The sequence below is a fragment of the Equus quagga genome, chromosome 1 (genome assembly GCF_021613505.1).
Source record: "Equus quagga isolate Etosha38 chromosome 1, UCLA_HA_Equagga_1.0, whole genome shotgun sequence".
Lineage (NCBI taxonomy): Eukaryota > Metazoa > Chordata > Mammalia > Perissodactyla > Equidae > Equus > Equus quagga.
The window spans coordinates 15,800,819-15,866,633 of record NC_060267.1 but is presented as its reverse complement, the minus strand read 5'-3'; the positions used below and the strand labels follow the sequence as shown (position 1 = coordinate 15,866,633).

Sequence of the window (65,815 nt, the reverse complement as noted above, 5' to 3'; positions counted from 1 at the left end):
GTGCAGGAAAGGCTGGAGCCAGCAGCTGGCGCCCAGCAGTGTGGTGCCCTCTAGGGGAGCTCCTGTGGCCTCCCGCCAGGAACGCCAGCCTCCAGTGCAGCCTAGCCCAGGATGCACGCCTGCAGGAACGGGGCTGCCCCACTCAGCTCCTCAGTGCCCTCAGCCCCCAGTGCCTCCCCACCACCACAAAAGCCCTTGGGTTGCCAGGTGCACAGGGCGTAGGTGGATGGGGACTAAAAGCTACCCCAAGCTCCACTCACCAAGCCATGCCCTGGCCCAGGGCTGCATCCCCTGGGAGGATGGGAGCTTCCTCTGATTTGCAAAAAAAGAGTACCCTGTGGGCTAGTGGTGGCCTGCAATGCAAAAGCTACCAGGTGTGGCTGCTGGAAAGGGGAGGACTCCGCAAGCAGGCCAGCTGGGCTCCAGGAGCCAGCACAGCCTGCTTCTCCGCTCCTCTGCTGCCCCCCAGTGGACACATGACATACCGCCTGTTTGCTCAAATCCAGCTGCTTTCCTCGCCACCAAGCAGAGTCTTACTGCCCCTTCCTCAGAGGTCCAGACGGGCTGAGCAGCAGGCTGCAGGGAAAGATGAAAAGCCAGGGCACCCCAGCCTGCTCCACTTCTGTGTTCTTCAGGCCCCCACCACTGCACTGCCCCCTAATACCCACGCTGGACTCTCAAATTCTGGCAAATGGAGGCGAGAGCTGGTGTTACAGATTTTACAGCCCCTTTTACCAGCTTCCCCTGAGCACCTTCTCTGCTGGCACAGCCTCCAGTGCTGGGGAACCAAGTCAAGCCATGTCTCTCTGACTCCGTCTCCCTACTTTGAACCGGAGCCCAGAGATATGTTTTCTGTGGATTGTGTAGTCTTGGCCAGCATAGCGTTTTTTCCAAAACATTTAAAGTAGCTGACAACACTGAAAAATCAGAAGATTTCCTGTAAAACTCCAGATTGCTGATTTCTGCTGCAAAGTCGAAAGTTCTGGACACTCTGGAACCACATTGCTGTCTACGGTGGGCAGGGGCTGAGTCGAGAGGCTGCTGCGGGCCTGGTCCCAATGTTTGGGGAGCCAGGAGAGTGTGCAAACAGAGGCCCATGGCTGCCCTGCCCTTCTGACCCCCACTCCATCCCACACCCAGCCCCACACTTGGAGGGGCCTCACCCACAAGCCCGCAGACACCCCGACAACTCTTCCAAGGGCCTGTCATACCAGCCCAACAGAAACATAACGTGAGCTACAAATGCAAGCCACATGTGGAATTTAAAATTTTCTAGGAGCCATCCTCATAAAGTAAGAAGAAATAGGTGGAATTAATTTTAAGATCCTATTTATGTAACCCAATATATTCAAAATCTTATTTCAACATGTCATTGATATTAAAAATTATTGATATTTCATATCCATTTTTTACTCATTGTCTTCAAGATCTGATGTGTACTTCATACTTACAGCACATTTCAAGTCCTCAACAGCCGCATGTGGCTGGCAGCTGCCCGATTGGACAGAACTCTGGACACTCCTGCAGCCCCAATCAGCCCTCCCCCGGGCCACCCTCGGGACTAGCAGTGGGCTGGAGTGGGGCCGAGGGACAGAGCACCAGCAGTTCCCAGAAGTGAGCTCAGGGCCATCTGGACAGGGACAAGGACACAAGCTCTGCCTGGGTGGCAAGCTTCTTTGGCCCCTGCATTCTTCACCAGGAGAGAGGGGCAGAGCCAGAGGGTAACAGAACAGGGCCTGCTAAAACAAGAGCCCCATGGCAGGGGTGCCTCTGGCCCAGGTATTATAAGGAATTCCAGTTTGCCATAGTCCTCGCCATTCCCTTTTACTGTCCCAGCAAGGAATCCCAGTGTCAGGTGCCATTTCTACACTTGGGCCATCTTATGAGAGAGGTAAAAAGAAAATGAAGCTGTCCCTGGCTCATCTTTCAATCTAAGTGGGAGAGTGAAAGGCTGGCATGTTTCAAAAAAGACAGAGGGAAGCACAATTCTTTGTGAACAGGAAGAATATTCCAGCATTTTTCATGTGCAGTGTGTGTTTATCCACGGTTCCTGACCTCAGACCCACTTTCCTCTTTCACCTTAGCTGTCTGGGGGCTATGGGCATCCGAACCTCCTAAACCAAAAAAAATCTCCACATTGCCTACATTCTCAATGTTCCAATAAGCGCCAAAGGTAGATGTTAGCTGGAAGGAAACATCCAGAAGTCGGCGGCCGTGGGACACCATCTGGCTGGGCACCCCCTCTGATGACCTCCAGAGGGCGCCTGGAGCCTGGGTAAAGGGACCTACGGGCCCCAGGGAGATGAACTTGTGCTGCCCTCCTCTCGCGACCCAAGCACGGTCCAGTCCTCGTCCTCTCCTCTCATTCCGCAACTTTCCCCCACGTCGAAAGGGTCTGGACAGGTGAAATAATCTGGAAGAAAGAACCTGAGCCAAGGTGGGGGGGCGGGCAGCAGGCAGCTGCCTGCAGGTCCTGCCTTCCTTCCAGCCCTAGGTTGGCAAGAGGCCGGAAGGGGAGGACAGAGAAGTCATCATGACCAGGCTCCCAGGGGAGAGAGCAGACAGCTCCATGGACACCTTCACAGACATTATCCTTTCCATCCTCACAACCCCCCTGGGACGGTGTTGACTGTGCCCATGTCACTGGCAGCAAACTGAAGTTCAGAGCAGGGAGGAAGCACGCCCCAGGTCGCAGACCTGTGCATGGCAGGGCCAGAGAGGGGAGGGATTTCCCAAACACCCCAGAGCAAGTCACGAGCCCCATGCAGGGCAGGGGGGCCGGAAGCCAGCTTGCTTACCCCAGCCAGCGCTCTCTCTGCTCATCCTCCGGGCTCCTCTGGCAGCTACACTCCTGAGTCAGGCTAATATGCTCACTATATTAGGATTAGCTTCAACTGGGAATAACAGAAAAACCCAAAATAACAGTAGCCCAATGCAGACAGAAGTCTATTTCTCTCTCAATTTGCAGAAATATGGAAATAATCTGTCCAAGGCTAGTATGGCATCTCATGGTGCCATGGACCCAGGACTCATCTCTTCTTTGCTCTGCTAAGGGTGGCTTCTATTCCTTAGGTTGCCTCATGGTCCAAGATAGCTGCTGAACTGCAGCCATTATGTACGCATTCCTGCCAGCAGAAGGGAAGGGTGAAAGAAGCAGCTTTCACTCTCACCCTTTTAAGGACACCTCCCAGCAGTTGCACCCTCCACTTCCACTTCTATCCCTTTGTCACATGGCCACAGCTAACTGCAAAGAAGGCAGAGAAACCTAGTCTTTATTCCAAGTAGCCATGTGCCCAACTAAAAAGTGGGGTTCTAATTACTGAGGAAAAGGGGGAAAACAGGGTCCGGGGGACCACAGCAGTCGGTGCTGCACTAGATCACCACTGGGTCCTTCATGCACAGCGACTCCTCACCTTGCCATGTGCAAACGTCCAGTCCTTCTTCCATCCCACACTTGATAGTGTCTGGCTCACCCTGGGTGAGCAGTGAATGTTTGCTGAATGACTGAACAAACGAAATTGGCTTTTCTGGGTTGTGTATTGTTTTCCCAGGTGAGCTGGAAGCAGTTTGAGGTCATGGACCTTGTCTTAGGTGTTTTTGTAGTCACCTGTGCCATCCTCCTCCCCACCTGCAAGCTGTCAGGCACACAGGGCTAGGCATATTTAGGCCAAGCTTGGCCCTGACTCTGCTCTTTCCACCCCTCCCCAGGGATTCACAGAGGGCTTCCTGTTGCTGATGAGAAGCGAATCCCGCTTTGCAGGGAGGCGCTTTAAGAGACCAATACATCAGCAGTTTCTGGACCAGGCCTGAAAAAATTGATCTATCTTCCCCAAAAGGAAGTTTAAAAGCATTAAAATGGCAGAAAACAAACAAAAAATAAATAGCTGGCCGTCAATATGGAAATGGTTCATTCGTTCTTTTATTGAATAATTTTTATTGACCACCTACTATGTGCCCGACATCCAACTGGGTGCTGAAGAATCATTGGAGAACCAGGTGGATGTGGTGTGGTCCTCGCCCCCAGGGAGCCTCCGGCCTAGCAGGTAAGGCTGACATTAATAACACACACACTGCAGGTGGATGAATAATCTACGAGGAGAAAATACAGGACATTTGAGAACTTATTATAGAAATATCCACCCAGCCCTGGGGCGTCTAGAAGGCTTTCCTGCCAGAGCGCATGTCTGCCGCTCTGAAGGAGGCCTGGGAAGCTCCGGGGCATGCGCAGAAAAGGCAGCGTGTGCCCAGTGGAAAGCCCAGGGGGAGGGCGGCCGGGAGGGGCCGGGAGGTGGGCAGGACCCGGCCTTTATCCTGGGTGTTGGCTTCAAGGGGCTTTAAGTAGGAGAGTAAGTGAATCTGATTTGTATTTTTAAAAGTGCGCTCTGGCAAAGGGCCCACGGGAGCCTTCTGTGATGCAGGAAATGTTCTGTTACAGGTGTAAACGTAAGAAATCCGTCGGGCGCTTTCTGCATTGCGTTGCGTTTATGTTCTAGCTCAGCAGGAAAAGCCAGCCTGTGATTGGCCAAGGCTGGCTCCACCGCCTGGGCCCAGAGGAGAGGTGCTGTGAGGGACAGGCCCGCCAGAGCCACAGGGCTGGAGCTGGGAAGAACTGTTCCTGAAAAGGGGGCGTGGGGGGATTGTTCTGTTACCAGAGAGAGGAGACCATGCTGGAGACACACAGAGATACCCAGCCAGATATGCAAAGAGGCAGCTCAGTGGCTGGCCCGGGGCCGTGCTGCTCAGCCATGCTGATCCGGGGCCCTCCCTCCCCTTCCTTGTAGGCTGCTGCTCTCCACCATTCTCACCCCCTTACACTCTAGACTGTCTGGCCTCATCCTGAGCCCACTTTAGAAGTCCCCCCACTAAGGTGATCACAGACCATTTCTCCCAGATCCCCTGAGCAGTCAGGGAAAAACCTTGGAACGACAACGGATGAAGAGCCAGCCCCAGATGCTGGAAGACTCATTTCATCCCTGGAGGGGATGGAGGTGGGAACTAATGCCTGGTTCCTCTGGAACAGTCAAACATGGGCCTTCTACACACGTGGATTTTCCAGAAACTGAAATCCAGACCCATAAGAAAACAAACTTCTTTTAATGTCTCTCAAAAATTTAAATGTGCATACCCTTTGACTCAGTAATTCCAGGAATTATCCAAACACTCTTACCATGTGTGATATGACACGTATCCAAGGTTATTAACTGCAACATTGTTATAGCAGAAGATTGAAAAGACCCATCAATTGAGGACTGGTGAGATAAATTGTGACACAGCCTGAGATGGAATATTATGCAGCTGTTAAAAGGGGTGAGGCAGCAACTTACACAGTGCTGGGGAAGGAACACGTGTCGAGTGAAAGTTAAAGCAAGCCACATAACACCACACGCAGTACACCACCCTTTATGAAAGACAAATATACATTATACGCATCTGTACCTAAAGAATTAGGGATACAGAAACACCACCCAAAATGAATTACAAGAAACTGGTAACATTAGTTACCCTCTCAGAGAGAAACTGGGTGACTGGTGAGGAAGGAATTGTTCCTAGTACTTTAGAATTGTCTACAAGGGACTCTTGTTACCTATTCAAAAACAAGAACCAGGTTAAAATGTTTGAGCTATGTATGCCCATATGGTAAGAATCTAGAATTGTCAAAAAAAAAGCCCCAGCCAGAGCTTCGGGACCCCACTTCTGTGGCTTACGGTGGAACCTCAGGCAGTCTGCGTGCGTAAAATGGGGATTTTAATACCTGCCTCACAGGACCATTGGAGGCTTGGAATGTGATGCAACACAAGATCTGCCGTCCAGGACATATTTAAGAAGTGTTACCTCCCATCCTTCCTCAGTTTCCTCATCTAAGTGACAATTTGATGTCCCGCTCTCATGTTTGTTTAAGTACGGGAAGGTAGATGGATGAGGTCGCCTGAATGTGAGTGCCCTGGATCACACGGTAGATACACAGTAACCTGGAGAGGAAGGAGGGAGGGAGGGACGGGGAGTCCTCCCTGAGCTTGCCTGCCTTTCCCAGAGCAAACACCGGGGCGTGGAAACCCCAGGAGACCATTGGTGGGGCCCTTGGTTGCCCCAGCACCCCCATCAACTGGGGACAGGACCTGATAAGACAGGTGGCCTGCTGCAGGGAGGAACGGGTGGGGCACAACTGGAAATATTGACTTGGGGCCTCAGTGGGCAAGAAGTGCCTCTCACCAGGTGCCACACCTGCTATGGGCTCTCCCACCACCCTCCGGACTCCCGGGCCCTGGCGAGTGGGCTAGTCCTCAGGGACAGAGGGCGGGAGGCTGCTACGGTTTTATGAATTTTCTGTTTCATTTATATATGTATATAATATAAATGTTTGCAGGTCGTGATAAAAGTGAATTTCTTCCTGGGAGCTGCAGCCAAAATGGTTAGAGAGCCACTTCTCTAGATAATGGTGCTGTTAGTTTTATCGTCGAAGAGTGAAGTCCTTTATTGTGACAGAGTCCAGAACCCTGGCCCTGGCTCCAGCACTGGGTGGGACAGGGTGGGGGAGGCAGAATGCCTGGGATCAGCCTGGAAGCAGCTCCATTGAGGTGGGTAGCTACGCAGGTAGCGAGACCCGCCCTCGGGTAGGAACATAGGGGCTGGGAAGGAGACAGGGGCCCCAGAGACCCCACAGCAGGGCCAGAACCTCAGCATCGTGCGCCAGCCTGTCCCGACTACTGTACCCTCTGCATGTGTTTATTCTCCCTTGGTATTTTGGGAAGTCTGCAAATGCCCCCATCTCAGTCGTGCTAAGTGAGGGCTTGTCCACACTTAGTCCAGGGCTAAGGGGCCAATGTGTCTGCCTGGACTCCGTCGGGGCGGCCGTGGAGCCAAGCGTCAGAGATGTACCGCTGCACCCAGCTGTGTCGGAAACCTCTGCTCCTCCCTTGCCCCCTGGAGACTGTGTTTCAACAAAGATAGGTGAACCCCTTTACACACTTCACAGAACCTACACACACCCATATGCACACAGCACACCCTCCACATGCAAACACAGAATGCACACGCCCTGCACATACTCGGCCATATATACGACATAAACGCCATGTAAAGGCGTAGAAATAGAAAGCTAGGATGGGTGAGACCGCGAGTGGAGCTGGGAAGAGCCCACCCTTCGGTGCCAAGTCCCATACTATCTTGGCTTCAGAAACCGTGGGTGTGACACGCCCAGTCCCTAAGAATGGACTCTGGGCCTCTAAGGGGCGAGAAAACCAGGACTCCTTAGTCCCCAACCAGGACTCCTTGGTCCCCGGCTATAAAGGAATGAAGATGGTAAAAAGCCATCTCTGGCCACCAGGGGAGCACCATGGGCCTGGCTGAGGAGGAGCACAGGCTGGAGAACCGGACAGGCCTGGGCTCGAAGCCCAGATCTGCCACTTTCTACTTAGGCCAATTACTTGGTCTCTCTGAGGTTGGCTTGCCTTATCTGCAGTGGTCCTGAGGCCGACCTCCTCCTACGAGAATGGAAACTAGACTCTCTCCTGAGAATACAGCCTAAGACCCCTCTGCCTGCCTCACAGGGTTTGTTGCACAGATAAAATGACATGGGGTATTTGAGAGCACGTTAATGACCAAGGCATGGACGAGCTTTCAGCAAAGAAGTCTCTCTGGGAACAGCCTCAAGAAGGCCAGATTTTCCTCCCCAGTGCCCCCCACTGCCCAGGCCCCCCAGCTTCTGAGTCCCAGGAGGAGGCCTCCTGACCACGTCTCTTCCACACCATGGACAAGGGCTGCACACAGCAGAGGGTTGACAGAGCCAGCAAAGGCTTTATTTTGGAAAAGACACTTGAATTGGCCTTTAGTGGGGGCATGGAAAAGGGGGTACCCCGAGCAGTAGATTCCCCCCAAGGGTGGGCTGAGGACTGGGGCTGAGCCTCTGGTGGGCCTCCTGTTCCAACGCTCCCCTGCACAGCTCCCTGCCCCAGAGCCTCCGGGGCAGCCAGGGGAGTGGGGAGGCTGGGAGGGATGGCAGGGGTGGTTCACTTGGGCAGGATATCAGATGACTCAGACACCAGCTTCCCATCGCGGGTCTCGATCTTCTTCACCACGATGGCCGAGGGGGGGCTGATGAGCTTGATGGGGCCGGAGCTCCCGCCAGAGCTGAAGCTGGACTGGAAGGAGCTCAGGCCATAGCTGAGGCCAGGGCTTGTAAGGCCCCCGAAGGTCGTCGAGCTCAGCCCACCTGGGCAGGGACAGAGGCAGCCACATGAGCCCAGGAGCCCATGCGCACATCAGGGTCCAGGCCCCCTTCTCCCTGCCACTCCCTACCTCGTCCCCAGGTGTGGGAAGTGCCCTGGTTCAGGACTCAAGGATTGTTGGGGAAAACCAAGAGCAGAGTGGGACCGCTTTGATATTAGCTATGTGACCTTGGACAGGACATTAACTGGGCCCCAGCTTCCTCGGCCGTACAAGAGGGAAATGTATAGGAGCTGTGTAAAAAGGCCCCACCCCCCAGCCCTGCACCCCAAGGTCAGGACACTCACCTGAGTAGCTGCTGGTCTTGGTATGGATGCTCAAGTTCTGCATCCCAGACTCCAGCCTGTACCCAGAGGACACGTAGGATGTCAAGACCAACTCCCAGCCCTGTCCCAGGACACAGGACCCAAGTCCCACCCCTCCCCACCCCAGGTCCCAGGGATGGGGTACCAAGGCCAGACAGAGGCCACCACACCCACCGGCTCTCCTCGCCCTCCAGCAGCTTGCGGTAGGTGGCGATCTCCACGTCCAGGGCCAGCTTGACGTTCATCAGCTCCTGGTACTCACGCAGCTGTCGCGCCATGTCCTGCTTGGCCGTTCTCAGAGCAACCTCCAGCTCGGCCACCTTGGCCTGAGCATCCTTGATAGCCAGCTCCCCACGCTGCTCAGCATCCGCGATGGCGGCCTCCAGGGCAGCATTCTGGGCGGGGAGAGGCACAGGTAAGCAGGTAGAGCAAAATCTGGTGGCCTCCTCCCCCTGCGCTTACCCTCCCTTTCCCCTCCTTTAGTGACCCCCTCCCTGACCTAGACTAACCAACTCCATCCAGCTCAAAGAAAATGCTACTGACAAGATTCAGGAGGCGGAATGGGGAAATGAGCAGCTTCCAGGCACTTCCCTGCACAGACTTCTCACCCAGGACACCACAAGGCATTATCGCCACCCTAACTAGGCTAGATCTCTGCTTTCTAGACTTCCTTACAGCAGCAGAGCCCAATCTTACCCTGATATATAAGACAGACAAAATAAAGCAGGCTTGGGGGACCCATCCTGGACCCCAACCTACCTGCCCAGCCCCCTTTGACCCCTGCCATGGCCCCCATGACCTCCTCAGCATCCCTCAGCCCCTCAGTAGCCATTCAGGAAGCTGGACATAGCTGCCCCTCCAACTCCCAAACTCTGATCTAGGATCCCTTCCCCAACCCCCAGACCCCTCCCTCCTTCCTGCACTACCTCCTGTCACCCAGATGTGTCTCTGCATCCTCTCCCACCCCCCATCCAGCCCAGACCTGGCCTTTGAGGCCATCGATCTCAGCCCGGAGTCGGTTGATGTTCCGGTTCGTCTCAGAAATCTCCGTCTTTGTGCGACGGAGGTCATCACCGTGCTTCCCAGCCAGTGTCTGCAGCTCCTCGTACTGCGGGTGTGAGACGAGAAGTGGGGCTCGAGAGGGCACCCCCTGGAACCCAAGGTGCCCTCCATCCAAAGGGGAGTGCCCTCTCAGCCCAGTCACCAGAGCCCAGGTCATCCCACCCCATCCCCCCACACACACACCACTGAAGGCCTTCTTCCAGGCCTCTGGGCACAGGGACGCCCCCATCTCCCCATCTCTCCAGCACCCACTCAGCAGGCCCAGTCTACAGCAGGCAGAGTGGAGTTTGAAATTCTGTTCCATCATCATGGACGAGGGCAGAGAACTGGCCAGGAGTGGAGGGCAGCCTAGTGACCCTGTTCCTCACCTTGGTCTGGTACATGAACTCTGCTTCCACTCGGCTGCGGTTGGCGATGTCCTCGTACTGGGCCTTGACCTCGGCAATGATGCCGTCCAGGTCCAGGGAGCGGTTGTTGTCCATGGAGAGGACCACAGATGTCTCCGAGATCTGGGACTGCAGCTCACGGATCTCCTGTGGTGGGGAGGGGAGGTGGGGAGGCTCTGTGCCTGCACATAAGGAGCCCCCCTTTGCAGAAGGGCCTTCCTTAGGGGACAAGTCAAGGGGCCAGCAACAGAGGAGAGGGGCAGGTGGGAGTTAGGATTGGGAGATGGCAGAGTTCCTGAAGAAGGAAGATGGGGCAGAGACCCGGACCTGGAGGGCAGTAAAGATGAAACGAGGCAGGCATGAAAGGAAACCTGGCTTTGGGTGAGGAACCAGAGGGGCAGAGCCCACCCACGCTCTCAGCTACCAATACTGAGCCCGCAGAGGGCTCCCAAAGGGCCCCAAAGCCCAGGACAAAGGCTTCGGGATAGCGCGGGCCTGAGTTGCAGGTGGGTCCTTGTTCTGTGTGTGACGACCTTAGACAGGCTGTTTCAGTCCTCTGAGCCCATGTTCTCATCTGTGCAGTGGGGTAGTAAACCCTCCCTCATGCAGGGGGACAGAACACATGGAGCATCCACGCTGGGTTCATCTTGGTCGCTGTAACTGTTTAGTGGGGCTCCCTTGTCTGTTGGTGCACTCGGGGCTGGGGCTGGGGGAACCTCAGTCTCCAGCCCCCAAGAACATACCTCTTCATACAGCTGCCTGAAGAAGTTGATCTCGTCGGTCAGCCCTTCCAGGCGGGACTCCAGCTCTACCTTGTTCATGTAAGCTTCATCCACATCCTGGGGGTGGGGGAGGCGGGGCCTGAGCTGAGTGCCCACGCCCGACCCCAACCCAGGGCCACTGAAGGCCTGGACTTAGAAGCTTCCAACTAATGGCCTTCCCCACCTCACTTTGTGGCCTGATCCTCCAGCCCAGCCTCTGCCCATCACACCTGCATCCCCAGCCCAAACACCTTTATCTCGCCTTCCTGCAGCTCTCCCCCTCCCCCGCCCCTCCTCCTCTACCAGACCTCCAATTCCACTGCTCCCTTTTCTTAACCACGTCCCAACATCGATGTCCAGAGTTCTGTCCAAATGCAGCTAAGTACCTCTCTGTCCTTGTCTGCCTTTCTATGCTATATACCTAGAGGCACCCGGATGTTGTCCCATACTTCAAAACGCTTACGGACAGAACCCAGAAAGCCTCGAGTCCAAGTCTCTAGGCCCAGCCTCCAGGGTCTGGGGGGCGGGGACCCCTCACCTTCTTGATGAGGACAAACTCATTCTCCATCTCCGTGCGCTTGTTGATCTCGTCCTCATACCTGGTGAGGAAAGACTTCCCATCAGAGGAGGAAGGCACAGGTGAGGTTGCCTGGGTCTTGGAGGGGGGCAAGAACATCTAGAAAATTCAGCTCATGGAGATGTAGGATATGAGAGGACTGGGCTGGTCCTTCTGCCCAGCCAGCTGCTCTCCCCCCACCCCTACCCCATGCTGTCATCAGCCAGTGCAAAGGCCTAGAGCAGGACCTCTCTCTCCAAACCCGGGAATACACACTGGATCAGGCATATTAGGAGGCTTAGCAACGGGAACTGACATGAGACCTCAGACAGAACTTTCTGGGGTGTGTTGGGAATCAGGCGTAAGGAATAAATAGGGGCCAGGGCTGTACATATACCTCAGAGGTCTGTTGGCTATCTGTCTCTCTCACTGTAGGTTTACAACATAAACGGAAACACATAGTTTGTTTTAATCTAGACAGTTCTGAGATTGAAAGAGGGTGAGTGTTATTAGCAATTATGCTGGGACAGTAGGCTAAACCCAGACTGTCCTGAGAAAACCTGGTCATATGGTCACCCTGATCATATAAGACTGCACTGCCCAACAAGCAGTGGGCCACGGGGTCTCAAGCCTCTGGTCCCAAGGGGTGGGGCAGGGCAGGATGACTTCCATTACGGGGGGGGGGGGGGGGGTGGAGGAGAGGAGGATGGCTCACTTATTCTTGAAGTCCTCCACCAGCCCCTGCATGTTGCCCAGCTCCACCTCCAGCTTCAGCTTCTCCTGGCCCAGGGCGTCCAGCTGCCGCCGCAGGTTGTTGATATAACTCTCGAACATGTTGTCCATGTTGCTCCGAGCCGTCTTCTGCTGCTGCAGGAAACTCCACTTGGTCTCCAGAATCTTGTTCTGCTGTTCCAGATGCCGCACCTGCATGAGGGAGGAGGAAGCAAAAAGGTCCCCATCAGGCACAGCTCAGAGTCTGGGGGAAGCAAGCACTATCTTTTCCCCTAACCCGCTCCCCAAGCAGTGGGGTCTCCAGAACGCAGGGACCTGCTAAGCTGCTCTGGGAGGACCACCTATGACCTGAGAGAGACAGCATGGGTGGGGAGGGGGGGGACATGTCCCTCTTGTGCTGGGGGGAGGGGCGTGGTTGGAACGGACGGCTAGGAGAGAGTTATGTTGAAGCTGTGTTTGCAGAACAAGCAGGTCTTATTTACTTAGATTGTATGTTAGAGATCAATAAAAACAGCCAAGTTTTGATCAACACTTTATATAAGATTAAAAAAGGAAATGTCAATTGTTCATATCAAATAATATTATCATCATCATCATTCTTTGGAGTGGCCTTGAGGGACTCATACAGATGATAGGGAACCTTCAGCCCTACGGCCTGGAGAGCAGTGGCCAGAAGACCTGGGTTTGGGCTGGAACACTGCTGCTAACCTGTGCTGCATAACCTGAGTTGCTTCCCCTCTCTGAGCCTGGGTGTCCTCAACCCTGCAGTGGCCTGAAGGAACTCAGGCAGGCCCTCAGGAGCCCCATCGCTGTGCAGAAGTCACTTTCCTCCAGGGAAGAGGCAAGAGACTAGGTAGATCTGTCTGCAGACTGAAGACCCCCTCCTCCCCACCTCTGCATCCACAACCCTCTCCTCCTACCCTAACACAAAGGTCCTGGGTTCCTGGGGCTCAAGGAATCCAGATGTGAGGATGAAATTAAGGCATGGTAGAGGGGAAATGTTTTTTTAAAAATAATAGACTGGTTCCAAGAAGAGGAATGCATTTTTCTTAATCCACCCAAAGTTGTAACATTTTTCTTTTTTTTTTTTTTTTTGAAGATTAGCCCTGAGCTAACATCTGCTGCCAATCCTCCTCTTTTTGCTGAGGAAGACTGGCCTGAGCTAACATCTGTGCCCATCTTCCTCTACTTTGTATGTGGGACGCCTACCACTGCATGGCTTGATAAGCAGTGTGTAGGTCCACGCCCAGGATCCAAAGTGGTGAACCCTGGGCGCCAAAGTGGAACCTTCCAACTTAACTGCTGCACCACGGGGGGCCCCCCCCCCCCCCGTAACATTTTTCAAATTGCAGGGACTTAGAAGAGAAGGCTAAGGGGCCAGTCCAGATCCAAGGAGTCCTTCTTTGTAAATCTCTTTCACTCCAGGTCATTCTTCCCCAAAATTATTTTTTTTAAAAAGTGATTATAACATTTCGCTTTAATGGACTGCTTACCATGGGCCAAGCATTGCTAAACTCTTTGCACACATTACACGCCTGACTTGGCAAACCTCTGTGATTTAGGGATTATCAAGCCCGTTTTATAGATGAGGAAGTCAGATCTAGCAAGGTAGTCATCAAAGGACTGGGAACTAGGGATTCGGACTCAGAGCCTTGCTTAACTACTCGCTGCGGGGACCCCAGGGCTTGCAAAACGCGGTCAAGAAGTCCAGCCAAGGGCGCTTCGAACCAAGGAACCAGCCAGCCCTCCCCAAAGAACGGGGGAAGGCCGACTTCCTGGGGGGACTCCGATTCCTCTGGGCGCCGATCTGCCCCAGGATTTCCCTCCTTCCGTTCCCACAATGCCGCCCAGCGGCCAGTCAGCGGAGAGGGGCCCAATCCTCGGGCGCGCTGGGCCCCTGAGGCAGCGCCCCCGCCCCCCAAGGCTGCAAAATCCGGCCTGGCGCCTCCACTGGGGAAGCGGAGCCAGGCCATTGGGGCGGAGCCGCGTAGGGAAGGGTGAAAGGGACAAGGGCCGAGGAGGGAGAGGGGCGTTGGCGAACAGAGGCGTTATCTGAAGCCATAAACTCGGGTTTAACCGGACATGAAACCCGGGGGGGGCTGTCCAACGCCCGCAGACTTTGAATCCTGGATGGACTTTCCTGAAGCTAGCCCTTGGCACCTCCCTACCCCACCCCACCCCACCCCCACCCCGACACACCCCCCAACCCCAGACGCTCAGAGCTCCCCGGTGGAGGAGCGCGTCCCAAGACGGCCGCCTGGCCCTCACCCCCATGAGACCCGCCCACACTGCAGGCTGCCGGGGCAGGGGCCAAGTTCTGACTCATCGTGGTGCCCCCGCACTCGGGCCCTGGGGCGCCACAGGCCTGAATCAATATTTGCCCGTCTGAATCAAGACACCCACTTCCTCCTCCCAGAATCCTATCAAATCACCATTAAAAAATAATGTGAATAAAAAGCACAGGGGCAACTTTGAGAAGCGCTCGGGGCGGTGCTAAGGGAGGAGGGTGAACCTGGAGGATGGGCCTCCCTTCCCACCCGACAGCTGGACGCCGGGATTCTCCCAGGCAGAAAGTTTTACAGACGTCAGAAATCGGGTTGAGGCGAGATGGGGGAGGGAGTAAGGAAGCCGCGAGATTGAGAGTCAGAGCCGCCCAGACCCTCTCCCCATCCCTGTGCCAGCGAGAACCACAGTGCATGGAAGGAGTGAGTCACAGGTTGGAAGGGAGAGCGCTGCCAGAGTGGTGGGGCCCAACAGGACGCCAGTGGGATGTGCCCACCGACGGGGAGACCAAGTGAAAGGGCGCAGACCCTCGTGGGGCCCCAGGCACAGCCAGCCACGCAGGGGGAGCCCTCACCTTGTCGATGAAGGAGGCAAACTTGTTGTTGAGGGTCTTGATCTGCTCCTTCTCCTGGGTGCGCACGGCCTGGATGTTGGGGTCCACCTCCAGCTTAATGGGGGTCAGCAGGCTCTGGTTCACTGTGACAGCGGTGATGCCCCCTGCACTCCCGAGCCCACCGTAACCCCCGACCAGACTCATGCCGCTGCCCAGGCCACTCCGGAAGCTGCTGCTACTGCTCCCCACTCGGGAGAAGCTTGAGGAGCTGATGCGGGCGCCAGGTGCACTGGTGTACGAGCGGCTGCTGAAGGCCCGGGGGACGGAGGACATCTTGTAGGACTTCTGGGTGCTCATCCTGATGGACATGGTGGAGGTTGGAGTGGAGGAAAGTAAGCCGAACCAGATGGAGATTCAAGAAGGAGCGGAGAAGCTGCTTCTAGGTGGGGGACAGGGCCCCAGGATGGCCCTTTATAAGGGAGAGCCCAGCCCAAGGGGAGGGGATGGGCCTCATACCTGAGTGGCTAGGCCCTGAGGGGGCCGGGCCTAACCCGACACCTGCCACCTACAGGCCGGACTCAGGTGGGGGCAGCAGAGAGCTGCTCCCACCCAGGAGCCAATTCCAGCGCCACCCCAGAAGCCCAGAAAAGAGCAATTCAATGAATGTGAAACTGGCAGGAACCAGCAGGCCTTGCACAAGCTGTCCGGAACGGTCATGCCCGGGGTCACCCAGCCGTTGCAACCCCAACTCCTGGGTCTTGTCTCCTTCCCTCCTGTGGGAAATAAACGCAATGACTGGGAAGCCCAGCAGGAAAGGGATCCCTGGCATTCGGGTCTCCCCTGAGCAGTTGACTCTCCAAAGACACCACCCCGTGTTTGTCTCTCCCCAGAGCAATTACGAAGGTCTGCCCAGGCTGCAGGGCAGGGCACCTGGGTTCCGGATCCTTGACCCGGAGGTCAACCATGTGCCCAGGCTCTCCTCAGTGACTGCTGAACGCTCAGCACCTGGTGTAGTGCCGAGAGGGTCTGGGTAAATATTTGTGGAAGGAATGAATGAACACACACACACACACACACACACACACACACACACACTGGCAGTCTTCCCTCTGGGTCTGTAGCTGCACAATAAAGTGAGATCCTGCACAGTACTCTTCCTGGACACAACCCAGCGCCCTCCTCTCCTCCCAAGATCACAGGACTCCCGGGCCAGGCTGAACGTGGTGAGGCTTGCTCAAGAGCACGGAGAGCAAAGAAGAGGGCCAAAGAGGTAGAGGGGCCACGGCAGCTCAGGCAAGAGGGGAGCCAGGTGGTCAGGGGTCTTCATTATTCTTACTGCCACAGCTCCCAGGGCATGAATCACGGAAAGGAAGGCAGGAGTGGGGTATGTGGGGTGGGGTGGAGAGGGGTCACTGATGGTGAGTCAGTCTGAAGCCACGCGCCCTCCTTCTCTTCCCAGGCCCCCAACTGGCCAGAGGAGATGAAGAAAGAGTCCCTGCACCTGTCTCCCTGAACCCATTACAGAGTGAGTCAGGAGAGCAGGCCTGGGCACAGCACGCACCTGCAGAAGGCAGGAGAATGGGGAGCTGAGCAAGGCACCCCAGGCCTAGGCAGGGCCGGGTGGGGCAGGCTGTGGGTGGAAGGCAGGAGGTTTGGGTCCCCGAGGCAGAGATTCCAGCTGCAATTACCTGATGGCTGTGGCTGGATTCTCTGAAAGATCCTGCAGGGCATGAAATGGGGAATGGATGGCTCTTAACTAGAGAGACCAACAGATGCCACATACCCAGATGCCCAGAGGGGAAAGGGACAGACGGCCCACAGCCCCCACCGCAGGGACTGGGGGCGCTAGGACAGCCCACCTGCCAGGAGGGACATATACGGATTCCTCCCCATCCTTCCCTAGCAGAGACCCCCAGCTCCCAGGACAGGTATGTGGCCCCCTACCCAGAGGGAAGGAGACCCAGGAGCCCCCTCCTCAGGGGATAGACATAAATCCAAAAAGACAGGCACACAGTCGAGCTCCCCTCACACCAGACCACACACACACACAAGGACACTCTTTGAAGTCCCTTCCAGAGAGACAAATCCAGAGGCTCCCAGAGGGAACACAATGACCACGTCCCTTTCTCCCCCGCCTCCCCAGGCTCTGGTGTCCTGACGTGCTAAACCAGGCAGACGGAAATCCAGTTAGTACCTGTTTGCACCAGGCCCTCTCCTGGCCCCTTTAAACAATGCTTAATTTTCCAAAGAGTGATTTGAATGCACGCCACCCGCTCCCTAACAAACACCACCCCTAGCAGGGGAGAGAGACTTCTCCTTCCAGAGACCAAAGGGAGGGAGTATGGCCGGATGCCAAACCAAGGACAGAGAAGGCGGAAGGAGAGAGGGAGGAGCTGGTCAAACAGGTATAGCAGCCCTGGGCAGGGAGCACAACCGGCTCCCCGCTTCTTCCCCTCCCCCATACTCTGTCGGTGGACCTGGGCAGATGGGGGGGAGGGACCTGAAGTCCTGAGCACAAAACAGCAACCCAGAGCCCACCCTGAAATCTCAGCCCCTCCGCCCCTCCCGCCTAGTTCCCTGGTTCCAGGAGTGCCTTTTGTTTAACGGGAGGACAAAGGGGGCTACAAGGGACCCAGTGGTTGTCAGGCTGTAGGGCAGCCCAGAACAATCCAGGGCCTGAAGTGTTTGCATCTCATCTGTCGGCTCCCTGTTGCCCAGAGACCCCAGCCGACCCTTCCCCCAAAGCCCCATGCTCAGCCTCTGTGCAAGACCAGAAGCCAGGGCCTTCCTCTCCACCGGCCCCTGCCTGGGATTCCAGGGTGGAGCAGAAGGGCAGGCCCCGGGACTACAGCCAAGTGGTGAGGGAAGAAAACCGGCCTGGGGCGGCCAGCAGGTACAACTCCTTGTATGGCTGTCTCTGGCCTCTGTGATCCGCACACGCTGGCCTCCCAACAAAAGGGAAAGTGTTTGCACAGGCTGTGCCCGACCCAGATGACGCTGCCCCAAAGTGCCTTTCCTGGAGAGCAGAAGGGAGGGAGGGACACTCATCCTCGTCCCTGTGCCTGTCCCCCGTCCCATGGGTCATCCTGTCCCATGTCCCGTCCATCCCCCCCAACACCACCCCCACCACCATGGGCCACAGCGAAGGCACAGAATGATCCCAGGAGGCCCTGAAGCCCGGGGCAGATGTGTCAAGGCTGAGAGCAGAGGTGGGTGGGCAGGGGAACTGCTATCATTACATCACTCACAATCACCAGAAAAGATGGTCTAAACAAGTTCCTCTCGGTGATCAGGACTGACAACACAGACACCACATTGACAACAGCGCTAGTCATAGGAACCGACATGGGAACAACCCAAGTGTCCGCCAGTTGATGAACAGATAAACAAAATGTGGCGCATCCATACGATGGGATATTACTCTCAATAAAAGGGAATGAAGTCCTGCCACATGCCACAACGTGGACGAACCTTGAAGACCTTAGCGAAGGAAGCCAGTCACAGAAGGTCACATATTGCACGATTCTGTTTATGTGAAATGTCCAGAATAGGCAACTCCGTGGAGACAGAAAGTAGATTTGTGGTTACCAAACCACCCCCAGGCTGGGGGGAACGGAGGTGATTGCTAAAAAGCCCAGGGTTTCTTTTGGGGATGATGTCAGTATTCTAAATTCGATGGTGATGGGTTGCGCGAGCCTGTGAAAATGGTAAAAATCAGTGAATTGCAAACTTTCAATGGGTATATTGTACGGTATGTGAATTACAGCTCAAAAAAGCTGTTACCAAAAAAGCACCCAAAAGCATAAATCAGCCACATATATAAAGTGGGGGCTTTGCGGGCCAACACGGGGATCAGCGGATAGGAAGGAAGCATTTGTTTCGATGCAGAAGGTAAAGAGGCCCCTGCCTCTCAGTAGTCACCAGGGCAGTGTCCCCAAAGCACTGAAATCACTTTAAAAATCCTACTGTTGGCATAGAAATAGCTGAGTTTAGCACCAAGGCAGCAACAACAATTGATTTCAGTAGGAAGCCCCAGATGGTGGGTACCGTCATCAGTAAGCCACATCATGAATAATAAAGTTGATTTGATTGCTGATTTTTGTGCTGCGTGCCTCAAGGCCAAAAGTGTTCGTGGTCAATGCTCAGTAAGTGGCGCCTATTTTTCTTCATGATAAACGGTGGTTCTGATGATTAAAGCCTGCCTGAATGGGAAGGGACCACCAGAGAGGCAGCAACCTCCTGTGCCTAGAAGTCTTAAGACCAAGGCTTGCTTGCCAGCTGTCTGCTGGGCTCACCGTCAGAGGATTCCTCGTCAGATAGGGGTTTGGACTAGAACTTCCACATCCTCTGACTCAGAGCCTTATCCATGTCCCACCACCACGGAGCTTTACACATAGAAGACTGGACATCGATGAACGTTCTCTAAGTTGAAATTTTGATTGGATAGGAGATGTGGGAGAGAACAAGTATGGGGAGAGGGGGGCAAGGTGGGTGTTATAGTGGAGGAAAAGAGACAGAAGCCCAAGAGCCTGGAGACAACGAGGTCTCCCACCCATCTTCACATCCTCACAGCTTCATCTCCACGGATGCCAAACCGGAAGAGGCCATCCATTGGATGAGCAGTCAAGCCTGGGTGGGAGGATGCAGTTGTGTGAGGTGTGAGGATGTGGTTGTTGGAGTTCTTCCTCTCAACTCAGCTTCTCCATCTGGAGCATGCACATCAAAATGGCCCGGGCTGCACTCCATCGGCGTTTTTTAAAGCTTCCTCTGTGCAGCCAGGCTTGAGCACAAGGCTTTCGCTGTGGTCCCACCACCAAGACCTCCAGGAGCACACTGTTCTCTCCACAGAGGAAGGAGGCCAGAGCCCACACCCAGAGCACTGCAGAGTCCCCACCTAGAAAGGATCATGTTTTCTCCTGAGGGAGGAAAACAGAGAGTGGCCAGTCCCCAGAGCCTGACACTCCACCATGCTGGCCAGGAACCAAGACAGCAACTGAGAGACGACTCCAGCTGGTCCCAGTCCTGGCAGTGAGGACAGCAGGGTGGGCGACCCGAGTGATGGGGGGTGGGAGGCAGGGAGTCCCTGGAGAATGCTTCCTAGGGGGGCTGAGTGCCCAGAAGACACCCAAGGAAGGAGTCAGGCAGGCTGCCCACAGCTCCACTGTGGGGAAAAAAGCTTTCTAACGATGTGTCCAGGTCACCAGACAGGAGTACACGAGGGAGGGAGGAACAGCAAGGAGCTGGGGCTCCACTCAGCCCCCTTCCCCCACCCCCTCCCCACCCTCCAGCCCTGACAACTACCATGGCCTGGGCTGCTTGGCAATGGAGCTATTCTCCAGAGGTCTGTTGTTCTGAATTTCCTGCCCGGCAACCTGAGGACCGAGGTGGGGAGTGGGGGCAGGGATTCCCCCCTGTTTTTATTCACCCGTTCGTTCACTCATCCACTCATTTGCTTATCAGGCACCAGCCTAAAAAGTTTAGAGAAATCGCTTTTTGGCTCCTTTTACACCAGTTAGGGACAGGTGGGAGCCTCCTTTGGTCAAGGCAAGAGTTATCCTGAAGGTCCCTGTTGAAGAGTGACCATTAGGGGTCCTTAGTCACTAACTCAGTATATTGGTGGCTGACCATATACGAGGCACCTGTTGGGCAGGCTCCGAGGGAACTGAGTCCCTAATGGCCTTCGCTGTTTGTTGGGGAGACATAGACACATGATGCCACTTATTCTAATGCTTTAATAATAATATTCATATGGTACGAAAAATGCCTTACAGATATTAATTCATTTGATCTTCATGAGAACCCTATAAAATATGTGCCATAATCACCCCATTTTTACCAGATGAGATTAAGAAGCCTGCCCAAGGTCACACAGCAGTGCGGCTCTTTCTCCGTGCTCCTAACCATTGTATCACACTCCGGTACCAGGATGGGGGACAGGAGGAGCAGCATGGTGTTTAACAGCTGAGAGCCTGTCCTCAGCTCGGCCCACTGGCACTAGTAGGGACAGGGCCTGAGAGAAGTGGGCTGAGGTCAGCACGCTTTGATGTGAAGAGGAGCAGAGTGTCAGCATTGGGTCTGAGGGTCCCCCGAGTAGGCAGAGGACTCATAGGGTGGGGAAGGATGCTGAGGTGAGCTCCCTTACCTCTGCGATGCCTGAGTCAGTCTTGTCTGAGATGAAAACTTTTTAGTCTCCATTTTCAGCCCCCACCCCTGAGCCCCATTTCCTCAGAAAAATCTAGGGCTCTGCTTGTAAAGGGGAGCCCTTTGTGGTCTGAGAAACATCCCCCAGGCACGCCCTTAAAAACCCATAACAAGTGGGATTGGACAAGATCCTTTGAATTCCCTAATATCTCATACTTTCCAAAGAGTTCCAGGGAAGGGCCCACTCTAACACACCAGCCGGGCCCCCCGCAGGCTCAGGGTGAAGAGAGGGGGCTCTTTCCTACTTTCCTGATACGTAGGAACAGTGCTCCTTCCATGCCTGGGGCAGGAGAGAAAGTCGTGCAACACTGGTGGGTCATGAAGAGTCATGGGCAAGGTGTGGTCCTCTGAGAGGCGTTCTCCTGGGCTCCAGATCCCACCCCCCCTCACCCGAGCATACGGCCACTGCTTAGACCATTCCCAACGTTTTCCACGGTCATGGGTCATGGCCTCCATGGAATGATCACTCGTCTATGGCAGGCTGGGGCAAACGAAAAGGTCTGCTTGAAACCAGATGTGGTCAGGCCTATGGCCGCCACAGCCCTCCTTGGGACTCTCGGAGGGCTGATGGGCCCAATATATTGCACAGTTATAGCCCACTCTGGGCACAGCCAGGCTCGCCAGGCACCCTGGCTGGGAAGATCTGGCTTGGGGAGACCAGCTGATTTGGTGAAGTGAGGGCTGAGGGAGGAACAGGAAGGAAGGGGGCACAAAGAGCTAAGGCCCAGCCCACCTTGGAGAGGAGGCTCAGGGATCAAGGGCACCCATCAGAGCTGGAAGCCATAAATACCAAGGCTGAGGTTAATCACCCACCATAAAATCGGCCACAGCCCACGGAGAGGCAGGACTGGCAGGGGTGTGGGGGGTTCTCCTGAAAAGGGAGCTACCCCAAGGCCAGCCCTGCCCACCCCTGTCCCTACCTGCTGGAGTAGAAGGAAGTAACAACCCAATCTGACTGAAATACAGCTGTGCCCCAACAAATTATACCCGTCTGGGTCTCGGTTTCCTCCTTTGATATGAGGGGTTGGTCTAAACAGCCTCTGATATTTCTGACTCCCGTGCCAATATCAACAAAAGTTTGATGATTCTTTATATCACTCAAGGATTCCAAGGAATTCGGCTTCCTGGAAACAATAAGGGTTTTCTCCAAAAGTAGAGACTGACGATGATAAGCCGGTATTTTCTGAGTACGTGCTGGGTTCTCCCTGGGTCCATATAAACACAAAACTCAGCCCTGCATTCAGGACACGCAGGAGCCAGGTGCTCCGCCAGAACAAACCACCACCCCTTCCCATGCCCACCCCCTGCGTGCGCACAGCCACACATCGCCTCCGTGCCCTCTCAGCTTGTCAGTTCCCCTACCCGCACATACACATCACCCTCCCGTGAACCTGCTACCCTCACCTCGCCCACCCATCACAGCCACGTGCGTGCCACTCTTCAATGCACCCATACACACACAGCCATATCATCCAAACGCAAACACACAGACACACTTGATTGCTTGGGAGTCTTGATCGCAAGTGACCGAGACTCAACTCAAACGGGCTTAAGCACAAGATGATTTATTTGCTCCCACAATTGGGAAGTGCAGGGGTGAACTTGGCTTTCAGCGTAGACGGATGGGAGGCTTGACGATGACAGCAGGGCCATCCTTCTCTTCTTCTCTTGACTGTTTTCCTCTGTGTTAGCTTCCTTCTTGGCAGCAAGGACGATGACCATGGAGTGCCTCTTTCCCAGTGCTTCCAGCTAAATTCCAAGGCTGACTCTCATTGGGCTGACTTAGGGCCCTTGCTCACCCCAGAACCAATCACTGTGGGCAAGGGACTAGAATACTGTAATCTTGACCAGACCGGATCATGTGCCCGGGCCGTGGAGAGGGATGGCCAGCCCCACCCAAACTATATAAAAGAGGGGCAGAAAGGTGATGGGGCAAAAGATGAGGAAGAGATGTTGGACAGGTGAAAACAACAGCTGTTCACTACCTCCACTAACCCGAATGTACACAAAGGAAATGGAGAGGGTTGCAGGGGTATAAAGATATCTGTGTACACGCTGAGCCCTTGTATAAATAAAAATACTGCCTGGCCAAAGTCTACCTTGTGCGCCTTAGCAACAAAATTTTGCTTTCACATAAATGAGTGATTAAGACATACGCTATAGGACTTCAGAGGAAGCGAAGAGCTATTTAAAATGGTTTTAGGCTTGATTGAATTGAGCTTAGAAAAGAATGGAAAGATCTGGAAATGCGATGAGTCATTGGTCGGGAACAGGATTCCCGTAGAACAGAGCAGAAAAGGTGGGTGGTGAGGAGTTGGGTGGGATCGAGGGTTTCAAAGCCAGACAGAGTTTATCCTGTAGGTCACAAGGGCCAAGGAAGGTGTGGGGACAGAAGGGTGACATGGCTAAAGAAGTCCTGTAGGCAGACTAAGCGGGCTGAGATATGTAGGTTAGGAGGTAGGGGCACAAACTGGAGGCAGGAGACTAGGAAGGGGGCTATTGCAAGACGCAAGGGACGAGGCCTGCGGTGTGGCAGGAGCAGTGGGGTGGGAAGTCAGGGTGGAGGCCACATACTGTGAGAAGAAATAACCAACAGGATGTAGTTGTTGATTGCATGGCTGAGTCCAAGATGAAGGGAAGTAAGAAGGTGACAAAGGTGTGCTTCCAGGAGCTCCCGCTGAGCCCTAGCATCTGCTCCAGCCGGACTGGCGCACATACTTACTATGAGCCGCTGGACCTACCTTGCCATCACGTTCATCCCACGAGTGTGAGACCACAGCTCCTGGCGGACAGGGCAGGGTCCTCTGGCGTCTGTCTGGTTCCCATCTCTGTGCCAGTCTGCACCTGGCAGGGTGCCTGCCCAGAGTAGATGCTGCAGAGGGAATGAGCAGCCCCTCCCCTGGACACACAGTTGACGCTTGCCTTCTTACCATTGTTCATCACACTTGTGTGCAAGTGTGCATGCCTTCGCTCCAGCAACAGCTTGAGGAGGCCGCCATGAAGCCCTCCGTGGTCCTCAGCAGCAGATGACAGTGTGGAAGAGCCCATTTTCTCCCCGCAGATCACACCACGCCTGGAGAACAGTGTTTGGCTCTTGTTTGACTCTTAGGAGGGAACTGAACAAGTAAGAGGTGATGCAAGGAGGTGTCTAGGTTAAGGAGGGGAATGGGAACCATGTTCCACAGAGACATAGCTGCAGGAGCTGGGAGTGCAAGGCCTGGAGAAGAGACACCGCCTGCCAGGAGGAAGAAGGGACATTCATCTGTGTGGTCCAAGGGATGCAACTGGAACCCGCAGGAAGGAGCCCCCAGAGACTTCTGCTCACCCGTAAGCAAGGGCTTCCCAAAACTTCGAGCTCCGGGCAAGTGAAATCTGTAGCATCATCTAGGAAGTCTCGGCTTCCGGTGAGTGAGGAAGGGTTCAAGGCAAAGGTCAAGGGGACTCGAGCATCAGATGGATTGTCAGAGCCTCAGAAACACGTCCTGTGGCCCTACTGTGTGCAATGCACACTTCACCTCATTTAAACTCATAAAGACCCTGCCAGGCAGGAATGGGAAAGTGCCCAAGTGCACACAGCTGTGAAGGGAAGAACTGGAATGGGAACCCCGTCTGCTGGTGGGACTGAGCGTATTTACGCACGTTCTGCTCCGCAGCCACGTGTGACCAAAAGCTGAAGGATAGTGAAGGCAAGCAAAAGAATTCTGGAGCGACTTCCTAACATTGTGAAGTTGGGCAAATTACTTAATTTCTCTGAGGTTCCTTTCCCTCTGCCAAAAATGCAGATAATAACTACCCAAGAGGCCCGATATGAACACTAGATCAGGGAACAGTGCCCGGCAGTCGGAGGCCTTCCATCAATGTTAGCTTGACTGTCACCACCCCTCCCTGCTTGTCCTCTGCCTTTCCTAAAGCCTTCCTCTGTGCAGCTTGCCCCACCCTTTCATCGACGTCAAGACCAGCCCCCGTGGAACTCGTGGTCTTGTTCGCACGGCTTTGACACATTTGTCGTGGGAGAATTTAAGCCCTGGTGTTCCCCTTGCATGAGGGAGCAGTGTCTCATGCATCTTTGTGTCCTCTGCAGGGCCTGCCTAGCCCATGATTGGTGCTTAGGCTGGAGAGAGAGCTGGCTCAGGGGGGTTGAGGGTAACTAGAGGGAGGTGGAATAGTGATAAAGGGAAAAATGCAAAAATCTGCCACCATGCAAAACAGAAGCTTGCATATCCAATTCCTGGGGAGCTAGCCATGCAAACTGAGCCCTGCCTGTTGACCCCCCTCCCCTTCCCCAACTCTCAACCCAGGCCTGCTGTGACCATGATGGCGGTGGCGGTGGTGGTGGCGGAAAAGATGGTGATGATGATGGCAGCTCTCATTTGTTGGTTCCCACTAAGCATCAAAGTGTCAGATCTCTTACGTGTATTATTCATAACCCTAAAATAGCCCATGAGGAAGGTAATATTACCCCCTTTTTACAGATAAGGAACTAAAAGTCCTTCAAGACTTGACCTCAGTCTGGGGTCAGTCCAAAGCCTGCGCGAGCTCTTCCTCCAGCGATGCTCTTTCACAGAGTCAGTGTGCAGTTATCCCCATCAAGGGGAGCGGTCATGTGGATGCCCCAGAAGAGAAGATCCAAAAGCATTTTTCTAATTTTGTTTAGCAATCTGAAAAATATATATTATACTCATTCAGTTAACATTTGTTAAACATCTAAATTACCTCTCCTATCTTAGGGATTCTGACAGACTTAGGAGACCTCTCCAGCAAAAGGAAAGTTCCATGATGACAGGGACCTTCACTGTCTTGTTAACCACCATGTCCACAGCATTAGAAAGTACCTGGCAGGCATTCTACCAACGCACGATGAATGAATTCACAAATGATTGACTCAGCCTGCGCCATCGTGTGTGTGTACGTGTGTGTATGTGTGTGTCTATGAGAGAGAAAATAGGAGGGAGAAGGGAGTGCAGCTTAGATCAAGGACAGCCCTGCTCCCCACCACCCGATAACCAAACCACCTCCCGGATTCCCTCCTCTCTAGGGGCTGAGATAACCCCAAAGGGGGACACAGTGACCCATTCATGGGTCTTACGGGAAGTCTACTGACCTGGAAGGTGAAAATGGGCTGGGCCTGGGCCAGCCAAGGCCAGTTTAGCCCCAGGGAAGCGTTAGGTAAGCTTCCATGGCAACACAGTTCAGTGTGTGTTTTCTGTGCTCCCAACAGAATTCCAGGCTGAGCGCGTCTATTCCCCAAGGCCTCGCTGCCTCCTTCCTTGTCTCCCCAGGTCTCCCGGGTAATCATCTCGGGGAAACTAAGAGAAGCTCAAACAGCAGAAGCAGCCTCAGAACATGGGAGGCAGAGGAGAGAAAGCTCCACCCAGGGAGAGGCCATTCCCCTCCCAGACCAGTGCTTCTGGCTCAGAAGTGTCCACCTACAGAAGTCAAACTCCTTGGGCCTCCTCCCAGACCCCTGGACCCCATGGCTCCCACATCCAGCCACACTAACCCTCCACCCCCAGCCGCCCCACCTCATTCATGGTCTGACCCTGTTCCACTTGGCAGCCAGCTCCTACGTAAACTCTCTCTCTGCTATGCAGTTCACCAGACCAGGGGCCCTCCTGCTCTCTCTGTCCCTCCAGCCTGGCTCCACTTCAAACACCTCCTTCAGGAAGCCCTCCCAGACTTTCCTTCCCAGGCTTCTCCCCCAAGCCCTCCAGCATGGAGTCTGATTGAGCATCCCCAGCTCTGATTTGGTCTCCCAGAGTTGGGCATGGGTCCAGGTACCCGCAATGGCCTAGGAGTTCCCTTAAGGCAGTAACGACAACTTTTAATCCTTACAGAAACTATGAAGCAAGCAGCATCTCCATCTTAGAGCTGAAGCAACAGCCTCCAGGTTAAGCATAGCTGGCACTCAAGCAGTAGAAAATGGGAGAGACAGAACCAGACCCTGTCTGCCTCCGAAGGCGAGCCTCGCTGCCCCACACCTCCCGCTCTCCCCATCCCTCCAAGATAGTACCCTGTGCCAGGCACTCCCTGCACCATAGACTTTTTACAACCCTATTTAATCCTCACCACTAAACCTACCAGGAAAGTACAAATGGCCGCAGATTAGGATACGGAAGCTCAGGAACTTTGAATACATTTCCTAAGGTCACAGAGCACACAAGTGCCTGGATCAGAATTCAACCCAACTCTTCCAATGCCAAACGAAAGGTAGTTTTCCTGGTCCTCTGGGTCTAGCCAAAGACAGGCTGAGGGGTGCCAGAATGCAGATTCTCCAGGCCAGCAAGAAAGCTTTGATACTGACCCGCCAGCACCTCTGATAAAGGAAGATGCCTTCCAGGAGCCTGCAGAGGCTGCCCTGCTGACTGCAGACACTCAGGAATTCCGGGCCAACTGAGCACTGGCTGGCTCGGGGGCTGACCTCCCGGCTCCGGCCTTGGCACTCACCCTGTGAGCTGACACACCCTCGGGTCTTTCACTTCTGCAAATTCCGACCACCGCCTCCAAAGTAATCTGCGAGTTGCGATAAAATGAAATGAAATGAAAATTAATTTTCATTTTGAGAATTGATTAAACAATTCTTAGAACAATGTGGAGTAGCAGGAAAACATAACTTTGGGAATCAAATAACCCCGGTTCCAGTCTCAACTCAGTGTCTCAATTGCCGTGCGACACTGGACAAGTCACTTCCCCTCTGAGCTACAGTGGTCTCATCTGTCTAATAAAGGAGCAGAACCATTTATTTATAAAATTCCTTGAAATTATGGTTTATTATTAATTACCGTTAAATCCATTTGGTATTTAGAACTTTGAAAAGTGATGGAAACGTAGTGGAGAAAGCAGTAAACTTGAAATCATACTTGATTTGGGCTCTCAGCCTTTACCCCCTCATATACAAAATAAACTATGTGATGATAATGTTTGTAAGAGATTCTCTTTGCCCCCTGTGAAGTTCCTCTATAGGATTCCTACTGTGATGGGAAAAAATTGCGAACTCCTCCCCAAGGATTCACCTTCCTCCTGTCTTTCGTCTCCTTCCGCTCAGCTACAGGGCCCCTGTGATGACACACACCCTCAGCTGTACTCTGGGGTCCCCCTTAGCTCCCTCCCACTGCAGTAACAGCGGTGAACATAACAGCATTGAAAGGGAACAAAAGGATAGCCTGAAGGAAGGACTGGATAATCCAAGGTGTAGTAGGAGTAGAAATGAGTGACTAGGGAAGGAAGGATGCTCCTTTGAAAAAGGAGCTGTGCTGATCTCTTCTCACTCAGCCCTAGATCAGATCAGGCCCGCCCAGGAGCCAAGAAAGAGCCGAGAATGGGAGGGGCAGGCCTCAATGGGGCAAGCACAGAACAAGGCCAGGACTCGAGGAGAGGAAGGCCAGGATAGGAGGAGATAACCTCTGGGGGAGGAGGTGCTGAGCAGGTTTCTGCCAAGGGTGTTCTCAGACGGCCTGCAATTCCTGGAAAAGACTGAGTAAGGCAGGGTCTTGACCCGAGGAATGCAGCTGGGGGTGTATTTGCACAACTGACCACCTCACAGAGAAGGAGCCTATCTGGGCCATAAACCTTATCTCCCGCCTCGGGAGAGCTAGGATAGCTATTTCTGCATTCCCAGGCACTCAGGCTGAGTCATAGCTGGGGGTTGGGGGCATGGTGGGCCTGGGCAGCAAACCTGAGTCACTCCAGGGTGTGTGGTCCATCGAAAATGAGATGGGAACAAAGGGGAAGAAGAGATGATCAGGACGACTGGCCCCAACAAGGGCTAAGGGTCTCACATTCCTACCAGCCAGCCAGCCCCAGGCCAGCAAGTTCCCTCCAGGAAAGTTAGGTCCCGGGCTGCACAACACTGTCATCCTAGTTAGCCATGTGGTACTGTGCTCTAGGGTTCACGCACAGGTCTTTCTGGGGCCTAACGGCTTCTTGCTCTTTCTGCCACAATTAACTGCTTGTCTAGATTTGAAAACCACAGTTAGCTCACCCTCTCTCTTAGAGGCCAGGAGCAGGACCCAGAAAGCCCAGGAACCTGGGTCACAGTTCCAGTCCTGTCTTCCTCCCCTCTCCCACCTTATTGCCCTGAGCTGGGCCCCGGTTCTTGTGGAGCGAGGAGGAGAAAGGAGGCAGTGTTCCCCTGTCTTCGGTGTCCCTGAGAAGTTCTCCACTTCCCTGTGCCGTTCCCTCCTCCTCCTTGCAGGCGGGTGAGACTGGCCTGACGACTGACGACAACGCGCTGGTGTGGACAGCCCCTCGGCAGAGTGGAGGGGAGGTGACATCACCATCGCTCGCCCTGAAGCTCTGGACACGCACACACTCTCCCTCTGCCCCTCTGTCCCTGTCTCCCGCCACCTCCCCCACTCGCTTTGCTCCAGAACGTCCTCTGCTGGTGCCCAGCCAGACTGATCGACAAACACCATTTTGATCCTGTCACTCCCCCAGCTGGGAGCCTCCCGTTGCCTTCAGAATAAAGGTCAAACCCCTCATCTGGCAAGTGAGCTGAGCCTTCCCCACCTGGCACTAGCTCTCTCCCGCCCCAGCCCCAGGGATGTGCCCTTCCCTCCCTTGGCACCTCCCAGTCACCTGCACCTGCTGAAACCCAACTCTCCCGAAGGCCCTGGCTCCAGCACACCCCATTCATTCTGCAAACATTTACTGAATGAAAATCTTGCACCAGGCACCTACCCACACAGCCTGCCCCAGTCAGCATGGCCAGAAGTGGCCGCTCCCACAGAGACCCCGAGAACGGCCATTGTCACACCCCTGGGCTGGGTTACACTGGCCTGAGCACCCCTGCCTGATTGTAAACCTGAGCCATGGGCGTCTAACATGCTTTGAACGTCGGCTAATGAGGCAGTCTTCCACATCCATCTCATCCGATCCTCGCAATGATTTTGAGGATTCACGATCACTATCTTCACTTACAGACGAGGATCCCAAAGCTCAGAGGAGTAACTTGTCCAGCAAGTGGTAGTCGGGGCTCAAACAAGGGCCCCCGAATTCTCAGTCCAGGGCCCTCACACCAGCACCCAGGCCCCTCCCTCAAAAGCGGGGCCATGCCCTACAGGTGTTTCTCTTTCCCTCGGCTCCCAGCGCAGGAACTTGTTTGATTCAAGGAACGAATGAATGACTGAATGAATGATTCTATGATTCAATTCTATCCAGATGAGTCCCCTTCTCCACTTTGATCCATATCTCCTCTCCCCCACTTTTATTTTTCCCATCTTCTCTCCCTCACCCTTGGCCCCAAGGATACAGAAGGTAAGAGAAGACAAAAGCTGCGATTCTTCTCATTAATACCAAAGATTGGACCTGGGCCTCAGGAGGGTCACCACAGACCGGAAATAGTCCGAAGGAGGTAATCCAGGACAGAAAGGCTCCTCCCTACATCCCACCATCCAGCGTGACAGACCAAGTGAGTCCCAGCCCTTTCTCCATCCCTCCCCAGTTCCAGGAGGACATAGGTGGGAGAGGAGGGAGCAGCAGGGCCAGCAGGAGAACAGTGAGGGAGGGGAATGGGGCCTAACTTCAGTGACACACCAGCCTTGTGCCTCCAGGGGTCGGAGGAGAGCACCTGAACACTTGAAATTCCAGCGCCTCTCTGAGGACACGCTTAGGTGTCAGGAAGCTGAACAGGAGAGGGACAAGTTCTGTTTATCCCAAACTATGGGGCAGCCATGGCAACGGAGGCCAGGGCCATCAGGACAGGGAGCAAAGGTCCACGCTGGCGTCCTGCCAGCTGGGCCGGCTGCCTAGACCATGCCAGCCAGGCCCTCTCTGGCTGAGCACCCTCTTGTGGCAGAGCCTGTCTTGAGAGCCGGGGAGGGGCAGTCCTAATGGAAAAACCACGCATTTTACAGATACATGTGTTCACGTCCCCTCCCTACCCACTCTGTGAACTTTCTATCCAGAGGCCAGAGACAGACAGAGAATGAACCAGGGGGAGCTCTTGGCCTGTGTGCTGGGGCGAAGAAGAAATGGGGAACTGAGCCAACTGCTAGAAAGGGGAGGAGTGCAGGTGTCAGTTAAGGAAAGCTTCCTGGAGGAGGACAAGAATACAAGAAGGAGGGTGTTCCAGGCTAAGGAAAAGACAGTGACAGCTTCAGAGCAGAAGACGGTGTCTCCCCACCTGACAGTCAACAGAATTATAGACTCTCAGCGCCCAAAGGGGCCCCCACAGCTGCCACCACCATCCTTACAATGCCTCCCTCACCTGTTATCTATACCCATGCCCACCCTTAGCTCTTTCTTGGAGATGGAGGTGGCACTCCCTGTGCTCAGAGCCAGGCCTTCCCCCTGCGCGCTGCACTCCACCCCCTCAGAACCTCGCTCCAGCAAATGGCTTCTCTTTCTGGTCCTGCTTCCCCCACCCCCATCCTAGGAGAGATTTTTCCCCTCCATCCGTATCCATGTGCAAGTCCCTTCCTCCTTAAAAAGAAAGAAAAGAAGGAGGGAAAAAGGGAAAGGTGGGGGGAGGGAGATCATCCTTGACCCTTGACCCCTCTCTCTCCTCTTCCCAACAGAAGAGGCCGTATTCGTTCTCAATTCTCACCTCATCCTACCTGTCCCTATCCACGGAGATGATTAAAACCCCCCGTCATCAACTAGTAGCCAAATCTGGTAGACTCTTTTCAAGCTTTCTCTTGTCTGACTGCCCTGCAATATTGGACTCGACAACACTGACCACTCCCTCTTTCTTAATAGACTATTTCCTTGGCCTCCTGACATCTCCTTCTGAATTTCTTACTATCTCTCTGGCCACTCCTTTCCAGTCTTCATTCCTGTATCCTCTTTATCTACCCACCGCTTGTATATGGAATCCTTAATCTTTTTGGGGCGCCATGCACCCCTTTCAGACTCTAAGGCACAATCACAGATTGCCGGCATCTGCCTAGAGCTCAAAGGCCTCAAGTACTCGGGAAACCCATCCGCGGAGGCCAGATTAAGAGCCTTGAATGTTAGGACCCCCAGGATTGTGCCTCAACCTCTTCTGACCAATCCCATCCACTCCCAGGGATGATGGCTCCTGGACCAACATCTTCAGATGCTCAGGAGAGCTTCAGACCCATGTTTCCAATCGCTACCTAGGTATCTCACCCAAGTCTCAACATCAGTAGGTGACACACTGAAGTCACTATCTACCACCACCCTCCTGGCCTCACTTCCTCTCGGAATCCCTGTCTGACAGACAGCATCACTGCCTCCAAAGCAAGAAACCTGGGAGTCACCTGACATCCCGGGGATGGTACTATGACCTGCCTCATATGGCTGTTATGAGACTAAAAACATGATACATGGAAAGCATGTAGAATCGTGCCCGGCATCATAGGTGCTCAATAACTTAGTTATTGTTGTTGCTATTCTTATTTCTCCTTTCCTCTTATGCTCAATTAGACACCAAGAGCTGCCAACTCTAACTTCTAAATTGCCCTTGAATCTATTCTCTTCCCTGCATTTCCGCTGATTCTCTCTTAGTTTGGGCATTCATTATCACTTCCCTAGCTGATGGCAGGAATCTCCGATCTTGTCCCTTCATATCTTTCCAACACATCCAGCTAGAATGGTCTTGCCAAAACGCAATTCTGATCACGACTCTTCCCTGCTTCCAGCATCAGTCTCCCCAGATTCTGAAACAGTAGCCCTCAGCCTTTGGTGCCGCCCTAGGGAACTTATTACAAACAGAGGCCCAGGTTCCAACCCCAAAGAGTATTATTCTGCAGATGGGGGGTGCTACTTGGACATGTGCATTCTTAACACGTTCCCCAGTGTATCTGGTACAAAATAAAGTTGAGAACCAGGGAAGTGCAAACTCTTCACGGCCTACAAGGCCCTTCTTGGCCTGGCCCTCACCAACCTTTCCCACTTCATCTTCTGCTCTTCCTGTTCTCTGCCACCCATTGGCTCCCCATATATCCAACAAATATTTACTGAACACCTAAGAAGTGCAGGTACTAAGAACACAAAGGTGACCAAAATAGACATGGCTCCTGGAGCTTATAATCTAGTTGAGAGAAAGATAGTAACCTAACAATCATACTAATAAAGATGTAAATATAAACTGCTATGCATTATGTAATGAAAGAAACATGATCCTAGGAAAGTATATTACAAAGAAACTTGACCTAAATTTGAAGGAGTTAGGAAAACTTCCCCGAGAAAGCAATACTTGAACAAGATATGAAGGATGAGTAAGTCAATAGAAAAGCCTGCACTAAGGGGAAGAGAATGATCTGGATATAGGAAATTGAATGTGCAAAGGCCCTGAGTAAGTAAGAGTATGACATGCTCCACAAACAGAAAGAAGGCCAGTGTAGCCATATTAAGAGGGAGAAAAGTTCCAGGAAGTGACTGGAGAGGGAGAGAGAGCCAGACCATGCAGGGCTTGTCAACCACCTTAAGGTTTTGGATCTGAGAATAATAGGCTCTAATAAGATCTAATTAGATTTAGAGGGGTGACTTCATTTGTGTGTGGTTCTTTTAATCCTGTCTGCTTTCAGTGTGGAGAGCAGATTAGGCTGGAGTGGATTCAAGGATATCAGTTAGTAAACCAATAGAGTAGGCCAAGCAAGAGATAATATATTGATAACTTGGACTAGGGTGATGACTGCAGAGCTAGAGAGGGGCTAAAGGATTCAAGAGTCATTTAGGAGGTAAAACGGACAGGATCTGATTATGGGTTGATATGGTGGTGGAGGGTGGGAGGTGTCAAGGATGACAACTCAGCTTCTACCCTACACACCTCTTTGAATGGTGATGCCATCCCCTGCGAAGGGGAAAATTAGAAGAAGGTCATGTGACTATCAGATAAAATGGACTTCAGAACAAGCAATATAGCTGAGATAAAGAGGAACATTACTTAATGATAAAGGGGCCCATTCATCAGGAAGATAAAACAATCCTAAGTGAGTATGCTCCCAACAACAGAATTTTTAAAACCATAAAACAGAAAGTGATAGAAAGAGACAAATCCAAAATTATACTTGGAGCCTTCAACATTCTTCTCTCAGTAATTCATAAGACAAATAGATGAAAGTCAGCAAAGATACAGAACACCATCAACAAATGTGATCTAACTGACACGTGTAAAATTTCACCCAACAGCCGGATACACATTCTTTTCAAGTGTGCCTGGAACATTCATCAAGATAGACCATATTCTGGGTCAAAAAACAAATCTCAACAAATTTAAAAGACGTGAAATCACATAATTTATGTTCTCTGACCATAAGAGGATTAAACTAGAAATGAATAACAAAATGATATCCAGAAAATCTCCAAATATTTGGGAATAAAACCACATATTTCTAAATAACCCATGGCTAAAAGAAGAAATCACAAGAGAATTTAGAAAATGTTTTAAATTGGTTAAATATTTTGGGACATAGATAAAGCAGTACTTAGAGGGAAATTTATAGCATTAAATACTTATATTAAAAAAAAAGAAAGAAAGAAAGCTTTGAAATAAAAATTTAAGCTTCCAAGTTAAGAAATTGGAAAAAGAAAAGTAAATTAAACCAAAGCAAGAAGCAAGCAGGAGGCAGGAAATAATAAACATAAGAGCAGAAACCAATGATGTTAAAAACAGTAAACAGTAGGGAAAATCAATGAAAACAAAAGGTGATTCTTTGAAATGATCAAAAATATTGATAAACTTCGAGCTAGAGGAAAGAGAGAGAGAATGAGAAGACACAAACTACCAATATCAGTAATGAAAGACAGGATATCATTACAGATCTTATAGATGTTTAAAAGATAATCAGGAAATATTATGAAAAACTTGCCGCCTACAAATTTGACAACTTCAATGAAATGGACAAATTCCTTAAAAAACACAAACTACTGAAGGTCATGCAAAAAGAATTAGGTAACCTAATAGTTTTATTTCTATTAAAGAAATTGAATTCTTACTTAAAAACCTTCCCACAAAGAAAATTCTAGACCCAGATTGTTTCATTGGTGAATTCTACCAAAGACTTAAGGAAGAAATAGTATCAATTCTACACAAATTCTTCCAGAAAATAAAAGAGGAGGAACCAGTTGTTAAGTCATTTTATAAGGGCAGCATTACCCCAATACCAATGCGAGACAAAAACAACATAAGAAAAGAAAAGTATAGACCAACATCCTCCATGAACATTGATGCAAAATCCTTACTAAAATATTAACAAATCAAATCTGGCAATAAATGAGAAGAACAATACATCATAATCAAATGGGGTTTCTCCCAGGAATGTAAGGTTGGTTCAATATTTGAAATCAATCAACATAATTAATCTTTTTTCCTAAAGATTGGCACCTGAGCTAACAAATGTTGCCAATCTTCTTTTTTTTCCTGCTTGTTTTTTTCTCCCCAAATCCCCCCCAGTATATAGTTGTATATTTTAGTTGTAGGTCCTTCTAGTTGTGGCATGTGGGATGCCACCTCAACATGGCCTAATGAGCGGTGCCATGTCTGCACCCAGGATCTGAACCCTGGGCTGCTGAAGCGGAGTAAGTGAACTTAACCACTCAGCCATGGGGCTGGCCCCTACATAATTAATTTTTTAATATACTAAAATAATAACAAAAATAGCTGGCCCTGTGGCAGAGTGGTTAAGTTCACATGCTCCACTTCAGCGGCCCAGGGTTTCACTGGTTTGGATCCTGGGCGTGGATATGGCACCGCTCATTAGGCCATGCTGAGGCAGTGTCCCATGTGCCACAACTAGAAGGACCCACAATTAAAATATACAACTATGTACTGAGGGGATTTAGGGAGAAAAAGCAGAAGAAAAAAAAAGATTGGCAACAGTTGTTAGCTCAGGTGCTAATCTCTATAAAACATAAAAATAAATAAAAAATAAAAATTATATGTCCATCTCAACTGATGCAGAAAAAATATTTGACAAATGTCAACATCCATTCATGATCAAGGACTCTCAGCAAACTATGAACAGAAGGGAATTTCCTCAACTTGATGAAGAGTATCTACAAAAAACCTACAGCTAATATCATTTTTTTTAAAGATTAAATTTTTTCCTTTTTCTCCCCAAAGCCCCCTGGTACATAGTTGTATATTCTTCGTTGTGGGTCCTTCTAGTTGTGGCATGTGGGACGCCACCTCAGCGTGGTTTGATGAGCAGTGCCATGTCCGCACCCAGGATTCGAACCAACGAAACACTGGGCCACCTACAGTGGAGCACGCAAACTTAACCACTCGGCCACGGGGCCAGCCCGACAGCTAATATCATTTTTAATAGTGAAAGATTGAATGCTTTCTCCACAAGATCAGAAACAAAGCAAAGATATTTTCTCTCACCACTTCTATTCAACATTGTACTGGAGGTGTTAGTGCAATAAGTCAAGAAAAAGAAACAAAAGGTATACAGATTGGTAAAGAAGAAATAAAGATATCCTTATTCATAAATGAAATTATATTCTATGTATAAAATCCCAAAGAATCTACAAAAAAGCCACTAGAACTAATAACTGAGCAACATATAAAAATCAACTATATTTCTATGTACTAGCAATGAACAATTAGAAATTGAAATTGAAAACACAATATCATTTACAATCAGATTTAAAACATAACCTACCTTCCAATCAAACAAAATAAGTGCAAGATTTGTGTGATAAAAACCACAAATCACTAATGAGAGAAAGTAAAGAAGATCTGTATGAATGGAGAGATATACCAGGTTCATGGATTGGAAGACTCGATATTTTTAAGACGTTAATTTACTCTCTGGATTAATTCATAAATTTAATGCAGTCCCAATCAAAATCCCAGTAAGCTTTTACTTAAAGATTGACAAAACAATTCTAAAAATTTATGCAAAAAATCAACGGGCCTAGAATAGCCCAACCAACTTTGAGAAAGAAGAGGAAAGTTGGAGAACTCACACTACCTGGCTTCAAGACTTGCCATAAAGCTACAGTAACCAAGACAGCGAGGTTTCAGCATAAGAGTAGATACATACATCAATGGAACATGGTAGAAGCCAGAGACAGACTCACCCAGTGGTACCAAGGTAAATCATTGGAGAAAGGATAGTCTTTTCAGCAAATAGTGCTGGAACAATTGGACATCTTCATGTAAAGGAAAAAATTAACCTCAACCCATAGTTCACATCATAGACAAGAATCAACTCAAAACGTACAACCTAAAACTACACAACTTCTAAAAGAAAACATAAGAAAAAGTCTTAGTGCTCTTGTGTTATGCAAAGATTTCTTACCTAGAACACGAAAAACACAAACCATAAAAGAAAAATTTGATAATACAATTTTATCAAAATTTAAAACTTCATTCCTTCTGATGACATTGTTAAGAAAATACAAAGATAAGCCACGGATTGGGAGAAAATATTTGCCAAACCTATTAACTCAAATGAATCATAGGCCAAAATGTAAAATCTAAACCATAAAACTCCTAGGAGAAAACAGAAAAAACTTTGTGACTTCCAGTCAAGTAAAAATTCCTCAAACACAGCAGCAAAGCATGATCTATAAAATAAAAATTTGATAAATTGAACTTCTTCAAAATGAATAACTTCTTTTCAAAAGACACCGTTAAGAGAATAGAAAGACAATCACAGACTGGGAGAAAATAGTTGTAAATCACATATATAATGAAGAACTGAAATCTAGATATATAAAAAAAACTCTTAAAATTTAACAATAAAAAAACAGACAACCCAATATTTTTAAGTGGGCAAAAGATTTGAGCAGACATTTCATCAAAGAAGAGATCCACATGGCAACAAAAGCTCACGAAAAGATGCTCAACGTTATTCGTCATTGGGAAACTACAAATTAAAACCACAATAAAATACCACTCTGCACCCACTAGAAAAGCTATAATTTAAAAAAAAAAAAAAAAAAAAGACAGACAATACAAAGTGCTGGTGAGGATGCAGAGTACCGGGAACTCTCGTCCATTACCGGTGGGAATGCAAAATAGTATAGCTACTTTAGAAAACAGTTTGGCAATCTTTTACAAAGTTAAACATACACTTAGCATACAACTCAGCATGTCATGCCTGGGTATTTTATCCAAGTGAGATGAAAATATATATCTACACAAAGACCTGTACACAAATGTTTATAACAATTTTATTCATCATTACTGAAAACTGGAAACCACTCAGATACCCATGTACTGGAGAACGGATAAACAAACTGTGGTACCTCCTTACAATGGAATATGATACAGCAATAAAAGGAACAAACTACTGATAACGTGCAATAAAATGGATGAAACATAAGAGCATTACGCTAACTGAAAGAAGCCAGAGACAAAAGACTACACATCGTAGGATTCAATTTATATGCCGTCCTAAAAAGGAAAACTATTGAGACAGCTCGGTGGTTGCCAGAGCTGGAAGGGCTAGGGAGATGGACTATGAAGGACTATGATAGGACTTCTTGAAGGGATCAAAATGTTTTATATCTTGATTTACAGTGGCAGTTCTACAACTACATCCGTGTGTCAAAGCCCATCGAACTGTATACCTAAAAAGGGTGAATGTTACTGTGTGCAGATTGCACCTCAATAAATCTGAATTTTTTAAATGCAGGGAAAAAAGCAGAGGCAGGAAGATCATGGGTTCCGCCTTAGATCTGATAAGTTGAAGAGATCTTTGAAACCTCTAATTGGGGATAAGATCCAGGGCCCAGCAGGAGATACAGGTCTGAAACTAGGAGCGAAGGACTCTGTCGGACGCTATAACGGGTCCCAATGTCAACCATTCTGTCTGGAAAGTCTTCTCCTTGACCCCCTTGTCTCCCTAGCAGGTTCTTATTCATTTTTTGAAGCCCTGCCTGAGCATTCCCTCCTCCATGAGGTTCTCTATGAGCTCAATCCTTTAACACCTAGAATGTGAGCCCAAGAAAGCATCAAGCTCATCTGGCTTTCCTTTGCTGCATTCCAAGAGCCTAGAGCGTGTCTGACACCTAGCAGGTGCCTTACAAGTAGTTTGTGATCGGATGACTGATTCCCTCCGCTGACAGTATTTCAGAACTCCTCATAGTTTGTTTGCCTAATTTTGTTTGCCTGATTATCTGTCTCCTCTAATAATCATCTCCTTGATTACTTTTGTTTATTTTTAATGTTTGTGTTCCCAGCTCGCTGTGAGACTGAACCAAACTGAGAGACATGAACCTCCCTGTGGATGATTCTTCCAGAAGGAGGCAGGGGAGCTCCCTTGAGAAGCACCTGCTATGCTCCAGGTCCTATCATGCACATTTCATTCCTGCAGCAACAGATAAGGAAAGTGAAGCTCAGAGAAACTCACCAACGTGGGCACTCAACTTGACCAAGGTCACTCAGCCCGCTAACAGCAGAGCTAGGATCCATCTGACTCCAAAATCTGTGCTCTTTTCCCATCCTCTCTTTCCCTTGAGATCCTGAACTCTGTGATTTCCAGCACTTTCAGCCACCCTCGAATAAACTCACCTGCCCTGACCCCAAACTCTGAGAATGCCCTCTCTGACTTGCCACTTCTCACACTCCCTCGTCTTCCACACAGCTGCTGCCGTCCAGCGTGTCAGCTCGCAGTCCCTGGCCTTCTTTTCCACTGAGGTCTTCTGGTTGCCTTTGCTTCCCACTCAGCCCACGCCAAGAGGCCATCATGGCATTGCAGCAATGTTTCAAGCCTAGACTCCCGTGCCCCTGAGTTACATGGAAGACCATGTACGTCACCACCTGTGCCACAATCTCCTCCTGCCTCTGTCCCACTCTTTCCTTCGTAGAGAGGCAGGAGCACGTAGGCGTTACACATGTCACACCCCAGCTTTGCCACTTGCTAGTACTATCACCTTCCAGGTTTCAGTTTAAGTGTCGCCTCCCCAGGATCTTAGGCTAGGTTGGCGGTTGCTGCTGTTGTTCCCTGGAATTGCCCTGGCAAAGCGCCAACCACACTTCATTGTTATTGCTCGTTAATTGTTGACCAGTCTTGCTAAATTTTACCACTCTAAGGAATCCTTCCAGCAAACTTACTACCTACAACAGGATGCCATCCCATGTTCTCCTTTCCTTCCCTGACAAGCTTCTTGAAAGAAAGTCTATGCTCTGCCTCCACTTTGTCACTAACCACTCACTCCTCAGCCTCCCACCGCCGGGCTTCAGTGTCCATCACTATACCGGAAGTGCTCTTCTCGTCCTCAGCCTCCTTGCCCTCTCTGTGCATCTGCCTGGTGGACTGCCCCTCCTTCAGACTGCTTCTCCTTGGCTTTCATGACACCTCTCTCTCCTGGTCTCTTCCCTGCAGCTGGCAGGATTCTGGGCCTCCCCTCCTTTCTCCTTTCTTTTCCCTCTCTCTTCCTCCTCTTCTTGCTTTAGGTCCCTCCGTGCAGACTCTGCCCACTTCTTTGGTCTGATCCTTTTCCTCGGGCCATGTCGCCCACACCAGGGCCTCCCCCAAATCCTCTAGGTGGACAGCTCCAGACGGGGCCATCACACCTGGCTGTGCTTGTCAGTCAGTGCACCAGGGCGCCAGGCCAAGGAGACGCGGAGGAGGCTGGCTCTTTCCAGTTTGTGCAAAGGCCCTAAGGGCTGGCCGTGGCCCTGCATGCTGCATCCCCTACCCCGTGCCTCTCCCAAGCTGTAGTCTTGCTTTTCCAGCTGCTCACAGGACAGCTCCCCCAGACACTGCTGGCAGATCTGCCAAAGCCGAAGGAGAGAGACTGACAGAGACACGGCCAGTGGCAGGATGATTTTGCGAGAGGCTCTCAGCCACTCTGCTTTTCCATCTCACTTCTTTTTCCATAGACTCAGTCTTAGCTGCCTCTGCCCTGTGCCCAGTTTGAAAGGAAAGAAATAGTGAGGGCAGGGAGCAGAAGGCTAGAAGGTAGTGATAGCAAAACAGGGGGACTGGGAAGAAAGAAGCAGATGGGGGAAACTGGAAAGAAAGGAAGTCAATCAGCTTCTCCGCCGCCGAAGCTCCCCAGGCAGATCTCATCCACCCTCATGCAAACTCTCAGGGTAGCTGTAGCCGCTCTCCTTATTATACAGCCAAGGAGACCAAGGTCGCCCAGTCAGCAGTGGGACCTTGAACCCAAGTCTTTTGACAGCAAGTGCCTCATCCCTATGCGCCCCCCCCCCCCCCCCACCTCTCAGCAGATTGGAAAGAGGTGACAGGCTGGGGAGATGGCACTGAGGTATGGGGTTGTACCTGAAGAGAGACCAGGAGCACTGGGGGCAGAGGGGCAGAGGTCATAAGAACGGAAGAGGCCTCTCCTGGTGGGTGAGAACTGGCTGCACCAGAGGGGGCTGCAGGCAGGCCCAGGGAACTGGGGGGGGCGGGGGGGGGCTAGTAGAAGGGTCAAATTCCCAGGAATCCTCTCTGAGCCTCAGCATTGGAGATTCCTGGGCAGCCACGTGCTCCTCGTGCTGATCTTTCCTTCCTTGATCCCTTTGGGAACAAACCCAACGGAAGCAATGATATCAAAGTGCCAGAGTATTCTTTGGCCTTCCCAGCCCTGGGGAAAGCGCCTGGCCTGAGCCCTCAGAAGCCCTCCTCCACTGCACACTGGACAGGCAGCACCAGGGCCTCCAAACGGGGCAGGGGCACCTCCAGAGAGAGTCCCAAAGTCTTGAGAGATTCCAACTGGGTCCTGCACCCAAGCCGGCTGCAGCCCCCATCCTCCCACCTGCCTCTGCAGCCCACCTAACCATATTTGTTGGCCCCAGCCTCTCCCAGCACCCCTTTTTCGTTAATCGTTTAAATCTTAGTCATTCACAGAGGTCCTCTACGCGCCATTGCAGGGCTTGGCAGGAGGGAGTCCCACCTTGCCCCAGGCTCCTTTCCCTCCATCCTGCACCATCCCTCCCTCCCTCTGTTCTCTTCCTCGTCCCTCACTCAGTGGCCTTGGGGTCCTCCTGCAGGAGGCCCACTGGCACATGCTGGGCCGTCCACTGAGGGGAGCCTCCCAGGCCATCCTCTCAGCTACCTTGCTGCCTCCAACCCCCCACCTCCTCACCTCAGGGACCTCTCACATTCTCCAACACACACTCACACTTCTGGGAAGTCCTTTCTGGAGTCACTCCCAATCCTTCTAAGATGATAAGAATCAGCCCCTCCCTGTGAGGGCGATAAACCCCCATCCTCACACCTCAGGTGCTATTCTGAACACCTCCCTCCTCAGGATTGAGAAAGAAATTTCCAGACTAAGTGATAAAGCAAAGCCTGAAAGACTGCAGGCCCTCACAATCCTCCCCAATCCTCTCATCTCCCGCCATCTAGCTTCCCCAGGGCCCTGGCTCCAGCCCTCGGCAGGAGAATGTGGGGAGGGGGAGGCAGAGCTGACCCACCCTTATCAGGGTCATCTCGGAGTTTACTCAGAAGTTAAACCTGCCTCTCAGGTTCCCAGCTCCCCCTCAGCAGGACACCGGAATGCGGGGCAGGATGGGGGCGGGGATGCTTCAGGACCCCTCTGCTGGGTCTTTTTGTTCCGGGCGCCTCTGCCAGGGCCCCCCTGCTCCGCCTTCTCCCAGGCCGAGCCTCACAGTCATCCACTCCCCTTTCCGCCTCGCCTCCCACCCTGACCCGGAGCCCCAGTGCTGAGAATCTGGAAATGCAAACTCCTCTGCTAGAATCTGGGGGCCAAACTCCTCCCTCATGCCCCTCTCCCCAGCTCTCCCAGAGGCCCCCAGGGTGAAAATGCCAAGAACCACAGAAAAATCTGGCAGTGGTGGAAAAGGTAGGCTGGTGCTGGAAGCCTGAGGTTGGTATTTGCCCTGATGCTGTAAGAGGTCAGGAATGTGGCCACTGACATCAGCTATGGGAGATAAGACCCAGCCGGCAGCTCTCCCCCTTCCGCCCCCAGACTAAGCCTGGACTGAGCCTCTACAGGCCCCAAAAGTTCCTGAGCAGTTGGAGTGGGGCAGGGACCAGAGAAGGATCTGGGAAACAGCTTAGACAAGAATCTTGGGATCTGGGCCTGATCCCTCCCTCGTGGAATTCAAAGTCCCCTGGGGGTCTTAAGTGACTTAGAGGGAGACCTTCCATCCTTGAGCCCTCTTTACAATTAAATTGACCCCCACCTCTGCCCTCCTGGATGGATGGGAGACTCACTCTGCGGCAAGTATTAGTGTTTGTTCAATGAATGAGTGAGTGATACCACTCGTATCCACTGCCACCAAAGGAAATAGACTGGACAGTCTTTATTATTCTTCTTGACAAGGGAAGAAACTGAAGTTCAGAGTTAAGTGACTTCCCCAAGGTCACACAGCTAGCAGAGGACCCAAATTGGTCGGCTTCAAGCTTAGCAAAAGCAGCAAAGGCAATACATCGTGTGTTTAATCGATACACCTTCTTGCGCAATTCTGCACATGACAGTTCTGGAACCCAGTGGGGGAATGTGAAGCAGAAAGCAAGAGAAGCCCCTTTGACTGGCGGCACCTCTAATCTCCCAGGAACCTGCCATGCAAAAACGAGTGGGCACTCATTTGTGTGCTATTTTGCATCCCATTGGCCGTTTGGCCTTCAGCAGGCCCTGACTGTCCCCTGGCCAGCTCCCATTGAGTACTGTGGGGCTTTCCCCACCAGAAGGCAGCAGGCCTGGGACAATTCAGGGGTAAGCCCCACATCTGAGCTGCACCCCCCAACCCCACCGGCCAGCCACCAGGCTGGTCTACTGGCCAGGCTACTCCAGGGCCCCTTCCCCTCCAGACCTGCCCTCCTGCTTGCCCCCGCCTCTTCGGTTCAGCTGGCAGCTTGATAAGGATCGATAGGTCCACTCCAGAGCAAAGAGCACAGACAAGCGTGTAATACCAGGCCCTGCTGGAAAAACAAGCTACTGATGGTGGCAGACTTGAAGGCCCAGCACCTCCAGGTTCCCCCAACTCCTTCAGCAGGGGGTGGTCATCCAGCCTCAGAAATGCAGGGAGCAGTGGGAACTTCCCTACCTCCATCTTTCTCACCTCTCTCCTGACCTGAGCTTCCTGGAGGAGGCAGCCCCTTGGGGACAGGCTTGGGATCCAGAAAGCCTTAGGAGGAGAGGCAGGAGAAGGAGGGGGCCTGGAGAAAACTCCTAGTAAGGAGGGGGAGGGGCTGGCCACCAGGGCTGAGTCCCAGCTGGAACGTTTCTAGTGTGCGTCTGTCCTCTTAAGCCATGTGGGACATATTACAATCTTCACGAGGAAGTTCCATCTCATTCTCTGCTGTCCTCTCAGCAGCTAGAACAGAGCCTGATGCACGGGAGGTGCCTAGCAAACACTTGGGGAAGTGCAAGTGCTCAGGGAGTATCTGTTTACACAGGGGTGTAGGTAAGGCTGACACACGGTGTGCAGAAGTGAGGACGTGTCCCCTGTTCGAATTACAAAGTCTTCCACCAAGGTCAGCCCTCCATCCGCCTGAGTTGAGGGGAAGAGAAGGGGGGATGGGGATGTGTTCCTGCATGTTCCACAACACACATCTATGCAATAGGTGTGAGTGTGTGCTAGTGAACCGTGCAGGTAGGAACCAAGTGTGGCGGGGGTCGAGTGTGTAAACCAGTAGATGTGAGGCTCAGATTGAGTTTCTCTTCCTCTTCTCCAGCCCCCTATTTTCTTCCCCAGGATTCCCCAGACTCCAGGATCCCGCTCCCCCAAGGTCCCCTCTGCAGGTGGGAACCTGGGCTGTAGGCTGAGGACAGCTACCGGGACTCACACCCGACTCCACTCGCTCATCCCCCCAAAAGCCCCAAATTCTCAACCTGCCAGCAGCTCCTCTACCTGGGGGAGAGGGGTAGAATAACGTCACTTCCTACCCTGAAACCACCTGCTGCCCTTGCCTGTCCTAGTTACTCACCCCTGGGGAGGGGGCCAAGGGTGGCCTCGATAGGGCAGCGCTGAGGGGGCGGGGGCAGGCTGGCAAGGGCCCGGAACCGAGGGCTGGACACCGTCCCCCTCCCCCCTCACCGGCCACGCCCGGTAGCCCACCTGTCGCCAGGCTTCCTCTCCGACTCCGGGGGCGGGGCCTCCTGGCCGGTCCCCACCCCCTCCCCCAGCGATATAACTCGAGTCGCCAACCTGGCCCCCTCCGCGGCCAGAACCTGAGTCCCGGCCTCTCGCTTTCCCGCGCGAACAACATGAGCTTCAGCACCCGCTCCACCTTCTCCACCAACTACCGGTCCCTCGGCTCCGTGCAGTCGCCCAGCCACCGGGGCCAGCCGGTCAGCAGCGCGGCCAGTGTCTATGCAGGCGCCGGGGGCTCGGGCTCCCGCATCTCCGTGTCCCGCTCCTCCAGCTTCCGGGGCAGCTGGGGGGCCGGGGGTCTGGCCGCGGGGATGGCCGGGGGTCTGGTGGGCGTAGGAGGCATCCAGAGTGAGAAGGAGGCCATGCAAGACCTGAATGACCGCCTGGCCTCCTACCTGGAGAGGGTAAGGAGTCTGGAGACCGAGAATCGGAGACTGGAGAGCAAGATCCGGGAACACCTGGAGAAGAAGGGGCCCCCGATCCGAGACTGGGGGCCTTACCTCAAGACCATTGAGGAGCTGAGGGCTCAGGTAAGGGGCACCGAGGGAGTAGCCCCAGCTCCCTGCCGTGTTGGACCCGCCGCTTTTCCACTCCCTTCCCTCTTCCTCCCCTCCCCCAAGGATAGGAATTTTAAGAAGGGGGGGGCGTTGGCTCCTTCCCCCTTTCTATTTCCACCCACCCCCTACTCCCGGGGAAGGGGATTAGGAATGCCCTGGGTCTCCATACACACCCCTGGCCACAGGGACCCCAAGGGTGGTGACGGGCATGGGAAGGCCCTTTCCCAGGAGACAGTGGGAAAGAGAAAGAGGAGCTCTGCAGACAGCAGGTAGCGTGGAGGCAGAAAAGGCCCATACAGAGGACCCAGACACTCTGGCATCTGGCCCAGTGGGGACAGTTGGAGGGTTAAACGGATGTAGCTAAGGCTGAGTCATCTGGGAGGCCTACCTGTGGGAGGGGCCAATCCAGGGGGTGGGGGTGTGAGGAGGTGCACTAGGGAAAAATACCAGGAGAGGACCAGGCAGTTGTTAGGAGTTGCAGAGGCCCAAAGGAGAGGCAGTGGGAGGCTGGTGGGAGCACTGGGATTTGGGACTCCAGGAAAGGAGGGACAGTGTGAGGGGCAGAGGTGGAAAGAGATAGGGGTATAAGGAGAGCCTCTGGATACTCCTGGGACCAGGAAGTTTCCACTGAGACACATAACGTAAGGCCTTCTACACGCTCAGCCCACTCCATCCTTGACTTCCCATTCATGGAGCAACCTCTCTCTACAATCCCCCCAGATCTTTGCAAATTCTGTGGACAATGCCCGCATCGTTCTGCAGATTGACAACGCCCGTCTTGCTGCTGATGACTTCAGAGTCAAGTAAGGTTGGGGGGCTAAGGGGCTGGGGGTGGAGCTAAGAATAAGAGTGGTCTGTTCCCTAGGGTGGGTCGGTTAGTGGCTCACTGGTTAGGGGCTCACCGTGAGATCTTGTTCATCTAGGGGCAGAGCTGGGCGGATGAGAGTTAGGCTCCATCGCTTTATTCATTCATGTAACCCAGTTTAAGATCACTGTCCCCCAAGTGCCAAGAACAGCGTCCAGAGGATTAGCACCTGATTCGTGACTTGGCTTGCTGGTTTGCAGTGGGCACCGGGCTGCTATTCTGGGGTGGCATGGGTTGAGAAGGTTCTGGATCGGAGATGGGGCCCCTCTGATCACCTCCACTCCCATAGGTATGAGACGGAGCTGGCCATGCGCCAGTCTGTGGAGAGTGACATCCATGGGCTCCGAAAGGTCATTGATGACACCAATGTCACTCGGCTGCAGCTGGAGACAGAGATCGAGGCTCTCAAGGAGGAGCTGCTCTTCATGAAGAAGAACCACGAGGAGGCAAGCAGGGGACACTGGCCAGGCCAGGAACCAGGGGCCAAGACAAGTCTGGGTGGGAAGTTGATGGGGCAGGCCACCAGCAAGTACCCTTGCAGGGAAGTTTAGAACTACCAGCCTAGGCTCTTCTTACTCTGACTGTTCCCGTACTCAGTGGGTCACCTGAATTACAGCATGATGAAGTCAAGAGGACATGGGTGAGAGAATGAAATGGGGACAGGGGTAGCAGCAGCCAGTCCTGGGAGCAAGGTGATGGAGGAGTGGGGGCAAGTGGAGCTGGCAGGGCTTCGTGGAAGAAGGTCTAAGGAGCAGGTTTGTGGAAGGAGGATAGATGGAGGGATAGGGTGAAGTGAGGAGAGACAAACCACCTGTGAGTGACAGGCACGGGCAGTGAGTGGGTGGCATTGTACCCATCTGGAGTAGAACGCCCAGGACTGGCATTGCCCGGAGTGCAAAGCCAAGAGTTTCCTCTGTTCTCTTCTCCCACTGATCTTGAGGGCCTCCTGGAAGAGGTAGTTGCAGGTAAAGAGCCCCACTGAACTCTGAGCCTGAGCCCCCCCTCACTTTGTCCCTCTCTCCTTTAGGAAGTGAAGAGTCTTCAGAACCAGATTACCAACTCTGGGTTGACTGTGGAGTTGGATGCCCCCAAATCTCAGGACCTCAGCAAGATCATGGCAGACATCCGAGCCCAGTATGAAGAGCTGGCTCGGAAGAACCGAGAGGAGCTGGACAAGTACTGGTCCCAGCAGGTACACGAGGGAAAGGGATGGATGCCAGGCTAGGTGCAGAGGCCCGAGGGTGTGGGAGGGAGGCAGACAGAAGGAGGGACCTAAGGACCGTGCCCACCCTGCAGATTGAGGAGAGCACCATAGTGGTCACCACGCAGACCAAGGAGATAGGCACTGCTGAGGCCACACTCAAGGAGCTGAGGCACACGGTGCAGTCCTTGGAGATCGACCTGAACTCGATGAGAAATCTGAAGGCCAGCTTGGAGAACAACCTGAGGGAGGTGGAGGCCCGCTTCGCCATGCAGATGCAGCAGCTCAATGAGATCCTGCGGCACCTGGAGTCTGAGCTGGCCCAGACCCGGGCAGAGGGCCAACGCCAGACCCAAGAGTACGAAGCCCTGCTGAACATCAAGGTCAAGCTGGAGGCTGAGATCGCCACCTATCGCCGCCTGCTGGAAGCCGGGGAGGACTTCAGGTAAGTGGGACCCTCCTCTCACCCACATACCCACACTCCTGAGCCTTTGTAAGCCCCCCATGTGCCTGTTCTTTGGTATCCGCTGAGCATTAGACCAGGGCTCTGTGCTTGCCTCTGTGTCTCCAAGGGAGTAACAGGTACAGAGACTCCCTTCTGGAGAAGAGGACAGATAAGTATTGCCTCTAGCCATACGCAGAGTAGGAATGGAGCTTGGCCTTGCGTTCCCCCTTTATGGAGGAATAAAGGGGAACTTCAAGGTCAAGGCGGGGGGATAAGGAAGCTTTTTTCCTCCACTTTCCTCATCTCCTTTCTATTGTGTGGGGCTACTTATAACCGGGGCCTGGTCTTCTGTTACAGTCTCGGCGACGCCCTGGACAGCAGCAGCTCCTCACAAACCATCCAGACGATCACCTCCCGCAGGATTGTGGATGGCAGAGTGGTGTCCGAGATCAACGACACCAAAGTTCTGAGGCATTGAGGCCGCAGAAGCAGGGTACCCTTTGGGGAGCAGTAGGCCAATAAAAAGTTCAGTGGTCACTGGACCACACTTTATGTCTTTCTTGGCTGTTTTCATCCTATGCAAATGCCCTGACCCAATAGGCCTGTCTCTGATCAGGCAGAAATCACCTCTGACCCAAAGGATTTCATATGGGGGGGTGGGGGGGAGGAGTGGGCGAAGGAAGGGTCTGGGTTCTTGGAAACACCTTCTCAGAGAAGGAGGGAACTGTAGGTGGAGTGGGCCAGGGCGGTGGGGAAAACTCCACTGGAGTTGGGGAATCTTAGCCTTGAAGAAACCTGGTGATCAAAGGCCCCTGGCTGACAGGTGCTCCTTAGCAGAAATCTGAGCCTGAGAAGGAAGTGGGGCCAAGGACAGAGGGCAAAGGAAAGAGGAAGAGGCAGGACCAGAGCACACAGCTGGCCTTCCCCATCCCTGCCGATCTGCATCCTTGACCCACTGCCTAGGGCTTCCCACCTGCAGCTGCTCCCCCAGCCCCTCCCCCATCCAAGCCCCCAGACCTGCGGTCCTGTGGGACCTGCTCTCTCACTCCACCGGGATGTGATTTTAGAGTGCTAGAGGTCTGGCTGGAATGGGAGTAGAGGCGATCACCGCGGGTGAAGGAACAGTCCACACCAGTGATTCCCATCGAGGTAAGCAGTGCTCCTAAGTAAGCATCCACTTCGGTAGCAAGGAGCACCTTAGAGCTGACTGAAATGTCACGGTTCTGTGCTGCTCATTGGCAGGTGTCATCTAGTAGTGAAAACAATGGATGTCTAAAACGAATTATATGCTTTGATTGGAATAATAATTTTTATCTTTTTAAATTAAAGAAAGTATAAAAGTAACATTAACAAAATCCTAAAGGAAAGAAAGCAATAAAGAAGAATAAATAAAGAAGGCCGGCCCAGAGGCACAGAGGTTAAATGCACACGTTCCGCTTCAGCGGCCTGGGGTTCGCTGGTTCAAATCCCAGGTGCGGACATGGCCCCACTTGGCACACCAGGCTGTGGCAGGCATCCCACATATAAAGTAGAGGAAGATGGGCACAGATGTTAGCTCAGGGCCAGTCTTTCTCAGCAAAAAGAGGAGGATTGGCAGCAGTTAGCTCAGGGCTAATCTTCCTCAAAAAAAAAAAAATCAAATATTTTCCAGTTCTCTCCCTAGGGGTTACTATTGTAAAATAGTTTCTATTTTTTTTTTTAAGATTTTATTTTTCTCTTTTTTTCCCCAAGTCTCCCCAGTACATAGTTGTATATTTTTAGTTGTGGGTCCTTCTAGTTGTGGCATGTGGGACGCGGCCTCAGCGTGGCCTGATGAGTGGTGCCATGTCCACAACCAGGACCTGAACCGGTGAAACCCTGGGCCACCAACGCGGAGCATGTAAACTTAACCACTCGGCCACTGGGCCGGCCCCGTAAATAGTTTCTTAAACTAGACATCTACAAAGACGTTTCATTTTAGTTTATATATGTAGGATCATACTGTTCTGCACCTTGATTTCTTAAACTCTGCTTTCTTCATTTCACAATGTATCTTGGACACTTTTCTGAATCAGTATGTGTACACCTGCCTCCTTTTTTTTTAACCCAGATGAGTAAATTTGGAATCTCTTCTACCTTCATTTGAAATCCATGTGCATATTCCATTTACCAAAAGGAAATTGTTAGTCCAACACTGGGGCGAAAAAAAGCAGAGAACTGCAGTAATAATGCATTGTCGCCTCTCCCGTTTTGGTGACAATTCAGATGACTTTTTTCCTACCCATTGTCCAGTTGAATATTCATATCACATAAATCTGCTCTTAATCTGCAATAAAGAATAATTACTATGCTTCAAATTCTTTCCAAAAATCAGAACCTTGATCTGTGTAATGTCCAATCATGGTCAACAGACCAATTGAGAAATGGTATCTAGGTCTTTCTAGACCCTTGCCTCAGTTACTTGTCAACCATCTAGTTTGAGAGACATTGTACAAAATATGATATCATTTTCATAAAACTTCATATTACATCTGTATAGGAAAGATGTTGGAATCGTTTTTTTTGTTAGAAGGACCCTCAGAATAATTTTCTCTCAGGTCTCAGCAACAAAAAACTGTTCTGTTTGGTGGAGAATGGGCCATTGTATTTAATCTCCTGTGTGTCACACATCCTCTTTCTTTTCCATAGCTGCCTGGCACTCCAGTGTGTGGAGTACGACCTTAACCCCAGCCTTCCAGTGATGGGTGTCTTGGTCTCCAGTAGTTTTGTTTTTGCAAAAATTCTGCAATTAATGTTAATTAGTATGCACTTAATATCTGTACTTAATATGCACTGTGTGTGCCTATCTATAGGATCACTTCCTAGAAATGGTATGCTGGGCTACACATTAACAAACGGTTATGAAGTACCCACTTTGTCCCAGGCCCTGTGCTGGGCATTGAGTACATTTGGGGTAAACATCGTGGGTATCGCCCCTGCCCCATGAACCTCACAGCCAAATGGTCAAAAGTATGTGCATTTCTTGTTGTTCTTTCACCAGATCCTCACTGAGCACTGCTAGGTACCAGCCACTCTTCTAGGCACTAGGGGATACCTCAGTGAACAAAACAGACAAACTCTCTGCCCTCATGGAGCCTGTGTTCTGGTGATGGGAGACAGATAATAAATACGATAGGTGATGGCCCGGTGGCATAGCAGTGAGGTTCACATGCTCCACTTCGGTGGCCCAGGATGCACAGGTTCAGATCCCAGGTGTGGACCACACACCACTCATCAAGCCATGCTGTGGCGGCATCCAAAATATAAAGTAGAGGCAGATGGGCACAGATGTTAGCTCAGGACCAATCTTCCTCACCAAAAAAAATAAACACAAGATAGCATGCTCATAGGTAGTGTTACAGGCCAGGATAGAGCAAGCAAGGAGGACTACAGTGGGGAGAGTCAGGACAGTGAAAAGGAGATGCATGATAATCCCAGGATAAGGAATCTTCGACTAAAATGGAAAACTCAATTGTTCCCTACAAAATACAGTGTGTTTACTCTGCAAATTCTAAAAATACGGAGTTCCTTAGTGGAGAAAAGCTAAAGACAGCACTGTTTGAGGCCCTGTGTCCCTGGGGGGCCCAGAGGACAGTGCCAGGGCAGGCAGCCCTTGAGCGTGGTGGGGAAGCCCTGAGAAGGATGATGGAAGGGATGGGAAGGGACGACGGGTCAGGAGAGGTTGAGCAGTGAACAGAGCAGGGCCCCTCTGCCGAGCGAGGCCTGAGCGTGAGTTACATGAGAGGCTCCCCGGAGCTCCTGTGGGCGGGCAGCCCAGCTGTCTGGATTCTCGGGTTCTACTACCTGAGAACAAGGTGCCCTGGTGAGGTGTTGCTCACCCGTCTTAAACCTACCTCCCTGAAGAAACGTAATGGTCCCCTGCCCCTTCTCTTCCTCCCCGGTCTCTCTTCTACCTCCACTTTGTCATCCCAACCTCCCCCCGGGCCCCTCCCCCCTCAACCCCCGTCACCCCCCACCCCCCGGCTTTACTTTCTGAGATTTGACTTTGGAAAGCAATCAGAGTAGTTTTGTTGCCCCGTGTGCCCCATCATCTTCCAAATGTGTAAGTGTAATACTGAACGTGCTCTCTCAGACCACACAGGTGCCCCAGAGGTCTGATGAGCCCTCAGAGGGCTGCACCACCCTGGCTGGCCATCCCCGTAATTTAGTCAGGAGGAGTCCAGCTTTCCTCAGGCCCCTAGAAAGGAGAGACATATGGCCCGGCCACCAGATGTGGGAGAATAGACTGATCCCAGCAAACGTCATGGGAGGCGGACCTGCCTGAGGGCGAAGCAGAAAGTCCCTGGGGAGCCTGAGCAGTGCCTGCAGCTGAGTCAAATTAGTGGAGTAACCCAAGACAATGCACCCGATGTGATCGACTCTCCCTCCCATCAGAGTGTCTCCTCGTTCCCAGGGCGCTTATGCATTTGATCCTCATCACAATCCTGTGAGGTATGCCAGGCAGTGGGTATTACTGGCTCTGGCTCAGAGACAGAGGTACTGAGGTTCTCAGAGATCATGTGACTTGGCCCAGGCCTCAGAGCCAGAAGCTTAGAGGAAACCACACCTCCAGATGGCCAGTCTCAAGCTCTTTCCTCCACGGATTGTAACCTAACCCCGGGGCTCTCCGCCCTGGCTGCAATTCCAGTCACCAGGGGAGTTTTACAAACAGTACCAGCTCCAGAGATTCTGATTCAGTTGTTCTGGGGAGGGGGCCAGGCTTCCGGGCAAATGTTAAAGGGGCTGTCTAGGTGATTGCAATAGGCAGGCAAGATTGAGAGGCAGACCCAAGCTGGACCCAGGGTCAGCACCATGGCCTTCCCTCCTGACACAGGGCACGGAGGGGCCTGCTTTAAAGAGGACGTTGCCGGAAAAGCCCCAGGCCAACGGGGCAGGCCTCTGACTCATTTTGTCCCCCAAGTGCCATCTGTTCCATATTTCACCCATCCCTGCCCAGGTGCCATCCAGCCCAGATACTAAATTAATAAGTGGTAATGGAAAGTGCAGAATAGCATGTATTGTAACTGCCGTTTGTTTTTTTAAAAAAGGACAACAATTTGTGTGTATATATATATATATACACATGCACACACACACAGATGTATATGTATTCTCACATATATATCCTTGTACATGCAAAGGTCTCTGGAAAGACTCAAGAAATTGGAATTAATGATGCCCCTGAGGAGGGAAGTTGGTGTAGGGGGAAACAAAACAAAGGTGGGAAGGAGACTTTCTTTTTTTTTTAATATAAAAATTTATTTTTAAGTCTAAGTATGCAACAAATAAAACCTACAGAAAACCGATTTTCCCATCCCAATCTGCTGCTTCACCAAATAATATTTTGAAAACACATTCCTTCGGTCATTATAAAATTCTTAAAATACAAAAGAAATTAAATTGGTAAGAAAGTCTAGCAGACCAGATGCTGTTGTCAGGACTTTATGTTGGTGGTTACGCTCTAGCGCATCCACGCCGTCCTTGCCCGTACAACCTCCATTGCCTCCACCACCGGGGCCATAACCACTCAAGCCATCAGGAGTGCCATAGCCTCCACTGTAACAGTTCCCCGTTCCCATTCTTCCAACAGAGCCATAACCTCCTTGATTATCTATTCCATCTCTGCCGTAGCCTCCCATTCCAGAACCTCCCATTCCAGAGCCACCTCCAGGAGTCGAATTCCAGAAGAGTTCAACGTATCGATGTTGCATGTTATTCTTATCTTTCACATATGGCAGCTACTGCATCTTCATGTGTCACAAACTCTACATCTGCTTCTCCTGTTGCTCTGCCATCAGCTCCAATACCAACATGCACTCATATTGGATTTAGTGGTGAGAAAAAACTAGCAACATCATTTTCAGTTGCACGAAAAGGCAATCCTCTCATATGTACAAAATGACCACCATGGAAACCTGAACTGGCATCACCAGCTCCACCATAGCCATGTCCTCCCATACCTCTTCCATCTCTCATTCTGTCATCGAAGCCATCATCTCCACAGCCATAATTATTATAGCCACCACAGTCATCAAAACCTCCATAACCACCATCATACCATCACCTCTTGATCGCATTCTGTCATACATACTTCCACTCCCAGCTCCATAATAACCCCCTCTTCCTCCTATTGGTCTATCATATGGTCCCTGTCGCTGGCCCAGCAATCTTCTTGGTGGATCATAAAATCCTTTGATTTCACTCCTGGTGCTTTTGAAGATCTGAACATACCTGTGCCCTATTCTTTCCTTGATTTCCCCGGAGCATTTTCTGCCATCTCCTTTGAAGCAAACTGCACGAAGGCCTCCCCTGTGCTCCTCCCCTTGTAGTGCATCATCAACGTTATCCCATTTGGTACGATTTCCAACCCTTGAAAGAACTGAACTATTTCCTCTTTGCTGCAATCAAATGGCAGTCCACAAATTGTACTGTCCCGTCACTAACGTCATTTGGACCATTATGTTTCATAACCCAATCCATCTCAATACTGTTTGATCTAAATGCGTAAAACCATCAAATTCTCAGGGCTCACCTTTCTGCCCTTCGGGGAGAATGTGAAGTGGCAGTAGTAGTCCTGCCAGCGTGTGTTGAAGGAACCATGGTGTTTCAGTTGGGAAAAAATAAGACTTACTTTCCCTTGTGGATCCTTTGTACTTTCTGAATGATATGTTACTAATACAAACACACAAAAAAATTGTTAACTTTTATAACGGTAGAAGAACCTACAGCCTTCCAGGGAAGGAAATGTTGCACCCATCTTCGTTTCTGTCCCACCCATTCATTCAATCAGTCATTCAACAAATATTTATTGAGCACCTACTGTGTGCCAAGAACTGTTCTAGGAGCTGGGGATATAGGGGTGAACAAAACAGACAAATAATCCTTGCTCTTGTGGGGCTTACATTCTAGCAGATGGAGACTGGCCACAATGATGAGTGGGGTAGGTAAATTACATAGTCTGTGAGAAGAGCTAAGTAATATAGGAAACACAGAGCAAGATATGAGGAATCAGGAGTTGGGAGGTGTGGTGGGTTCCTATCACTTCTGTAACAGATAACCATAAAGCTAGTGGCTGAAAACAACACACATTTGTTATCTTACAGTTGGGAGGTCAGAAAGCCTAAAATCAACCTGTTGGCAGGGCCATGTGCCTTCCAGAAGCTCCAGGAGGGAATTAGCTTCCTTGCCTTTTCCAGCTTCTAGAGGCCACCTGCATTCCTTGGCTCGTGGTCCCGTCTGCTATCTTCAGAGCCAGCCGCATAACATCTTCAAATCTCTTTCTTTCTCTGACTTCCGCTTCCACCATCATCACTTCTCCTTCTCTGACTCGACCCTCCTGTCTCCTTCTTGGAAGGTTCTCTGTGAAGTCAAATACCATATGATCTCATTCATAAGTGGAAGATAAAAACAACAAACAAACACATAGAAACAGAGATTGGATTGGTGGTTACCAGAGGGGAAGTAGGGAGGGAGGAGGGCGAAAGGGGTGGTGAGGCACACGTGTGTGGCGATGGGTTGTCATTAGTCTTTGGGTGGTGAACATGATGTAAGCTACACAGAAATCGAAATATATAATGATGTACACCTGAAATTTATATAATGTTATAAACCAATGTTACTACAATTAAAACATTTTAAAAAAGAAGGTTCTCTGTGGTGCCATTGGGTCCACCCCGATAATCCAGGATAAGCTCCCCATCTCAAGATCCTTAACTTAATCATGGCTGCAAAGTCCCTTGGCCATATAAGGTAACAGCCTCTGGTGATCAGGACATGGACATCTTCCAGGACAGGGGTAATTATTTAGCCGCCCAGGAGGGGAGGCGCAGGTTGCAATTTTCAGTCGGGCAGTCTGGGTAGAAGGTGGCATTGGAGTCAAAACTGAAGGAGGTGAGGGAGTTGGCCTTGCACATCCGGGCAGCAGCAGAAGGAGGGAACCTGCCTGGGGAGTGTAAACAGCATCCCTCTGCCCCTCACATTTAGGTTCCCCTTGTGTGTGCCTTTGGGTCCCCTCAGGGCCCACAGAGGATTGGGAAAGGGTGCACTGTCAGCCTACCTCACCCCAAGCTCTCTCGCCTCCCCTCCTGCACCCTGACCCTGAGGCCCCTCAAAGTCCACTGGGCTGGAGCCAATAGCCTCCCATCTGCTCCTCTTTTCAGCCTGTGGTACTCAACTCTGCAGCCTTCTGCTCTTGGCATCCACGCCACTGTATCCCCTGGTCCTGCCATCTCGGCCTCGCCTGCATCCTTGACTGGCCCTCTGACATAGACCTCTCGGCTGTCCTCATCCTTTCCTCTCTCTGGGCAATCTTATTTTTATTCCTTGACTCTGCTGTCACCTCCCAACTGATAGCTGATGTTTATCTCCAGCCTGGTGTCCCTGGAGCTTCAGAACCACATTTTCCAACTGCCTCTGTCTCCTTTTGCCCAAAGCATCCTTGGCTATTTATACGTCACCTCCCCGTTGAAGCTATAAATTCCTCAAAAGCTCACACCCTCTTTCATTCACCTCTGTGTCATCCTGAATGGATTATAACAACACTGGCAATTATAATAATAACCAACATTTATTGAGCGCTGTCCATGTGTCAGGCACTGCGCTAACCACTTCACACATATTAATTCATTTAATCTTATCAGTCACTCAATGAGATGGGTAGTATTATAATCCTCATTTTATAGGTGAAGAAACTGAGGCCCAGAGAGGTGAACTAACTTTCTCAAGGTGACACAGCTAAATAAATGGCAAAGCCAGAATTCAAACCTAGGCAGTCTGGCTGCAAAGTCCAAAGGCGGTGGATGGAACGGACAGGCACTCGGCCCCATTCCAAATTCATGCCTTTCTGCTTCAGAGGCCTTAAAGCTAAAAAGTACATTTCCCAGACACCCTGGCAGCTAGGATGTGAATTATGTTCCACTAATTAGGGCAGTTAAAGGATAGTTGGAAGGCGGAAGTGACACAGAGATCCTCTCCTGCTGCTTTGGCTGTTTCAGCCAGCAAGCCAGGCCATGGGGCTGTTGGGTTTTTCTGGAGCAGTGTCCAGTGTCCAGTCATTTGTTTTGTGTGTGCGGCTGTGCTGGGAGGGGCAGTAGTGGCTTTCTTATCCTCGGGTCACAGCTGCAGGAGTAAGTCCCTGGGGTCAGTCAGCTTCTGATTCCCCACCAGCTGGAGTGGTGTACGTGTTCTGCGAGGAGAGTCAAGTGGGAGATCTTCAAGGAGGGGATCTGGGAACGCTTGTCTGACTTGACTGCGTTTGAAGGCAGTGAGGCCCCAGTTACCACACGTAATGGCAAAACCAGTAACAACTTACCACCTGGGACTACCTGGAAGGCCCGGTCTATGGAAGGGAAGGCTTTGGCACACAGCTGTTAAGATAGACCCTATTGTGGGCAAAAGGGAATCACGGGCTCTGGGGTGGTCTGGCTGCTTTGGCTGCACTGGGGAGCTTAAAGAAAGGAAATGGGAAGCTCCAAGTTTTAAATTCTTGGCTCAAGAGAACCAGGTTGCTTCTAAGACGTCCTAAATGAATCTCTCAGCTCCTGCAGCCACAGGGGCGATGGAGCTGAAGCCCACCGTGCAGGTTGTTGAATTATATCACCAGTTAAAGTCAAAACCAGGCCTTATGCAAAAGGCAAGGCACTGAGGAGGAATCCTAAGAATGGGCAAAGAGGATTTGGGATATGTTCGAGAATGCTGAATGCCCAGACCCCGTTACCTCCCGCTGGCCGGCAGCCCCTCCTCCCCTGTACGATGGGCTGGTCCTGGCTTGCTCGGAGACTCTGTCGGGGCCTCCCCTGAGATAGTTACAGTACAATGGATGCCTCAGACGCAGAACTAGGGAGACAAGTACAAAATCCCACCCTGGAGGGGAAGACTCACAGGCCAAAAGAATTGCAAAGATTTTGCTAGTTTATATGGACACAAACTTGGGGGATATGTGTAGGGTTGGATTCTAAGAATGCTAAACCAGAGAGGAAGAAAGAATTTTAGATTGGGCTGAATTTATTTATATGGGTTTGTTTATATGGATTCAGACATTCCAAACTCAGCGTGCTGGCTCCAGCTGCTGAGAATGATCTTATCTCTCTCCTTAGCTGATTGGCTAAAACCTGGACTCCAGAGTGGCGAACGATAAATGAAGATGCAGTACAAGAAATCCTATTTCATGATTCAGAGGAAGGAATCTAAAGACTTCGGGAGAGAGGAATGTTGGAGAGGATTTATCATGTACAATCCACTCAATCACCCTCGAATAACTCCCCCAAGAGGGCCTAGGAGATACCCCTTTCAGTGAGGCATTGAGAAATATACCGGGAAAAGCAGCACAGCATTCTTACAAAGTGCTGTGCTGACTTTTCTCTGCAAGCTCAGGGGTGAAGATGGAAGGGCTGCCGAGGAAACAGGCTTCCTGATTTTCATAGCAATGATGGGATCCAGCATGGCAGAGGCGAGTGGCAGCAGCTGACCACGGGATGCAAGGTGGGTATCGTCCCTTAAAAGGCAACAGGGTTAGAGCAATAATCAGAATGGTCAGACACACAGGAATCTCTGGCAGTACCTAGCTGATGATAGAATTCTAGTCCTAAAATAAGTGGACAGTCTATTAAAGTCATCTTTCATTTTTCTCTTATAAATGTGTCTATTAGAAAGTTTTTTAATATATTTTTTAATTTGTATACAGTAAAATTCACTCTTTTTGGCGTACAGCTTTATGAGTCTTGACGATAGAGTCATATAGCCACCACCACAGTCAAGATACAGAACAGCTCCCTCACACTGGCCCCTGGGTGTCAAAGCCTCCTCCCACTCCTGTCCCCTGGCAGTCACTGATCTGTTCTCTGTCTCCATAGTTTTGCCTTTTCCAGAATGTCATATAAAAGGAATCCTACAACACGTAGTCTTTTGAGGCTGGTCTCTCTCGCATAGCGTAATGCATTTGAGATTCATCCATGTTGCTGCACGTAACAGCAGTTCCTTCCTTTTTTAGTGCTGGTTAATAATCCACTGTATGGATGTACCACCATTTGTTTTTCCATTCATGAGTTGAAGAACATTTGGATTGTTTCCAGTTGGGGGCACTTATGAATAAAGCAGCTATAAACACTCGCATATGGATTTTTGTGTTTCCATTGTTCATTTCATTTCTTTTGGGTTGTTTTCATTTCTCTTGAGTACCTAGGAGTGAGGTTGCTGGGTCATCTGGTAAACATACATTAAACGTTATTAAAAATTGCAAACAGATGAATGGATAAAGAAGATGTTGTCTCTATAAAGAATGGAATACTACTCAGCCATAAAAAAGACAAAATTGTCCCATTTGCAACAACATGGATGGACCTTGAGGGTGTTATGCTTAGCAAAATAAGTCAGACAGAGAAAGACAAACACCGTTTGCTTTCACTCGTATATGGAAGATAAACAAACACATAGATAAGGAGAATAGATTGGTGGTTACCAGAGGCGAAGGGGGTTGGGGGAGGGTGAAAGGGGTAAAGGGACACATGCATATGGTGTCAGACAAAACCTGGACTGTTGGTGGTGAACGTGTGCAGTCTATACAGAAACTGAAATAGAGGGATGCACACCTGAAATTACAATGTTGTAAGCCAATATGACCCCAATAAAATAATTTTTAAAATATTTTGCCAAACTGATTTCCAAAGTAGCTGTACCATTTTATATTCCCACCAGCAACATAGGAGTTTTTCATTGCTCTGTGTCCAAGGAAGCTGGGAACATCAGGAAGGAAGAAAAAGCAACAGAAAGAGTACAAATACGGATAAATACAACACAGTTTCTTTCCTTGAGTTTCCCAAACTATGTTTGATGTTTGAAGCAAAATTTATAACACTGTCTGATGTGTTTCTAGGTGTACGTAGAAAAAAAGTTAAGACAATTGTATTAGAGAGGGGAGGGCAAAGGGACATAAAGAGAGGTAAAGTTTCCATACCTCCCTCAAACTGGTAAAATGATGATGCCAGTAGACTGATAAGTTGTGTATATGTAACGTAATACCTAGAGTAACCATTTAAAGAGCTATACAAAAGATACACTCAAAAATACTATCAATTAGTCAAAATGGAATTCTAAAAAATTAATCAAGGGCCCGGTCCCATGGCTAAGTGGTTAAAGTTCTGCATGCTCCACTTCCGCAGCCCAGGTTCATGGGTTCAGATCCTGGGCATGGACCTACTCCACTCACCAGCCATGCTGTGGAGGCATCCCACATACAAAAACATAGAGGAAGATTGGCACAAATGTTAGCTTAGGGCTAATCTTCCTCAAGGAAAATAAGAGGAGAATCAGCAATGGATGTTAGCTCAGGGTGAATCTTCCTCAGCAAAAAAGAAAAATTTGAATTAAAAATTAAAATTAATCAGGGGCTGGCCCAGTGGCACAGTGGTTAAGTGCGCACGCTCCCCTTTGGCAGTCCGGGATTTGCCGGTTCGGATCCCGAGTGCGGACATGGCACCACTTGGCAAGCCATGCTGTGGTAGGTGTCCCACATATAAACTAGAGGAAGATGGGCACGGATGTGAGCTCAGGGCCAGCCTTCCTCAGAAAAAAGAGGACAATTGGCAGCAGTTAGCTCAAGGCTAATCTTTCCTCTACCCCCCAAAAAAAGAAAAGAAAAAATTAAAATTAATCAAAACAGAATTCTAAAAAATTCTTTAAAAATTGCTGTTCAGCAACCCATAGGAAGGCAGGAAAAAGACAGAAAAACAGAGAGAACAAATAAAGAACAAAAGATAAAAGGACAGATTTAAGCCCTAACATACCAATAATTACATTAAATGGTATAAATACACCAATTAAAAGACAGATATGGGCAGAGTGGATTAAAAAACACAACCCAACTCTATGCTGTCTATAAGAAACTCACTTCAAATACAATGATATAAGCAGGTTGAAAGTAAAAGGGTGAAAAAAAAAAAGATATGTCATGGAAACGTCAATCAAGAGAAGGCAGAAGTGACAATATTAATATCAGATAAAGTAGACTTCAGAGCAAAGAAAATTGCCACAGATGGAAAGAGGAAATTGCATAATGATAAATAGTCAATCTACCAAGAAGGCATAGCAATTTTAATATGTATGCACCAAACAACAGAGCTGTAAAATCTATGAAGTAAAAAAACTGATGGAACTGAAAGGAGAAATAGACAAATCCACAGTTATAGCTGGAGATTTCAACACCCCTCTCTTAACAACTGATAGAACAACTAGACAGAAAACCAGCAAAGACGTGGAGGAAGTCAAAACACCATCCACCAACAGCATCTAACTGACATTTATAAAACTCTGCACCACCAACAGCAGAATACATATTCTTTTCAGGTGCCCACTGAACATATACCAAGATAGACCACATCCTGGGCCCTAAAACAAACCTCAAAAAATTGAAAAGAATTTAAATCATACAGAATGCATTCTCTGACCACAATAGAATCAAACCGGAAATCAACAACAGAAAGATAACAGGAAAATCTCCAAACACTTGGAAACTAAACAACACACTTCTTCTAAGGAATCCATGGATCAAAGAAGCAGTTGCAAAGGAAATTTAAAAATATATTAGACTGGGGCCAGCCTGGTGGTGCAGTGGTTAAGTTCACATGTTCTGCTTCAGTGGCCCAGGGTTCACCAGTTCAGATCCCGGGTGCGAACATGTGCACCGCTTGGCAAGCCATGCTGTGGCAGGCATCCCACAAATAAAGGAGAGGAAGATGGGCACAGATGTTAGCTCAGGGCTAGTCTTCCTCAGAAAAAAGAGGAAGATTGGCGGCAGATGTTGGCTCAGGGGCTAATCTTCCTCAGAAAAAAAACTATATATATATTGGACTGAATGAAAATTAAAATACAACATACCAAAAGTTGTGGGATACAGACAAAGCAGTGTTGAGAGGGAAATTTATGCTTATATTAGAAAAGAGGAATAATATCCAATTAATCATCTCAGCTCCCACCTCAAGAACCTAGAAAAAGAAAAGCAAAAGAAACCCTAAGCCAGCAGAAGAAATGAAATAATAAAGAGAGCTGAAACCAATGAGATTGAAAACAGAAAAAACAATAGAGAAAATCCATGAAACAAAGAGCTATTTCTTTGAAAAAACAAATTAAATTGACAAACCTCTAGCAAGACTGACAAGTTTCAAAAGAGAGAAGACGCAAATTACCAATAACAGCAACGACACACAGGATTTTTTTTGTAGACATAGACAAGACTGTTCTATAATTACATGGAAAAGCAAAGGAACTGGAATAGCTAAAACGATTATGAAAAAGCGGGAAAAATCAGTCTACGTGATTTGAAGATTTATTATATGCGTACAGTAATCCAGACTGTGTGGTATTGGTGGAGGGATAGACACGTAGATGAATGGAACACCTCAGAGAACCCAGAAATACAGCCACACAAATACGCCCAGCTGATTTTCGACAATGGCATCAAAGCAACTCAATGCAGAAAATGCGGCCTTTTCAACAAGTGGTGCTGGGCAACTGGACATCCTTAGACAAAAAAATAACAACAACAACAATCTTGACCTAAGTCTCACACCTTACACAAACATTAACTCAAAACTGATCACAAACTTATGTGTAAAACATAAAAACTATAACACTTTAAGAAAAAAAGTAGAAGAAAATCTAGGGGACAGGCAGAGTTCTTAGACATGACATCAACAACATGAGCCATAAAAATTGATAAGTTGGCCTTCATCAAAATTAAAAATGTGAAAGAAGCTGCTAGAGGGTGAAAAGACAAGCAACAGACTGGGAGAAAATATCTGCAAACCACGCGTCCCACAAAGACTAGCATTTAGAATATATAAAGAACTCCCGAAACTCAATGATAAAAATCAAACCATCCAATCAGAAAATGGCCAAAAGACATGAAGAGATATTTCCCTGAAGAAGAGACACAGATGGGAAGTAAGCCCATGAAAAGATGTTCAGCATCACTAACCAGTAGGGAAAGGCAAATTAAAATCACAATGAGATATCACGACACATCTGTTAGAATGGATAAAATGAAAAATAGACAACACCAAATGCTGGAGTGGGTGTGAAGAAACTGGCTCACTCATACATTGCTGGTGGGAATGTAAAAATCTAAACATACAAGACAGCAATTGCACTCCTGGGCAGTGATCCTAGGGAAACAGAAACTTGTGTTCACACAAGAACCTGTACAGGAAAAGCAACTTTATTCCTAATAGCTAAAAATTAGAAAGAATCTAGATGCCCTTCAACAGGTGAATGGTTGAACTGGGGTACACACATGCAGGCAATACTACTCAGCAACAAAGAGGAAGGAACTATTGATACATGCAACAGCCTATGATATCGAACCTGAAGTGAGTTCACTCACCCGTTGCACAGCAAGCCAACCTCTGACACCAGGGATAGTGGAGGAAAGTAGGAATTTTATTATTGCACAGCACTGAGCAAGGAGAGAGGGCAGCTAATGCTGAAATCCCAAACTCCCCAAAAAGCTAAAAGGAAGGTTTTTTATTTCGGGTTTTAGGTAGGGGAGGGGGAGCATATGGCCTTGCTGGTCGGAGCTTTTCCATCAGCCTGTCTTTGGCCTTGAGACTACTTGCAGAGAGGAGGGAGCCCGTGACCTTGCTAGTCAGCAGCTTTCCCACCAGCCTGTATCTCTTTGCTGGGAGGAGATAATGAATCCAGGTGCTTGTCCTTGGCAGTGTCTGTCTCCATGGATAAGAGTGGATTCTGGAGCCAGGAAGCCAGGGAGTAAACAGGACAAGAGTGTTTTGGTTTTAACATCATATATGCTGGAGTTAATGTGGGGAAACTGACATCAGGGTCAGTATCACCTAGATTATTTCTTTTTTCTTTTTTTGTCCTTTTTTTTTTTTTTTTGGTGAGGAAGATTGGCCCTGAGCTAACATCTATGCCAATCTTCCTCTATTTTGTGTGTGGGAGGCCACCACAGCATGGTTTGATACGCAGTGTGTAGTTCCATGCCTGGTGTTCCCAGATGGGGACCCACAAACACCAGGCCACTGAAGCAAAGCACAAGAACTTAACCACTATGCCACCAGGCCTGCCAGGTAACAGCCTAGGTTAATCTCCAGGTAATTATGCTAAGTGAGAAAAGCCGATCCCAAAAAGTTACACACCATATGATTCCATTTCTTTAACATTCCTGAAACGACAAAATTATAGAAATGGACACCTGCTTAGTGATTGCCTGGGGGTTAAGGAGGAGATGGGGCCACAGGGAAGTAGATGTGGCCACACAAGGATGACACCTTGGATGGAAACGTTTGGTTTCTTCACACTATCAATGTCATTATCTTGTCTGTGACATAGTACTGTAGTTTTGCAAGATGTTACCAGCGGGGGGAACTGGGTAAGTGTTGCGCGGGATCCTTTCTGTATTACTTCTTACAACTCCATGTGAGTCGACCATGACTGCAAAATAAAAAGTTTAATTTTTTAAAAATGAGTATGTAAAATGTTTTGCATTTCCTCCAGAAAATAATTAAAGGTTGCTTTTTAATGTTCAGTTCTTACCTGAAACATGCACACGCTCATCCCCGAGATCGTTCCCCTTGACTATCACTATAGGAAAGGGCTCCCCCTTCTTATCTTAGGAGACTGGAGGGAGGCTGCAGGCGCCCCGGGACTCGCCCTGGGTTCTCTCAGGAGGCCCAGAACAACCTGGACACCAGGAGACTCCTCCAGCCAGGGGGCGCTGGGGAGGCGCTGGCGGGAGGTGCGGGGGCCCTGAACCCTCGGGGCTGGGGACCCCCAGGCGCCACCCGCCGGCTCCCCAGGGGCGCGCGGGGCAGGGGGCGGCCGTGCTCTCCCGGGCCCGCGGTCAGCCCTGTCCCGAGGGTATGAGGACGCAACGGAGAGAGGAGGATGCGGGCGGGATGCGGCTTCCCCACGCGGTTTGCTCGGGCAACGAGCCGAGACGGCGGGCGGCGCGGGGCCGGGAGCAGCTGCCCCAGCAGCAGAGCGAGTCCTTCAAGGAGAATTTGGGGGATTTCGGTCCCGCTTCCCGCCCGGCCAGAGCCCACCCCGCTGCGCTTCCAGGCGCGGGCGCCTTCTCTCGCTTCCGCCCGCACCCCTTCCATTCCCGTCCTGGCTGTGGCTTTAAGGGGAATCCCACCGCTACACAAAGCTTCGTTTTGTTCTTCCAGTTCCCTTTGCCTCTCAGCCCCGCCTGTCGAGGAATGCGGCCTCGGATGTGGTCAGATTTGAGGAGGGCGCGGCAGGTGCCCGCTGAGGGGGAGCGGGGGAGAAGCCGGGCTCCGGACCCGGGAGCGGCCAAGGCCGGCGCCCTTGAGACGCGGAGTGTGCAAAACCACGGGGACTGTGGACAGGTTCCTGAACTATCAGCTCCTTAGTTTCCTTGTTTCAAAAATAGGGCTAAAAACATGCACCTCGGTGGGGAGGATTCAATGAATTAACATATGTAAAGCTTTTAGGACCCCGTCTAGCCCACAGTGCGTGCTATTTGGGCTTGATGTGATTATAGAATTCCGGCGTCCTCTTCCCAGCTTCCATAATTGCCCCTGCCCCCTTCCCTCTTCTGAAGGCCTGTCGCAATCTGGTTATGCTCACCGGCCGCTAGGAATGAGAAGAGTGGTGCACAGACCGCACCCCCACCCCCACCCCAGCTACTCCCCTCCCTGTGGTCGCTGCCTCTCACCTCTCCCAGCCCTCCTGGGTGAAGGGAGGTAAGGAGAGGTCCGTTTTGG

At 50.7% G+C, this 65,815-nt stretch overlaps 3 protein-coding genes and 1 pseudogene across 20 annotated transcripts; 1 reads left to right on the top strand and 3 right to left on the bottom strand.

The window, feature by feature from the left end:
- Positions 1 to 7,769: 7,769 nt before the first annotated feature.
- Positions 7,770 to 15,314, bottom strand: KRT8 (keratin 8). Its single transcript, XM_046638450.1, has 9 exons — positions 14,883 to 15,314; positions 12,009 to 12,217; positions 11,276 to 11,336; positions 10,720 to 10,815; positions 9,959 to 10,123; positions 9,511 to 9,636; positions 8,703 to 8,923; positions 8,511 to 8,566; positions 7,770 to 8,209 (listed from the first exon to the last, which is right to left on the bottom strand). Exons 1-9 carry the CDS (start codon positions 15,228 to 15,230, stop codon positions 8,007 to 8,009), a joined length of 1,485 nt encoding a protein of 494 aa, XP_046494406.1. The 5' UTR covers positions 15,231 to 15,314; the 3' UTR covers positions 7,770 to 8,006.
- Positions 15,315 to 22,623: 7,309 nt separating this feature from the next.
- Positions 22,624 to 45,086, bottom strand: LOC124229382 (uncharacterized). 18 transcript variants are annotated; one of them, XR_006885874.1, is made up of 5 exons: positions 44,959 to 45,082; positions 43,711 to 43,816; positions 26,164 to 27,572; positions 23,804 to 25,720; positions 22,624 to 22,963 (listed from the first exon to the last, which is right to left on the bottom strand). XR_006885874.1 is itself a non-coding variant. In XM_046644584.1 (5 exons), exons 1-5 carry the CDS (start codon positions 29,336 to 29,338, stop codon positions 22,873 to 22,875), a joined length of 627 nt encoding a protein of 208 aa, XP_046500540.1. In that variant the 5' UTR covers positions 29,339 to 29,439; the 3' UTR covers positions 22,624 to 22,872. The 18 variants fall into 18 exon arrangements, 2 of the variants coding, with proteins under 2 accessions (XP_046500540.1, XP_046500532.1); XR_006885876.1 differs by having other exon boundaries at positions 22,624 to 22,811; XR_006885884.1 differs by having other exon boundaries at positions 22,624 to 22,811; positions 23,993 to 25,720.
- KRT18 (keratin 18) lies at positions 44,901 to 48,614 on the top strand. Its single transcript, XM_046644564.1, has 6 exons — positions 44,901 to 45,524; positions 46,272 to 46,354; positions 46,706 to 46,862; positions 47,444 to 47,608; positions 47,713 to 48,062; positions 48,420 to 48,614. The coding sequence occupies exons 1-6, from the start codon at positions 45,108 to 45,110 to the stop codon at positions 48,538 to 48,540; spliced, it is 1,293 nt and encodes a 430-aa protein (XP_046500520.1). The 5' UTR covers positions 44,901 to 45,107; the 3' UTR covers positions 48,541 to 48,614.
- Positions 48,615 to 52,270: 3,656 nt separating this feature from the next.
- On the bottom strand, positions 52,271 to 54,271 carry LOC124225463 (heterogeneous nuclear ribonucleoprotein H3-like; annotated as a pseudogene).
- Between the last annotated feature and the right edge of the window lie 11,544 nt (positions 54,272 to 65,815).

Bases quoted from the DNA above. Each gene is read 5' to 3' on its own strand.
- KRT8 (XM_046638450.1), bottom strand. From the start codon at position 15,230: ATGTCCATCAGGATGAGCACCCAGAAGTCCTACAAGATGTCCTCCGTC. The intron at 10,124-10,719 runs GTATGTTCTTGG...TCCCCACCACAG, and splicing joins TCAGGCAGCTGTATGAAGAG to GAGATCCGTGAGCTGCAGTC. The intron at 8,924-9,510 runs GTCTGGGCTGGA...CTCCCCGCCCAG, and splicing joins TCGATGGCCTCAAAGGCCAG to AATGCTGCCCTGGAGGCCGC.
- LOC124229382 (XM_046644576.1), bottom strand. From the start codon at position 29,338: ATGGTGATGTCACCTCCCCTCCACTCTGCCGAGGGGCTGTCCACACCA. The intron at 27,573-29,126 runs GTGGGAGAGGGG...CGCAACTCGCAG, and splicing joins GCCCAGCTCAGGGCAATAAG to ATTACTTTGGAGGCGGTGGT. The intron at 23,919-23,992 runs GTAAGAAGGCAA...TACTCTGGGCAG, and splicing joins CACAAGTGTGATGAACAATG to GCACCCTGCCAGGTGCAGAC.
- KRT18 (XM_046644564.1), top strand. From the start codon at position 45,108: ATGAGCTTCAGCACCCGCTCCACCTTCTCCACCAACTACCGGTCCCTC. The intron at 47,609-47,712 runs GTACACGAGGGA...CCCACCCTGCAG, and splicing joins ACAAGTACTGGTCCCAGCAG to ATTGAGGAGAGCACCATAGT. The intron at 48,063-48,419 runs GTAAGTGGGACC...CTTCTGTTACAG, and splicing joins GAAGCCGGGGAGGACTTCAG to TCTCGGCGACGCCCTGGACA.